The sequence below is a fragment of the Anabas testudineus genome, chromosome 12, assembly GCF_900324465.2.
Source record: "Anabas testudineus chromosome 12, fAnaTes1.2, whole genome shotgun sequence".
Classification (NCBI taxonomy): Eukaryota; Metazoa; Chordata; class Actinopteri; order Anabantiformes; family Anabantidae; genus Anabas; species Anabas testudineus.
In genome coordinates this window covers 17,972,365-18,035,605 of record NC_046621.1, presented here as the reverse complement: position 1 = coordinate 18,035,605, position 63,241 = coordinate 17,972,365, and the positions used below count along the sequence as shown (strand labels likewise).

Sequence of the window (63,241 nt, the reverse complement as noted above, 5' to 3'; positions counted from 1 at the left end):
AATATACAGTGCCCTTATATATATTTATATATAAGTAGCAATATATAACTAATATAACATTTCACAACAAAATTAAAGATTACAATTCATCAAACTGTCAAATCAAAAGAGCATTTCCTTACTCTGCTGAGTGGTAGCGATAGATGACACACACGAACCCTCTTTTTAAACTGGCTCCTATTTAAAATATGTATACCTTTTTTGTGCTGATTGTCAAAGTCAAAGTTGTGCTTTAACTTTTGTAATCACACAGTCTCAGCTATCATCGTGTAACTGAATGTTTGACAGAAATGATCACAATCTTCAGAAATGATCACAAGCCTGTGTGATTTACACTCTGTGTAGTAAAACTTGGTACTGCCCTTTTTCAATTACATCCTAACAACGGCTGCAAATAGAATGTGTGTCACAGTTCTCATGGTAAAGAATAGGCCAAGCACCAGGCAGTAAATATACACACACTATTTGGAACATTTCATAAAGAGCAAGTCCAAAACATTGTTAGGTGTTTAGGAGCCTTTGGCTTTGCTCATGTTGTACTACCAGTACTGCACCACCAGGTGTCAGTCACAGACCATCTATCATGTGAGAAGCTAGCGCGTGAAAGGTGGTCTCTGTTTTTTGGTCTTTGGATTATTGATCATCCAAAGATGATTGCGACCACACTAAACAGAAGGCAAATTAAATTGTGGTCATTCTCACAAACGTTTGCGATGTTTGAGTAGGTTCTGCACTCAACCACAACAGACCACAACCTACAACCATCAGGGTGTGGAGTGGTCTGTTCACGCTGAAGGTGTTCATACAGGAATGTGTTGTGTTGCTTTGATATACTATCTCTGTCAGTTTGTTCTGTGTGTTTGTTGTTTTGTTTTTATTTTTTTTAGTACCAGCAGCACACATTAGCAAACGACCGTTCTATTTTCCCTACAGCCAGTGTGCACACAACATGATAAGCTGAGTGTCCCTTAGAGGCACACCACCGACCTTCCACACACAGATCATAAGGGGATCCAACTCTGTGGAAGCAGGTAACCTCAGCTAGGGCTTGGATGGTACACACCAGGTATGGTGCTAAATATGAAAAGGAGTGTGGAAACATATGTTCACACAAGCTCCATTTGTTAAATAAGAACAGAGACACACATTCTCCATCGCAATAAGGACTTTGTCCAGTTGTCCAGGAACTGTAGATATTCACTGTCCTCTCTGTCTCTGTCTTTCTCCATGCAGCCATTTTGAGCAGTGTTTCACAGTTTGTCAATCCCCCAACTTTGTGTACAGAAAGTAACTTGCTGAAGTGCTCACTCTCTCTGTATCTGCAGAGGCGCTTGGCATCTGTGTGTTGTAAAATGTGTGTGTGTGTGTGTTGTGCGTGTGCATGTTTAGTCTGGCTGACCTGTGTTCAGCTGATCTGGACATGTGATTGTGTATAAGATATATCCGTAAGTATCGTCTTGTGCTGTTATTTATGAGCTGACTTGTTGGCATGATAAGGGATATAATGTTAAATCACCCAATCACACGGCAGAGACGGCCTCTGACATTTGGCTTCAGATGATGTGTGTTCTTCCATCTTAACTAATACAAACCATCAGCCGCAGTAAGCCGTGTATGTCCGAGTGTGTGTGGCAGCATCTGGACTGAATCCACTGTCAGTGATGCTGGTCACTATTCCCTAACACCCCTTAATCCCTGGAAGGATAACACACACACACAGATGAAGAATACACACACATACTCACGCGTACAGAGCTAACAGACAGACAGAACACACACCTGCAGACTTTAAACTACAGGGTCATACCCAAATAGACAAATCCACACTTTATAGACAGACAGAATGTTGTTAGAGGACCCTCCCACCCCCACACATACACACACACACACACACGCACACACACACACACACACACACACACCTTCCCAAAAACCCCACCACCAGCCTCGTTGTGAGCACTCAGAGAGGGGAAAATGTGTTTTGTTGCTAAGGAACAGTTTGCCTCGCGTCTCGGCAGGGGGTCTCCTTCTGAATATCATTATGTCCCCCTCGATTGAGGAGGACGACACATTTTTCTTTTCTGCCAATATTTATCTTCAGCTCTGCTCACTCTCCGGAGGCCCACAAAAATGTTTTCATTGATTAAAGGCAGTGGAAGACTCCAGCGCCTCACCTCTTAATGTAAATTTGTCAAAACGGCTGCACGGAGCCATGACAAGTGTCAAGGTTAGCAGCAGCAGCAGTGTTTCACTTTTCTGTAAGTAGAAGCATGAGCACAGGAAAAAGATATTAGAATAATATGTATGTATTTTTGAGAGCCTTCACCTGGAAATAAACAGCTGCTACAGTACAGAGATAGAAAGAATCTAAATGCCAGAATGCAGGAAAGTTTGTGAAGCCCTGTTTCTGCTTAAATATGACCTGAAGCTGAAGAAACGTGATGTTGTGGAATGTCCAGGTCAAGTCGAGTGTGTGTCACACTTAATCTAAAAAACATTGTCTTTGTCTGGACCAAAACAAATGACACTCTGTGTACCAGCGGGTGATGGTAGACTGTATTCATGGTTCCAAAAGGGAAAACAGAGGAAGACCTGGGTCTAGACATATTCAACACGTCTGCTCACTATCTTCACACCGCTCTCGCTCACCACAGACGGTTTTATAGCTACTTCTAATCCAGATTATCTCTGATAAAGACGTTGGCACTTTCTCATTCGCTAAGCTGAGCAGCCAATCAGCACGATCTCTTTCACTGACAGGTCAGCCGCCGATTCAACATGCTGAATCGCCCGAAAAAAAGCCGCACGTAGGGGCCCAGCTCGTGCCAGCAGCGAAAGAGAAACTAGGCCGACAGCTGACTGTCAGCCGGGTGCGTCACGGCCCATATCGGGGCTTTTTCAACTGCGCATCACAGTCTTCATTAGTAAACAGAACTGGTTCAGGTGTCATCATGTGACCTGGTAGATTGTAGCTCCTGCCTTTCTTATTTATTCTAATAAATAAATGATAAGTTCATGAAACAGAGATTCAGCCAAAATGTTCTCAACTGGAGGGTGTAAATCGGAAATTCTGCCAGGAACAGAAACACACCTACACATGCACACATGCATTTTGCAGTATACCCTGAAAATACATCATCACTTGCTATTGTTCGTCAGTGTCATATCTACAGTTGCATCATTTCTTCCCTCAGCGTCGCTTCCTGACTTGTGAACTCCTTCATTGTTAAACGAACAGACCCGGAGTCTCGGTTGACACTTGCTCACAGCTCCACATTCAGCAGCAGTTCAACAGCCTTTGTGAGCGAGCCAAATTTGGGTTTCACTGGGAGTATACGTCGAGCCTAAACTTGTCTTCCTCCCGCTTCCACTCCTGTCGTCTCGTTTCCCACAAGCTGGCACAGCCACAAGAGCCCTACAGAAGCTCTCCCTTCCTCCGCTTCAGTCCTTATTTCCCCAGTAATGAATGGGCATGTGCCATTCCAACAAGCAGGCCAAGATGAGAGAGGAAGAGGAGCAGTGTGTTGCGCACCAGCAGCTTCTTGGCTTTTATCAAGAGGGGAAGTCTGCTGCAACAACTCAGCACAGGACACCGTACATATTCTCTTCATATGTACATATATAGTATATATAATGATGTGAATATATATATATGTATTATATAAGTATTTCTATTTAGCTTAGCTGTAACACAGTAAAATTTCTAGCTTTAAAGTGTGTCTTGTCTCCACAACAGCCTTAACTTCATTCATTCATTCATACAGAAACAGTCACTGAATTAATTCAATTAATTCAAATTGTAGTGTTACTTTTTAGCATCATACTCACAAAGGCAAAAGATCCACTCACGACAAAAAGAGCAGAAATAACTGGGATATTAAATATATTGTGCTGGCATCACTTTCCATTTTGCTGACCTCCTTTCTTTTCACTTAACACCATTATAATATCAACATTATATTGTGTTGATACTTTGGTTTTTAACTGCCAAGCATCTTGATCACAGTAGAGACCTGAATACAGAGTTATGTATAAATACACATGAAGAATTTTTAAACAAAATGGAAGCAGTTCCCTATTCTTGTACGTAGTGGATGCATCACAAAAACAAGATGAAATTAAGTTTTAATGTCTAAGTCTTCATGTAATAATGTGGGGGTGAAGTTGCTCATAAACCTTGAAGTTGTGAGTTTAGAGAGCTGCTGTAATAAATCAGAGGTCCTCGCTGTTGTCCAAAGACAAACGTGTGCATGTGCAAAGGGAGGGGGACCAGAAGAGAAGCAGAGAGCACCCAGAGGACGCTGCGAGGGGCGGATCGGCCCCCACCGGGCTCGGGCCTCAGGACGGATGGATGGAGGGATTGTGTTGACAAGGGGGAAAGACGAAGAGGAGGAGGAGGAGGAGAGGCAGCCACACATTCAGCAGGGAGGCTGAGAGCATCGGCCAGAAACTCATCAAACCGGTGGAAGCACCTCCAGCAGCCCGACAACAGCAGGGCATGTGTGTGTACGCGGGTGTGTGTGTGTGATGCTTTAAGGAGCCAGTGATGTGTGTGTGTGTGTGTGTGTGTGTGTGTGTGTGAGAGAGCCTGGAAAAGTCGAGGATGTTTGTGGGTGATGGATGAGAACACTGAAGGAGGCTTCGTTCAACCATTGTTCATTAGTAAAGTACACAACTGTCCTGCCTAATTGCTCAGCCATAATGTCAGACTGTGATGAGTGATTACAACCAGTGCTGAACTATTCTTTACATCAGTGCTCAGGAAAACTTCACCTTATCATCCCCTAGAGGGACACAGGAGGAGACGCCACGCTGTGCGCATACTTGAGCAGCAGACGCTTTGTTTTATTAAAGTTGTACTTTTATTTGGAAAATGACTGCATCTTCATTTGGATCCTTATCATACTGGCTATTTCTGTATATACAGTAACTATAGTTTATATAAACTGTCATGGGGACAGTGATGGTGTCAGCTTTTGGACTGTCTCTAAACTGCTGTTGCTGCTAGGATGCTCACACTACTGCGCACAGAAGCAGATAGCTCATCTCACGAGAAACGGAAAGAATATATTAGATTATTGTATGTAGTGTTAAATTAAATAGACTCCCCTCAGGGTAAAATAGTATAGTAATAGTTATCTGCTAATGTTGTAATGAGATGATTCTGATACAGTGGAAGTTTGGATAGGTGATGTTGATGACTGAGGTTTCAGTTGACTGTCAATGCAATGTTTGAGTACAGAAAACCCTTAACTATACTCATGTATTCTCAAACTAAGGACTTAAATTGACTTGTTACTGTATTTTAGGGATTGTTGTCCCAAGTGGAGTTATTGAACAAAGTGCTCATTATGTTTCAAGTAAATCCAAATAACTGTGAACAAGTAGTTTTATATTATGTGAAAATATTACTTTATTTTAAGTGATTCCACTTATATATAAGTAGTATTAAAGGTTTAAAAGTGAATACTTTGTGTCAGTTGATCCACCCTCTCAGTTAACTAACTAACTAACTTTACAACTTAGACTTGATGAAAAACACCCAGAATACTTCAACCATGTATTACAAATGTGTCCACTCAGGTTCATACAGTAACTTTGCTCTGTAGTTGCGTGTGTGTGTGTGTGTGTGTGTGTGTGTGTGCATGATATTCATGCCTTGCCTTCACTCCTTCCTAACTATGATAAAGTAGACCCAGCCTTGTCATGGACACTGCCCTACTCCCACTGCCCAGGCATCTGCCTCCTCTGCCTTTGCCATCAGGACTGGATTGGGTTCAGATCATCCAGACTTCAGGGAGGGGTTAGAAGGGGTAGTAGGGGTGGATGAGGAATCCAATGAGTGGGCTTGCGGTTTGGACTCCAAACCAGTCCTGGGGCACGTTGGCTGGAGGAGAGGGAGGTTGGGAGGCTGCCATGCCCACATGGGTTATGATGAAGGAGGGTTGAGAATGGGGAGGTAGAGGTGGATCAAGACAAGGAGCTGAAACAACAGCTGAAGTTGGGGATGGTGGGGGTAAGGAGGTGAGGTGAGTCACGTTTGAGGCCACATGCTAGCTGTTAGTCTGCTTCCACACACACACATACACCTCCCACTCTGAATTGGAGGCAACAGAATGTCATCTGGGAGGTGCGTGTTTGTGTCTGGTGATGGGTGGGGAAGGGTTATGTATTGATGCACTGGGTGTGAATCTCCGATCCCACGGCGGGAAGCAGAGCTCTCCCCTGTTAAATCCACTCGTCTGATCTCATCTGTCAATCACGGGATCTTTCAAGTGATGTGTTGCAGGAGGGGAGCACCGTGGATGTATTCGTCCTGACAGCAATGAAACTGATATTCACAGCAGATCACAGCACATATGCCTGCACAACTTAGTTTGAGGGCCTGCAGCCTTCAGACCGTAGCACGAGGTACAGATCCACAGAGGCTCCAGGTACGACTGAAGGCCAAATCGATCAAACCAACTCAAACCAATCATCTCAAGCTAAACAGTGCCTACATTCAATGCATGAATTGTACGAGCACTTTGTTTGGTACATGTGGGCCGTGGAACATCTACATAGAGCTCTCTGGTCTGCATGTGGACGTCTCTGATTCAAACTTCACTTCCTTGGAAGATGATGAAATTTGCATCAAGGATACCACGCATCATGCACATGAAGATGTAGGAAAAGCACTATTACCAGTAACTACCAACTATTAATATTTACAGAGTACTTACTACAGTTAGTGGCTTTTCCAACTTGACCAGTGTTTTGTCTGCTATTATCTTGCCTCTTTCCACTTACCCTATCCAGTTGAGGCAGATGGCCACCCATCCTGAGCCTGGTTCTGCTGGACATCTCTTGTGTTGAAAGAAATGGTTCCTCTTAACTGGGTTTTGGGTTTACATCATTTATAGTTATATTGTTATATTCTATAAGGTCGTATCGAACCTTAAACACTGTAAAGAGCCTTGAGATGACCTTTGTTGTGATTTGGTGCTATATAGTTAAACTGAATGAAATTGTGTTCCCTCTCTTCACGTTGTTTCTGCAGTGTCTTTGTGGTTTTTGTCAGAACATTTCTCTTTTGCCTTTTATTAACATAAGTAAAACCCATTTTAACTTCTCTGCTGCTGTTGCTGCCCATAAGTCTCGTAAGTGTTCTACAACAGTACTTCAAAATAAAAGTGTCGCACTGAACATAAAAAAAGTGAATTGCAGTTTTATTTTATTTTAAAGGAATATTTAGTAATACAAACCAGACAAGGGCCAGACATCAAACTGGATCAGTGCCAACAGAAGAAATATTTATTTTCCATCCTTTTTCAGTGAGCTAGTGGACTTGCTTGTGTTTGCATGGACTTTTATTTCATTCATTTCTTCTCCATCTCAGATGTAAGCAGTGTAACTTCCATACTATTGAAGTAGCTTCTTTTTTTAGGTACTAAGTTGACCTCAGAAGGCTGGTACCCTGTCTCACTTCTGCCCAGGAAACATGCTGTAAAAGCATCATACATCATTGCATTGCGTATCATTTAGCTGTATTGCAAAAGACCCCTTTTGTTTAAATTACATAATAATTTATAGCAGCGTTATCGTGGACAGTATGATACGACACACTTCTACGGTGCTGTGTGCAAAATTTGAAGTGATCAGCATCAGGAACGGGCTGAAAATCAGCCAAGAACAAGATTCTTCATCACGACCAAAAAGCATTTAGAAGCTGTGTGACTGTCAAAGCCAGGGTTACTAAGTACTGATTCAGTAGCGGGTCCAAACTTTAGTACGCAGCACAATTAATGTTCCTGTTTATGTTTTTGAAGTTGCTGGAACAGAAGTAACAGTGCATTAACATTTGAAGAAAGACTCGTTTGAATGTCTGTTTGCTGCACGGGTCATATTTACTTCTTCTCACTCCTGAAGTATAGTATTAAATTGCTGCTTGATGAAAACCAGGCGGGGGTCAAAATGTCGCCTTTTTCAGTTTAATAAAAAGTTTTTGGGAGCTATAATTCATAGCGTGAACATTCTCCTTTTCCCCCTTCCTTTTATTCGACTGCCATTTCTGATTATCTTATGTGTGTGCTTCTTCTGTCCTTTTTTTTTTTTTTTCAGGTTTTTGCTCTTTCTGCTGGAACAGAGGTGCACTCGAACAGAACAGGAACAAGTCCTGCAAAATAATTATGTATTGATGCATGTTTAGAAAAAAAAAAACTTCTCTTAGTTGTATTGAGACTCAAACTTTTCCACCTCAACCAAATCTGAATATATTTTTCCAATCCTCACATAACTGCAGGTTGTTATTAAAACGTTATTAAACGCTAAGCTAGTACATTATGAATAATTGCCGAGTAATGAATCCACAACTTTAATGAAATTTCAACAAATTAATGTGAAATAAGTTTGAAATGTTAATATAAGAAGCTGCTGATGTGAGGTACGCTGCAGCTCTACAGCTCTGCAGCCTGTGCTCAGCTGATTGATGCAGATGAAACAGACATGAGTCCACGGCTGCTACCTCTGTCAGAGCAATGACCCCCCCCCCCCCCCACACACACACACACACACACATCTCTGAGGAGTGTCCTGCAATGCATCGGTGTGAACATTAAGTGATGATAGAAACACAAGCAAACAGGAATTTGTGACACACACGTAGATGTAGTGTGTTGCAGGGAGGGGAGGGTGGGGGGGGGGGGTCATAACGGTGGGCGTGAGGTGTGTGTGTGAGCATGGTGGGGGTGGGTTGGGGGCACTCTCTTCATTTCTAGGTGATTCATGTTTGAAGTGGGCTTACAAAATTGCTTTATGGAAAGTGGCGAGCGGCTCGGCGGGAACATTAGGCGGGAAGCAGCGGGGAGGCCGGCGCTTCATTAGGGAGCTCTACTCTGCCTTTATTACCCGGATTTGGAGTTTTATGGTTATCATTATTTGCGATAGAATTATTATTTGCATATATCTGCTAGTCATCTGTTTGGGTTGGGGACACTGGGACGTGGCGTCTGCGTGACTGAATCCATGAGTGGTTTCTGAGGTGATCTGTGCAAGGTTGGCCGTTTTTCCACCCCAGTGTGCCACGTGAGTGCGCATGTGTGCGTGCGTGTGGTTCAAGCTGCAGTTGTGCTGCCGTCTGGACCGTCCGCGTCCGCAGGTGACCGTCCAAACGTTTCCACGGCGTGGCCGGAGTGCGCGGCATTGGCGAGGCAACGCTGCGTGATCTCCTCCCGGAGCCTTGTCTGAGTCTCACTCAGAAACTCGTCCTGTTGATCACACACAAGAACACGAGCGTTAACAAGTAGCCTTCTTATACTTTACATCTCTCAGATACAGAATAAACCAGATGTCCTTCAGTTTGTTTTGCTCCAGTCATATCATCCTCTTCTGTCTTCTTTGTGCTCCTGCCGGTCAACATTACTGAACACACCACAGAGGTCAAACCGTCCTGTAGGTCTTGTCCTGTGTGGACATAGTGAGGTGTCCCACAGGGTGGGATCCCAGCAATAATTTGTCTTTTTATGTGAATTATCAACTCTTTCTAAATTATTATCACCGTTTTATAAGCAAGACGTCTACTAATAAATTCAACTGCTGCGCTCTGTCAACACAATGACGTTGCACCAAAGGGTCAAAGGTCAACAGCCAAATGATCAAAATCTCTTTGTGGATTTTTTACCATTTGTGTGTGGATACAGACATTCACCTGACTTGAAACGGACCTTTACCAGCTATTAACAGTAACTGTGATGAATACAACTTTCCTTTTACCACAACACAAAATCATCCTGTATGATGAATGACATGACCCGGCTCCTTACACAGACTGAGCTCGAGACACGTGCACATCATTAGGAGAACTGTCTGTCTCTGCTCAACACACCAGCCTGACTTGACTCTCTCACGTGACACCCTAGAAAAACCACCGGGCACTCCATCCAGAAACATCTACAGGTGCCCCGGCTCAGCCCAAAGTGTTGGACAGACAGACAGACAGACAGACAGACAGAGAGACAGGCTGTCGTCTCTGGCTGCTATTAGGCCAACAAATCTCCCCGGTGATCCTCCTCCTCCTCACATCTCATCAATGCGTGAGGCTCATTTCACTCCAGGAGTTCCTCGTGTGATTAATTGTTGTAATATACTTTTATGGTACCCAGTTTCCTTCAACCTGCTCGGTCTCCTTCTTTTTTGTATTCCTAGAATTCCTTCCCTCCTTTTTTCTTCCCATTTGGTGGAACTGTCTAATGTAAATACAACTTTACAGTTTATAGTTTAGATCCTATTTAGCTTCATTTAAAGCGGAACAGCAGAGTGGAGAAGTGATTCAGAGGAGACTGGGAAAAACGAAACAAACCAAAGGGTGGTGAAGAAGAGGACACAGGCGGTGTGCTGACACCTAACTGCAGGCTGCAGGCCACCGAAATCACTGATGCACTTCCCCGCCTCATAAATTATCGCCGTGACCACGGGGTGTGATGCTGTCAGGAAAGCCCAGCGTCCCAGAAAGCAGCGGCAGCGGCGGCAACTCGAGAGCCCCGTCTCTCTTACTCCTCTGTCATCACTCTCTGCGTTTTAACACATGAAAATAGATTATGACGCCAAGAAGAAGACTCATTTACTGGTGTAGCGCAGAGGCGAAAGCCTGAGTGGACCCGAGGTGTGATAAACAAGTGCTACCACCACGGAAACACTTGTCCGTCAAAGAGACTGCTCTTCAAATATTTGACGTTGCTCTGCTCACCGACTGCTATTTTAACATCCAAACTAACTTTCCAAGCCGTGAGCTTCCAAGTATGACTCCTGCTCCTCTCTTCTCTCCCCCCCCTTCACCTCCCCTCTCCTCCCTCCCTCCCTCAGTGGCGGCGGTCTGCAGCAGAGCAGTTAATAAAGAGATTGATTATCAGCCTGTCAGGAAGTGACAGTTGGACAGGGCTGCTCTGCGTGAATGACAGAGGGCACGCTCACCACGCAGCAGCCCGCCTGACACACACACACACACACACATGCACACACCCACATGCCTGTGCCAACACCAGGGGTAGGTGAGGCTGTGGAGGAGGAGGAGGATGTCGGACGGGAGAGGCTGGATGGGTGAGAGGCGGGCATGTGGAGAACTGCAAAGCAACCTTCTGCTGGTGGAGGAGTGTTATCTCTGTGTGTGTGTGTGTGTGTGTGTCAGTGATGATAGAGGGTTCAGAGTTCACAGCCACTGCCTTCTGGAGAGAGAGGAGCAGTGCCAGTGACGCCAAACACAGAAGCCAAAGAGGTCAGAGGAGGATCAGGAAGACACTTTCACCCCGACACCCATTCTGGTTCCCTGTTAGCACAGTAGAGGCAACACAAAGGACAAAGCTGATTCATGGCTCAAACTAATCCGACCTCTGATGATCTGAGAACAAGAGCTGTTGATGCTCGCCAGGTTAGAAAGGGTTATGAATGATTTTTTACGGAGTTTGAACTACTTGTGTACAAATTCAACACCACTGTCGCTGTACATTATCTAGAAAACAAGCTGGATGAATGAAAACTTATCAGAAAATGAATAAAAGCAGAGGTAGAATGGTTTATTACTTGTCATTGCTGAGTGAATATCTGTTCTTGCTTTGGGTTTTATTCATGCAGACGTAGAGAAACTTCTAAAGGGTTCACAAACTTTCCAGCACTAATCTAGTGGGCACTTCCTGCTTCTATCCACCTCATTCATTGTTGGAATGGAACGGGTGCAAAAGATGAGGAGACGACAGTAGCCTTGTTCCCGTGCTCCTGTCCTGCAAACTTAGTAAACTCGTTCTTCTCCTTCTCGTGCAGCGGTGAGCGCCTCTAGTCCCACCCCCCCACCCCCTATCCCCCCCTCCCGTGTTTCCATACAGCAGAGATGCAGTGTTAAATGTCGCCGCGTCCCCCAGCCTGTCTCTGCGCTCACATGGGATCACTTTGGCAGGGCGGCTGGCACAAAACAAGCAACACAGTCACCATATAGCGAGTGTCTGTTGTAGCAGTGTGGAGCATATGCCACGCAATGAGGCTGACAAGGTGAACACAAAGGAGCAAGCTGCCTCCCCCCCGTGGAAGGTCGCCTAGGGGTGCTTCAGGAAATGCATGTGATCTGAGGGAAAATGAGACGCGAGTTCGAGTCGGTCTCTATTTTAGAACAAAGGTCTCCACGTTCTCATATGGACTCGTTCGTTCTTTTACTAGTAAGGTTCCTGCTCCACGTGTTAAGTGGTAACTTTATCAAACCGGCGACTCACGGATGATTCACTGTTGAAGCCCGTGAACCGGCCTCCTTCAACAAATCTGTTCCATTCATGTTTCGACGTGTCCGGGCCCACTGGGGGCGGGGGGGGGGGGGGGGGTTCATATACCTGTGTCTCCGATGAAAGGTGAGATCTGCACATGCACAGCGGCGCTGCTTACGGTTTGTAATTTAATATGCACCAAGAAAAAAACAAAAAAAAGAAAAAGATTAGACAAACTGACACTATTGGATAAAACACAGCGCGAAAGTCTGGGAAACTTTTTACTCAGTGTATGAATAAGAACTGAATATAAACTAAACACCTGTTAAAACTCATGTTAGAATGAGTTCAAGTTATTGCTGCCAGAAGGGGGTCGCTCCACTTACTGATTGCACTTAATATTGATTAATTTACCACAATAAATAAATGAATATTCTCTTTCTCTCCATTTCGCCTGGTGTGAAAGTCGGACCAGGTTTTAGCTCATACAGAGAAACTTCTAAAGGGGTTCACAAACTTTCAAGTGAGACTGTGCGTTGTGCCTGGCCGAAGGTGGATTTGGTTTCACTACATTTTTCCTGCCCCCGTCCTAAAGCCTCCTCCACACACTCAAACACGTGTAAATGTGAAATTGTTGCATTATTTTAAATTGTTAAAAGTTACTGGATCTGTGTGTTTGGAGCTGATTTGTTCTCGTCAATCGCCAAAAAAGCACATCAGCGTTTGCATTCATCTCTGTCTTGTACAGCAGGTTCCACCATTCACCCCCCCGCCCCCCCTCGTTTTCGACTCGCTATTAATAATATTTTCGAGTCTCGTTCCTCCGTGTACATTTTGATGTGTAAAAATCACCACACGTCTCGCGGGAATGTCATGCCTTAATGTCTTTTTTTAGCACGTGAAATCAAGGTGCCAGACTTACAGCAAAGCAAAACTAATTTAGTGATTTCACAAACACACACACACACACACACACACACACACCTTGCCTCAATCCGCACTACTTCTTTTTATTTTTTATTTTTTCTTGTGCACTGATCGGCAAGTGGAACAATCAATACGTCTAGATTGAGTAACTGAGGACTGCTGAGCCTGGAATCAAGATGTTTTTTTTTTTTGTTTTTTTTTATTTTTTCTTTTACCGACAGTGAGGAGGAGAGCGTTTCACACCCAGAGAAAGAGGAATAAGAGTGGGGGAGGAGGAGGGGGAGGAAACGCAGATGGACAAGTGCTTTTACGGCTGAGTCTTCCTCTGGCTCGGTGCCACGGCCACAGACTCTCTTTGTTTGCCAGGCTACTAAACTAATAGAGATAAAGGCAGGTTCCTGCTGGCCCTGAATTAGAAAGTCATTAAGGAATATAAACACACATGGGAGCATGCATACACTCAGTGAACACACACACACACACACACACAAATACATAGTCAAATGTGCATAAGCATAAGTGTAGAAATGCAAGCATGCGTGTGCAAAAACACGCTTTGCACTGTGTGCCTCTGCAACAGCCTTACAGAATACACACACACACACACACACACACACACACACGTTCATACCTCATGTCACTACTCAAAATCCAAACAAACTCTTGTTTCCTGACTTGGTGCCAGAGGGAACTCCTGTTTTTGTCGCCACACAATGACTTCTTTCTTCACATTCTCATCCGTTTTCTGCCACTTCAAATTCCTGTGTGTGTGTGTGTGTGTGTGTGTGTGTGTGTGTGAGAGGGCCTCCATTTGAAGAGTTGCTGTGTGTGTGTGTGTGCGCACACGCTCACGTGTTCTATGACTATTTTCCGACTGCACTTCTCAGTGTACAAATAGTGTTGTTTAAGATGTGACCAGAGGCAGATGCACTGATCAGCAGCATCAAAGGTGTAATCCACAGTTTTCTCACTATAGAAATGTGAAACGTGTTCACAGACACAGTGGCTGAATCAAATACAGAACATCTTCATCTTTGTGTTGTTCAGTAAGGAAGACGTCAGAGCAGAAATTATTATGGGAGGTGCACGTTTTAACGTGGGGGGCAGGACTCAGAAGACTTTTATTGTGTTAGGAAGTAAGAGAGAATGAAATGACTCCTGAGGCATGAACATGGACCATGTGACATGTTGGGGGCTATTTTCAGCGGCGCAATAATCCACATTTGCTCTCTAGGAATATTTGTGGCAGCAGTGTGTGTGTGTGTGTGTGTGTGTGTGTGTGTGTGTGTGTGTGTGTGTGTATCAGCATCTAAAAGCATAAATAAAAGCCCAGGTAGTGACTTTTCAAATACATATATTATGCGGGACTTATGTTGAACCCTGATTTCAACGGCACATTAGTGGGGTTCTGATTTGAGGAGTGTCCCCCTCCCTCTCGCCTGATGTTTCCATGTGGGATCACTGCAGCCCCCCCACCCGCCCGTCTCTCTCCCTCTTTCTCTCTCTCTCTCTCTGCCGTGTCTCAACATTAGTTAAGATGGCTGCACGGCGGCTGCCGGGAACGGGAACGAGAGTGTTTAGAGCTCTCTGAGGTGCAGGCGCCTTAAACCAGCTCATTTGTTAGCTCTGCATTCCCGAGGACAAGCTAACAAATGGAGCCGCTGTCCGATTATTATTAGCAGGGAGGAAAACGGCAGGGCTCTAATCCGTGAAAAGACCGGCACGCTGGAACACACACTGAAAGGTCAGCGGGGTCAAAGCAAAGCTGCTACATTAGGGGCGATGAGTCTTAATGTGGTGAATGTTGAACTGACTCTTATTTTGAAATCACAGCAGAGAGGCAAAAGAAATAAAAAACCACACAAAAAACAAAAAAAAAATCAGCGCAAAAGGGACAAAGATGGTGTTTTGACAAATGTGAACATGTGCAGGTTTAGAAGCAGATCGGTTTTACCATTTACACACACACACACACACACACACACACACACAGAGTACAACAGTACCTGTGTCTAAACCAGGGCTCAGGGAGCATTAAAATGTGTTCATAAAAAAAAGAAAATAATAATAAAAACTTGAAGAAAACAGCATATGGAAGTCCCAGCAGAGGCATTCTTATTTCTATCTGTGAAAAATCATTACACATTCTCCCAATGAGTCTGTGTGACAATCCGCCGTTTGTTCTCGTCTCGAGCTAAACAAAGGCACATGTGCTCGTTTTCAGAGCAGGATGCAGCGCGGCCTCATTTCAAAGGAGCAACTTGAAAGACAACAGACAGCTATTTACAATATTTATACATTTAGGATGCTGATACGATGCACATTACGTCTGTCTGCTGGTGTGTGTGTGTGTGTGTGTGTGTGGGGAAGGGAATCGCTGATGTAAAAAGGTTACTTTGGAAATTCTCTGATAATTGGTGCCTTAAAAGGAGCTCATTTTTAACTATGTCACCACGACTGCTCGATGACAATTAATCTGTTTGCGGCTGCTTCCTTGGCATCTGTGCCAATTACTTTATATGCTAATATATGTAAATGACATCTCAGATGCCAGTTTCAAGTATTATGCGAGTGGCGTGTTGTGTCTTTTTTTTTTTTTTAGTCATATTGTTGAGGCTGATCAACAATGCATGTGCTTTAAATTTGGAAGCGTGTTAAGTTATGAATTTCTTCCCATTTCCTACATGTGATACATTTCAAACGAGAAGGATCCTGTCCCTGGTTGTTGTTACAAGTTAAATAAAATAGTTCTTTACATAATGCACACATCTTCCTGTAAAAAAAAAAAAAACAACAACCTTTTTTTAATCCCAATTCTGCAAAAGCAGGAATGTTTGTTTTGGTGCAACTTTCTAAGTAAAAGCTGAAAAAAAAAAAAAAAACAACACACAGAGATCCTAACAAAGAACAACAGGATTTATTTTCTCTAATGTTGCTGCATGAGTCCCAAAGAAGCACATATGCCAGCACGGTAGACAGCAGAGCCTCAGTGTTCAGCATGTTTAAGCAGCGTGAGAACACTTTATACCACATCATAATGTAACTGGTACAACTATAAGAGCTTATTTATGTGCTTGTCATTTATTGTGACGTCTTCTGTGAAACATCCACAACTATTGGACCGCTTTACTTCTCTTCTTCTTTCTTATAACCCTGTGTTCATCACACAGGTAGTCTAGTATGGATTAATAATTACTAATAATTAGCTCTAACGTGCTTTGTTACAGTCATACCTATGAAATGCTAAATATTATTTAGAATCTGAATTTATAGACGTGAATGCATATAAAATAAGTAAATGCACAGGTGTTTAGAGTAAAAGCGAGCTGTACTAATACTACAGAATTTTCATTTATTACTTTTACTCCACTACAGTTCAGATGGACATGTTGTACTTTTTTTACTCTCCTCTCTTCATTTGACCACTTTATTCATGCAGATGAAGAATCTTATCAAACTTTAATCACCTCACACGCGCTGACGGATTATTATGAATGAAGCAGCTCTCTGTCAGATCTTTATTTTTTATTTGTTACCATATAAAAAGGTGTCAGAATTTTCACCTTTTAAAATTGTAAAATAAATCTGCTTCTAATTGGATGCTTCTTAAAATGCACCAATGTTTTTAGTTAGTTTTATTTGATTTTATTTTCATGTACTTCACCTTCAGTAAAGAATTTAAAGCAGGACTTTGACTCTTAATCGAGCACTTGCACCTTTACTTAAGCTTTAAGCTTGTGTGCTGCATGTGGCGTCACACTCCACCAATGCTGTTAATCTACTGGTGTATATGTTGTGGCTGCATCTGTTTCTATTTCTGTGCAGAACAGTGTCCTCACAGAGGAAGACATGTGGAAATTAAGTTGATGGGTTGGTTTTGGAGATGGCTGTGAGCAGTAGGTGCAGCGTGCAATCAAATCCTTTATTATTCCGATAGGAACAGATGATATCTGACAGATCAGAACCGCGTCACAATTAATGCTGCAACATTCTCTTGATTTTTTTTTTTTGTTGTTGTTTGTTTGTTTCCCTTGTTACCATGAACAACACACTACCTTTACCTTTAGTCCCTGAACACAGAAAGGTCAGAAGTTAAAGAAACTGTGATTGACTTGCAGCATGATGTTTGCAGTTTCTCAGCATGTGCACAAGCAGAACAAAAAAAGGAGTGAATAAATGATTGCACACAGAAACTGTCTTTGCTACAATCTAATGCAGCGTGAAACCGGCAAAGTAAAGTTTTCTATCACTAAATATGTTGCTGCTGGACACAAGTTCTTCACGGGGAGTAGAGATGTTTGCTGCGGTGGTGTTTTGCGGTGTTGCTGCACGTCTCCTTACAGCAGACAATTCCAGTTTAGCCCGGTTCAGTGTTGTGATGTGGTTAAATGTTTTATCTCACACAAAAATCCTACAGAACAACGTTAAGTCAATCAGCTGCTTTCAAACATCAGGTACAAGTCTCACTGTAACTGAGGATTCAATCTGTTATTCAGTGGAATAATGCTGAGTAAATGTTAATGAATGCACTTTGAGGCCTTTTTTCCTTTCTATAAATGGCAGTAATTACCAGCATTTCCTTCATACACACACACACACACACACAGCCGCAGCCTCAAGATGCTTCCCCATTGTTCCTCGCCTCTGTCCTCTGCTCACTCTGCAGCCTTCCATCACTCCGACTGAAGATGTCACTGTTGTATACCAAATATCTGCTCCCATCAACATTGTGTGTGTGTGTGTGTGTGTGTGTGTGTGTGTGTGTGTGTGTGTGTGTGTGAAGGAAAGAGAGAGAAGAGAGAATATGTTTTCATGTTCATCAGCGAGGAACAAAGCTATGTTGTTGTATTTAAGGCGTTTGACTGTGAAGTTTTGACAATGCGAGAGGTACGACAGACAAAAACAAAATCCATTAGAATGAATCCAGCCGGCTGATCTTTAAAGAAGAGACGAACGCTTAATGTAAACGCATTACAACCAAATTATGCCTTTAAATTTGCTTGTTGAACAAATAAACTGTATTAAAATGCAATTTTCAACATATGATGAAATTCACTTTCTCGTCTTATTTTGCACCATAAATCCTAAAAAAAAACGTACTTGTGTTTTACACAGTAGCAAAATAAAAATACAGCACAAACAGATTTAACATAGCTTGTGAAAAAAATAAAAGTTATATTCCAGAGATGAAGTATTCATTACTACAATGATGAAAATGACACCTGGTGTTTAAGAGGTGGGAGGTGGCAGCACAGCGCTGGGTTTACAACACACATGCATTTGTTGTGCATCGTACAGCATCAACATATTTAGGAAGTTATGACTTGATGATTATACTGAGGTTCAATCTGAAAAGAGGCTATTCCAAAAAAAAAAAACAAAAAGGTGTCAAAATAAAAGTCACAGGTATGAAAACAGGACTCTGCAAAATGAGCCGCATCATTTTATAAGTGTGTGAATAAAACATTAATAATTCTCTAACTCTGCTTTTTATACACAGAAACACACACACACAGCTCCAGTCTGTGCATCTGAGGACATGTTACATCTGATACATCTAATAACCATCATTTATTGTGATTTCGGGTGAATGCTTTGCCTTTTCTTAAATTGCTCTTTTTTTGAATGGCAGTTCGCTTCACGGTTACATGGAGTTTGCTACAGTTAAGAATAATCAATCAGGATATTTTAACTGCTAAATATCAGTGTTCTAATGGAAATGGACACAAGAAGGTAACAAATTAAATATTCTAAAGCTGGTCGCAATTCACAGTCAAGTTCCACAGAATGACACCAGCGGCCAAATGTTACTAAAACCTTGTTGTGTGCTCTCTAACTCTAACTAACTGGGTCTGCACATAGTGTTGTGTTTAGGGCCAACTGCGTAAAAATTTGAATGTAAATGTAGGAGTCATAATGCTCTGTCTATTTTTGAACTCAATACCAGTAACTGTTACCATCTTCATTTTAAATTACAGTAACTTTCTGTCCAAAAACTCCTGCCTACTGTCTTTTCCTCTTGCTCCCACCCTGTATTTATCAGGCTGTGTGACTTTCTAATCCTTCTCTTTAGCAGCGGTGTGCGAAAGCTAACCCTCTTCATGTGATTACGGAGAGCCCAGGGCTGCTGATTATCTGGAGAGACCACCACAGAGACCCCCGGCCATGCTCTCCCAAACCAGCGCTGCTTTAATTCTGCTTAATTGATCTTCACACTTTTAGAACTTTTTTTTTTCCCCCTTCCTCCTAAATCAACACAGGTGAAATCCGTTTGGATGTTCTGACTGCAGGAGATTACACTCCAGCTTTTTTTTTTTTTTTTTTTCTGGTATTAAATATTGGATGTTGTTGATGTTAAAAAGTTCCCACATTGTGTTTTTGAAGCTTGTTGGACGCTTAGGTAGATAAAGCTAAATCATTGCTTCCAGTATATTTGCAATTTAATGGGGGTGTATCAGTTATGATAGCAATGACACGAGACTGTGGACATGTGTGACACCCACCCCTCTGCACCCAAACCACTGCCAGCCTGTTGGAGCCTTCTGTACAGTTCAATACACTGTCCCAGAAATCTTCTATAAAATCTAATCTTTCTATAAAAAACTTTATCACACACCTTTTTCCTGATCTGAAACCTCCACCTGGTCCAACATCAGTGGAAGAAACTTCTAACAGTAAAACAGCAACTACACAGACTACTACACAGCCACACTAGTAGAATAGCCCCTTCAACGCCAGTGCACTCAGCCCAACACTTTAGTTCAGGCTGAAATATCTCAACCAAGTATTAAATTGATTGCAATCAGATTTTGTGTAAACCATGGTGGTTTCCAGATAATGCCAATTCCACTTGTGAGTTCCTGTATTTTCAACACCATTTGCATATAAGTATTTTTTTTTTTATGCAATTTGGTTCAGATATTCATGTTGTAACTTCTCTTTATCACATTTACTTTTTGTGCCAATTAGCACCAAATAGAACTTTTATTGCTACACTAATAGTTTTGTCAAAGGTGTGTGCGAGTCAGCACCCAAGGTAGCACAAATTCAGGTGTCCAAGTTGAAAATGTGGTGGGAACACACACATAAACACACCATCGGTACAGTTTGGGCTAAAGGAACACATGGTACATAAATGGTTCTGCAGATCAGCAAGATGGGACCATTCGGGTGTCTGTCTGTCTCAATCCAGCTTAAAGCTACTACAAGTTGTAGGAAAGCAAACCACTCTCCTCCTCGTTTCACCCCTCTGTTACCCTGCTCTTTTACTCTCCGGCCAGCTCCTCACCTACATCCTCATAATGACCCATAAATCCCTGTAGCTCTGTACTACAACGTTAAAGAAAGGATGTAAACACAGTTACAGTGGGGAATATGAAGCATGACATGACTCCATCGTATACAACATGTGCGTCTAACGTTGCAGAAGTGATTTCGATGGGTGAAATCCAGAGCTCGAATAAATTAAAATCTACAGCGCGATTCCTGTTAACCCATTGCGTTGACTAGAAACATGCCGTGAAAGGGTATCATCTCTGCCAGTGTTTTCATTAAAAACAATTCTACTGTGAATCTACTGTTGTTTTTTTTTTGCTTCTTTTCAGCTTTCGTTTTAAAGCTTATTGGAAAAAGGAAGGTGTTTTATCTCCTCCAGTGCCACTTCTCTGAGGCGTTTAATGATTTTGAGTGAGTCAACAGAGACTGTGGTGCTACCTGTGACTGGGTCTTTACACAGGTGAATATGCAATCCTGGGCTCGGTAAAAAGCCTTCATGTCCATGACATTTCCCAAATGGACTCCTTGAGAGCAAATTCTGCCGACTGTCTTACCATTAGTGCTGTGTCGATGTTATCTATAAGAGTAGCTGAATTACAGACTGTTTTAAAAGTCATAGACAGAGTTCCACCCCCTAAGTCTTGTGCACTGTGGCATTTAGTTCCACCTTAAAATTGCAATATAGCAGGTGGGAATTATGGTTTGGCTTTTTGAACCACTTTTGTGTATGTTTCCTGCTGTTAGGATGGAGTCACAGAAGATGAAATGTTACGAATCCCTAGCATGAGCTAAGACCAGCTGTTGTTCATCAGAACACAGCAATTATCTCATAAAGTCATTAGTAAATATATTCCAGTATTGTCCATGTATGTGCACAGTTGATTTGTGTGTAGGCAGGTACAATAGCATAAGAGTGTCACTACCTACAAGAGGTAGTGACAAAAAGTTGTGTTAAAAGGTTGTGATATTTTGCTGATGTTTGACTGTGAGGGCAGCATCCACACAGTTTTTTCTAAGAGATACCCCCTTGTGCCCTGAAGATGAAACCTTTACGATAAGGTTTAAACTTAAACCTGGCAAAACTTTGCGTCGCATTGGCACACAGCTCCTTGTTGATGACAGGTTGATCGGTTGGAGGGAACCCAGACCCAACCACTTCTGCCTCCTTCCAACACATTGCTTATGTACTACCTATGTATGTTCCCCTAGCGGCATCAGTTAGCATTTATCCAGTAAGATAGTTCAATGGACTAGGGCAAAATTTGATACAGATATTTGTGGTCCCCAGAAGATGAATCTTTTGTAATAATTGCTGTAGATGTAAAATGTGCTAGTCTGGTTTTATCTGATAAGGTGTTTAATTACAGATTTGTATTCTACTAAATTGTATATGAACCATCTGAAGCACTGCTATTGTCACTATTATGCAACATGATAGACAAATGAAAATAGTTGGCTATTTAGTCTTGAAATTTTAAATCTCTTTCAAAGCATGGAACAGAAACATATGTCCCCTTGATGTAGCTAGATATTACTCCAAATAAACTACATACAAATATAAAATATACACATTAGAATGAAACAGTTACAGGAAAAAACACTGCAACTCAACAGAATATCAACATACTGCAGAAGAATAACAATAATTTCTCATTCTAGCTTTTTTACAAAGCTGTTTAGCCATCATTAGGTAGATCAACCAGCATTTGGGTGTAGGCTGTTTGACGATAACACATTTTGCAGGACACTGAGGGCATAACTAATTGATCCCTGATGGGGTGAACTGGGGGACAACTGCAGTGAAGCCTACAGATACTGACTTTGGCTACCCTCCTGTCAGTGCTTTAATAAATGCCTAACGACACAGTGCATCGTGGGGAATGCCAGGACACTGGTGTCTGGTGCCAGCATTGCCCGGAACCACAGAGGAGTGTTTGGGGAGGGTTCCTCTGACCTCTTCAATAAAGCAAAGGGGAGACTGGCATCTGTTTTAATAAGGCTGCCCCACTCTTCATTCACCATGTCACCCCCTTCACTCCCCAAGCTGCGGAATGGGCACTAGCACTGGAGGAGAGGTGGCAGAGGTAACAGCTGGCTGCAGCCGTTGCAGCATGGCCATGCCATGACCACAGCTTTATTAGTGGCTTCCAGGACACCAGCTGATCCTCTCCCAAGGTTCCTGTCACACTGATGTCTTCATCCCTAAGCTGAGCAGACAGGCCAGGCCTGCCAGCCAGTGGAGGTGACAACAAATCCAATTACCTCCCCACCATGGTGCCCAGACCAGACATGGCGGGCAATGGGAACGGAGGATGTTGCTAGGATAGAGGATGAGGGACATTCAAGATAGGACAGTAGGGCAAGAGTTGGTACATTGACAGACATAGCTTTTAGTTTGGCTTCTGGATGACACACTGCAACTACCAATTTTTCAAGCTGCAACACATCAAATTCAGGTCAAAAAGTGCCATTAGCAGCTGAGAATGTAAAGTTTAATACAAAGAGTGTATATGAGTGTAAATGAGTCAGATAAGAATGAACTGTTCAACATATCATATCATTTTTAAAAGTTGGTCATCAGTGAATCCAATAACATGGATTCATTCTTCCAAAAGCATGAATATGATCACTGAACGTTATGGTAACCTGGGTGAAGATACCCTGGCTAGACTAGAAGTGTGGACCCACAGGCACTTCTTTACCACTAGATCCAACTGGATCTGATTGGTAATGTCAAATTCGAGACCTGAGACCTGACACTGTTTCTTGCTTTTTTTTAAATTCACCTATTCTTGACCATTAGATTGCCATGCCAGCAAGTTTACTGGCTACTCATGGCCACAGAGTTTAGACGCATGCCACTGTTCTATTGCCTAGCATCAGCTCTGCAGGAAAGCAACAGTACAGCCTGAATCTTGACTACTATCTCTGTTTGTCATGTCCATTTTGTTCTACATGCACTAAATGGTGAGTGTTAAAAGGGACCATACCATCACTGTGTGTGGTTCTTTAAAGTCACCACCTCTGTAAACTCATCACTAAGACAGTGTCAAATTAGAGTATTCTGTCCTTAAGGACAGCATGGCTTGACCGTGGCCTTGAACATGCCCAAACCAATTGTTCACTCTATTTAGGTCCCTATTTTATTTCCATACCAAGCAGCACGGCTTGTGGAAGGAAGTACTTTGCCTTTATCGGGTCATGCATACCCAGGTCCTTCTTTAACCATTAACTCAATTAAATCTCCATAAACAAATTGGTTCCTACTGATCTGGTGTGGGACAGAACATGCTAAGTGCTGATCATCACAGACCAGTATTGATCTGCAATCAACACTGGCTGTCTGCTGTGTGGATTAAGGTGAAGGAGAGGGGAAGCTTGTCTCACAGTGAGGAGCCAGTAGAGGGAGGGCCTTGAATAAAGAGAAAAGCAAAAAGAGGCAAAACGCCAAAGCGGAACTCCTCAGCCGTTATGTTTTCACTCAGTCTGTCTGCTCTTTCCACCAGAATCCTGTGCTGTGTTGAGGGGGTCTCACCTTATCATCCACAGAGCTTTGGTGTTGGAAGTTTTGCCTTCAGTCGGTGACTTTGGTGCCCAACCGGAGAAGATCATTCACCACTTCCTCTTCTGACATCCCTCCATACAGGGATGGGATGATCGATTCATGAGTGGGTAAAAAAAAGAGGAGATACTGAGAGGGTGTGTGTGTGTGTGTGCCAAGAGAGCTGGTGGGGCTCTCACTTTTGAAGGTGGTTGAAGTCTTGCCAAGATATTTCATATTCATAGTTAAATATTCAGTGCGCATGGTGGACAGGGGCAATTTCTGCAGTCAGCCCGCCATTCAAAAGTGAAAGGGATGTGGCTTGTGGATGAAGGGAGCGAGAGAGATAGACATGCATGGGGCTTCATGGTAGTCAGATGAGAGACTGCCAGCTGCTGATGGGTGACTGTTTGAGCGTGGCGCCTCAGGACATGCCCGTTGAAAGGCGATGCGATCCGATACCCCCACTTATGCGGAGCTTATATACATATGCCCCCTCTTATGCAGAGGAGGCCCGTATCAATTGTAGAACTTCTAGTGTTTTGGTCATTATGCCAAGTTGTTTGAGCGAGTGTCTTGCATGTCTGAATGGGGAATGTGGACTTACTGGGCTATGACCACTAAGAAAAGCCTTCTCTGCATAAAACGACCTTGTGGCTTCTCAGAAATGTTGAATCGTACTGGTTTGTGTGTGTCAGTAAAGTTGCTAAGTGAAGCAAGTTTTGATAAAGCAACTTAGTTTCACTTGAAATATTACTGGCGTCTGTGGGCTGGTCTCAGCGTGAGGGAAGGAAAATAACAATTTGGTCACTAAACAGTATTATAGAAACTATATTTCTTGTGATAGTAGTGATTATGTATTCTATATAATGGGTTTTGATTGGTTTAGATTTTAAAAAGTACAGTAGCAAGTTTTCAACAGACAATATTTTAATAATATTTGGCATTTTTCAATACTTTGAGCAGTTCAAACAGCAACCTGTTCACCTCGATTGTATTTCTATAAAAGCAGACATATTGTAGATAAATCAAGTAAAAGATTATCTATATTTTTGCTTGAATGTGAATTTTTGAATTTTGATCAATAAGTATTATTTAGTCAGCTCACCATTCACCGTAAACCTCAGCGTGTTCAATAAATGGCACTCTTTAGTGCACTCATGCACAATGCTGACAGGAGGCATATTTTTTCTGTGACATTTTTGAAAAGTGAGTTTAAAAAGGTTTCTGGAACTGAAACTACTTGAGGGGAACATTATGGGCTCATCGCATTTCAAATTGACACTTGTTAACACTACGCTCTGTGATAAACTGTGTTACATTTTCAACGTAACAATATGAACGTTTTTAAAAACACTGAGTTTCCTTGTTCCCACCTTCGCTTCTTCTGACTGTCAGTTTTCCGTCACCTCCAGTCACCGCGGGTATGAAAAAACACGTCCCTTCTTCCTGTGATAGTTCAGGTTGCACCTCTTGGTTTGGAAGAGTGGGAGTGATAAAAAATTACAAGGAGACATGTCGAGTGTTATTCATCAAAGAGCTCCACCTCGCTCCGTATCAGAGACAGCCAGTCCACAGGGGCAACCGGGGCGGGAAGTGACTCTGCTCCCCTCCGGCCTCAAACCACCCCCCGAAATGTTGATTCCCCCCTTCCCCTGACTACACGTCCAAGTGATTACACTACACCCCCAACCCCTTGCTCACACACAGACACATACACAGGCGTGCACACGCGCTCAGAGGGGCTAATTAAGGCTTTAATATGCAAATGAGAGCCGCAGTAAATTACACAGCTGGCAAATATGCTTGTTTTTGCCTGAAAATACATCAGGAGTGCAGCGAGGAGTGTGTTGCTGCAGTTGTTGTTGTGTTTGCAGAAAGACAGGGTAATGCCCACCCCACCCTCCCCAAGCTCCCCCTCAGCAACCCTAGCCCCCCACCTCCTCATCTGAGACTCATCCAGCTTTTTTCCCTTTCAGAGGTATCCACAAGTAATATGGTTTGGTGAGGGACACAACTGGAGTTTAGTGGCGCTGAATATTAATGCACTGTTGCCTGACATGAAGCAGATATTTATCAGTATGTGAGGTCCAGCTTTGATTTGATAGTAGGCTCCCTGAAAACAGTCTGGGAAGCCTGCCATGCACATTTTGTGGCACAGTTTCAATGGTGGTTTTTAAAAAGTCTTGATTTAGAACACTACAGTCAATCCCTCAGGCTCCAACATGTGTTTGGGTCACTTTTTGACATTGCAGGCTCAGTTCATCCACTTAAGAAGAAATATAATGAATGAAATATGTTAGAAGTTGATTTTTTGGTTTTATTTCTCCAGGGTCTGACATCCTGCATTCGGTTACTTTTGGTAATCTTCATACCTCACTGTCAGTCATTTGCCATGTTGAGTGTGACCATCTGAAGAGATGGTCCCACTGTTGCCGGACAGCTCTGTATCCTGTCGGCTCATCTGGACTTGAACTGAACTGGAACTTTTAGAGATCTAGTGAGGCAAGCCTCAACAGTATGGTCTAGTGTTGGGACTCAGGCTCAATAACATCATAAAATGTAACATTTACTAGTGCTGCATAATGTTGTCTGAAGTGATTTTTAAAATTACATAGCACATATTTTAAATATGCATCAAAGGCTAAAAGTGAAACTCTCTTCGGTATCTCTCTGTTCTCTCTTAAAGTGAATTTAAGCTGTTCTCTGGTGACAAATTAGGTTCAGTATTTGTTGAAAATAGTTGTGTCCTTTATGCTTTCTGATCTGCACTGCGTGGAGAGTTTCCAGTATGTGACTGACTGATCTGGTATCAATGTGAACCTGCACCTCAGGCTTCTCTGAGCTGTTCCCTGCTGCCCTCTGAGGCGTCGCTTGGAGGTTTCTTTTCTGCCTGGTTGCTGTTATCTGCCTACGTACTCTATTCCCCAGAGCAGCAGTGTCATCACGATGTGGGCTGAAACCTGAGTGCTGACTACATGCATGGTCAGGCTGTCCTGTCACCTGGCCAACTGGGACTGACCGTGACAGGAAGGGTGCCCGAAAACATACCCAGAGAACTCTTTGTTTCACACTGCTCCTAAAATAAGAATCCATGCTCCTTCAAACAGTGCCTTCTGTGCAGAACATTTCCCACAGCAAGGTCTCCACAGACTCGTACAAACACATGTATCTTTTTCTCACTTTCACGGAAATGTGATCTAAAGCCAGCAAAGTAAACTGTGAACTGACAAACGGACAAACGAATATCGCATGTTAACAGCCACTCTGATTATCATGGTGTTTAGCAGAACAGCTATCACAAGTACAACTGTCACGGTGTTCTTCTATTATCCTACTACAGTTCTATGACCTGCAGAGAACGTCTCTGCCCCCAAAGTTGTAAAGTTGTTGTAAGTATTGCTCCCCAACTCTAGTTGCTCTGTAGGTGTTCCAGGGTGAGTATGTTTGGGGACAGAGCCTTTTCTATCAGGGCTCCAACGCTCTGGAATGACCTGCCTGAGAAAATGGGGCTGTCTTTTCATCAAATTAATTCCTCTCCCTTTATGTGTGATGCTTGTTTCGGTTTAATTGTTTAATTGAACTTGATCTATTTACTCATTTATTGTGTGCCTGGGATTTTCACTTTGCGTTTAGGTCTGCCTGTTGTTATTGTACAGAACGTTGTTTGAAAAGTGCTTTATAAATTAAGTTTTTATTATTATTGGGTCTCCTTGTGCCAAAGAGAAGCTGAGTCTGAAGCTATGGAGTGGGAGGACTAAGCAAGCTGTGGCTACAGGAGCACATGCCAACGCTGAGCTCGCTGCACTCCGTCTCCTCCATATTCTCTTTGTAGTTTGTAGACTTTTAGGTCTGCTTCATGATGCACTTTAATAGGATGTTTGTGAGAGAGGTATTCGTTGGCCCATTGTTTTACTGTAATTTTAATCTCCCTGAGTTAATGATTGTTTTTTAACACTTTGATTGTTCATTGAATCTTCTCTTCTTACACCCACCTGATTTTAGGAACCCGTGTGCTTGTATTGTATACAATTTACTGGGAGAAGCACGTCACCAGTTTGTAGGAATGTAGGTGTTGAAGTCACTGTTTTATACATATTTAAATATGATATAAATATTACTATTAACCTTTTGCATAAACATCAGTCCAGCAATTCTACTATCATGGTAACAAACTCACAATGAAATAAATACTGCTAATTAGACACAACATACAAATCAGACTGATGGTAATGCCATTTGCTTTGCAGGTATTTGGTGATAAGCCAAAGTATTGGACAAATGAGACTTTCCTCCTGCAAAATATGAGTCCCTATGTTGTTCAGAGCTGGGATGCGCTATCAAACTTGACAGAGAGCATCTTTAAACTACAGCGTAGTATTGTAGTTAGTTATTTAAACAGATCATGTAATCAGGGCTAATCTCATTTTACAAAACAAACTTCATTGGATTTGATGGGTTAAGAGGAACTGAGACAGCCGCTCTGTCTCTCGGTTACACCTTGCTGACATTCGACATTCAGGAGAGGACACTCCAGCATTATCGCAGAACCCTTCCACCGAAAGAACGTTCATACAGGACAAATCCAAATCCAAATATTTAAGCATCAAACACAGACTGCGAGGTTCCCTCGTACGACCTTCGATAAAAGAAGCGCGGGGCATGGGGGGGGGGGGGGGGAGTTTAGTTCATTAGTTGGGTTGACAGAGTCCCCTGATATGGATGTATAAACAGCTCGGAATTGCAGTGGCTACAGAGAGAACTTGCCCCTCAGAAAAGGCTGCTTTTCACCAGGGCCAGGGTGCATGAATATTTTAGAAGGGTAAATAATTAATAATTAACAGCAAACAGGCCAGTGATCAAATGGAGCAGCGTGGCAACAGACAGAAAAATCTGACTCTTGTAAACAAAGACGAGCGGACCCAGATTTCCTCCCCACTTACCACCTTCTCTTCTCGCCTTTTACATATTCGCATCTTCAGTCACCCCCCCTCACCGCCCCAACTCTCATTGCCATAAAAACACACACATCCGTGTATGAACACACATGTGAGCCACTCTGTCAAACACACACGACGCGCTGCCGTAACCCCCTCCGTCACTCACTCACATTCATACCCACACTTATTTTCCTTCAGAAGAATGAGATTTTCACGTATTCCTTGGCGACCCGGGGAATGTGACTGAGCGAGAACATTTGATCTGGCCACCCACTGTTTTCTGATGGAAAGATTTGCTTTTTAATACAATCGTCACTCCTCCCACCTGGATATGCCACGCCAAGACAAATCCCAGCTGTGTGACTCCAAAACCTGACAGAGCTTAAAAATTCCCTTATTACCATTCCCTTAAAATACCCAGCCACGCTAACGCCCAACAATAGTGGAAATGCTAATCACGTCTCTCGGCGGCTTAGAGGAGCATGAAAAGAGAGCCACCAATATGGAGGCTTTGGTGCATGTGCAAAAAAGTGAGGAAGAAGAAGAAAGAAAGAAGAAGTCTCAGCTTTAATGACATACATTCACAGAAGCGTCATGGCTCTTAAAAGCTGCTTTTCCAAAATCTGGCACATCTTGCTGCTTGACTTTAGCCAGAGGAGACATTTCATAAAAATCAGACTTAATCGTGTAAACAACACACAGACAAACAGAAAACCACTGCAAACAAAAATAAAACAACTTTGGAAGCTGTGCACAGATCGCCTTCAGAGTTAATTTTAAAGTAAGCATCCCGCTCCTTGGAGATTTTAATTAATGCTTTAATATGCAAATAAGTTAGCAGAGATAAAATCATGACAAACAGATGGCAAGTGTGGGTAATTATTTTGTGAATCCAGCAGGGGCATGTATTAAAGTTATGGCATCGTTTTCCTCAGGCCTCTACAGCCATGGAAGGTAGAGAGAGAAAAAAAAAACACGTATAACTGCTGAACCGAGGCACAAATGACTTACTTGTGTCTCCAAGTGACAAATATGTGACCACAGTGACTCTGAATATATCACAAAGCACAACATGTTAGGAGTGAGTGATCCTTAAGTCACCAATATCCCTTAATTCTGGATTAGAGGGGAATTTTAAATGAAAGCAGCCTGTGCTGGCAGGATGGAGGTTAGTTAACTGCCTTATATAAGAGCAATCATGATTAAAGAGACTGGCTAATGTTTTCACGTGTTCAAATGAATCAACCAACAAAACAACTCTATCACAAAATCCATTTAGCAGCTGCGGAACTCTCAATTACTGTATATGGATCTTCACCACTGGATCAGCTTTGCCCCGTTTTGACAGACTTTTCTGAACAGTAAAGACATTTTTGTCATTTGATATTCCTAATATCATAATAGTAGTAGTTCCATAAATACTGCCAACATATAGAAAACATCATTAAAGCTAACACATCTTTGTTTTAAGCAAAGAGCCAAAATCAGCACGCTAACATTCTCACATTGGCAACAGACAATGTCAAGTTATGTTACATCAGCATGAAATATTTCAACTGACATAATCCAATTATGTGGACGAGATAAAATCAATTTAAAAACAACTTTTATTCAAATTTGATGGAGAAGAAAGGATATGAGGGGCGATCCTTTATATGGCCTATGCCAAGCTGGCTCTAGGCGTCATATGCTGGAGGGGGCACTGCTGCAAGCCCTCAAAATATCATTATTTAACTGCCCCGAACCTGTCCTGCACATGCACTGTGGAAGAGTGGGGTGGGACAAGATATCAATGGGCATCTTAGGTGGCAGTTTCTTATATATAGACAATAGTCTAACAACGAGTCATATTTGTCATACTGATCTTGTCATCATGAAAATGCCCTCAAGTGCGGCTTTTTTCAGAAGGTGGAGAAAACAGGAGGCAGAACAGACTAAAGGTATGTCGTCTTTTCTACCAGTGTTGCCAACTTGGCTTTCCAAAGTGTGTGTCTTGAGTAAGCAGTGGTTGCTGCCGTGAGCATCTAACGTGCCCCAAAGCACTCACAGGCGCTCAGTATCACAGGAGCCTCCCGCTCCACCTCGCGATCTGCTCAGCACCACACCAGAATGTAAAGGAGATATTTACCAACTGATTGTTTCTACTTTTGTAACTGGTTAATTTAGTGTTTTGTTTAAAACACATTAGTAATTTCTACTGTGTAGTTTTTATGATCCTCCACACATTGAGCGCATACCATATGTAAAAACGGCTTTGAAAACACTCAAAGTAAATACAATCTGCACCGTGTAACCATACTGATAGTGGCACCTACCTGGTCATGTGAGGGTATGAGGTCCAAATCCAGACTAACAAGAGAGCTGTTGATCTTCAAGGCCAGAGACAAGGCCATAAGGCCTCCAATCTTCACCTCATTCTTAGAGAGGTCCAGGCGCTGAATCCGATGGTTCTCAGCGAGGAACTCCGCCAAAGCTACAGCACCTTCACCAACGAAAGTCACAAGGTGTAGCTGCCAGGTAGCTAAAGAATAGTTTCCTATTCCAAACCTTTCTTATGGAGCTTGCTACCCTAAATAGCTGTTTTTAAAATAGTGTTTTTTTCCACTGCATGATACCAGCTCAACTTGACTCTGCTTGCTTTTGGTACTAGGTACTTTTTTGAGTCATGGCAATTGGACTTCCTTCTTGTTAGGGCAAGATTTAATGCATTAATATCTTAATTCATTATGATCTGATCTTCATCTAAGTCAAGACTATTAACAAATATGATGTGTCCAAAATGATAACACAAAAAAAATCTGATCTTTATTGAGAACCATAAAAACGTCATGTTAGTAAGAAAAGTATGTAAACCCTTAGAATAATGAACACAACAAAGCTAAGTGGAGTCAGGTGTTATCAGCATACTTGGAGTCTTGTTAAGAAAATAAGTTTGGAGGTGTGGACTAGAGCTACTTTCAAAAAACATTCAAACTTTTTGAGTTTGTTTCGCACAAGAAGAATACCCTTACATGAACGATGCCTGGCCAAAAGGAGCTTTCAGAAAATCTCCGATCAAGAATCGATTTACATGAAGCTCATACGGGTCACAAAGTGATATCAGAGACTTTAGAAATTTACCAATCTACAGTTGGCAAACAGTCTACAAATGGAGACACTTTGGGACTGTGGCTACTCTACCAAGAAGTGGGCGACCAGTCAAAATGACCCCAAGAGCACCACAAACAATCATTAATGAGGTAAAGAAGCAACTCAGAGAGACAGACAAAGATTTGAAGGCAGATATGAAGGGAGGGGGTTACCCGGGTATTAATTTGAAGGGTTCACATACTTTTTACACTTGTACTATGATGTTTTTATTGTTGTTCTCAACAAAGACATGAAAGACCAACATTTTTTTTGTGTTATTTTAGGCACATTATATTTTTTTAATACTCTTGACGTGGTGAAGATTTTAGACTTGGTCAGATCTTGACACTGTACAATACAGTATGTGAAGAAAGCAAAGATAAATGCTAATGCAGTGTAGTGTTTATGTTAAATACAAATGCTACAGTCTTGTATTAAAAAGCAGTTGAACACTAAAACATTGTAGGTCACGTAGAAATCATGCCGTGTAGACATTTTTGTACCTTCACAGGTGATGTTAGACTGGGCCAGGCTGAGCTGAAGCACTGAGCAGTTCACCATCAGTGGTTCCCTGATGACGTGGATCCCCTCATTCTCCAGGAGGTTCTCACCTAAATCCAGGACCTCCAGGACTTTCAGCACTGGCTGCAAAACAGGGATAGTGAGGTAAGCTCTTACCTGGGACCAGGCACTGATGAGTAGATCCAGGGACATTTCGTGCCAACAAAGATGTTGCCTGAAGCTCGCTAAATGATAAAGCCAACTTTCTACAAGTATAAGGCATAAAGAGAAGAAACTATTTGTGACTTTAGTGACTTTACCAACAGTGAATATTTGCTTCAGACTATGCATGGCATGCTACTTTCAGTGTGCATGTGAGTGTGAAAAGTCTGAGGAATTTTAATTATCTTTATTATTATGCAGTGATTATTATTCTTTTTCCTGAATGTTTCTTCTCATGTTAAATGCTCAGAACTTCTGTTTCCACTCTCCAGAGCCACATTAGCATTGAAGGTTGATTAGCTGGTGCGTAAAGCTAGGGGAGTCAGAGGCACGTGGGGCCCATGTTGCCCAACAGCTTAAAAAGGAACATGCCACCCACTCCACGGTTACCCCCCTCGCCTCACCACCCTTGTTAAACTCCTCTGGTCACTGCTCCGAAGAGAGAGGGAGCGTGGGGGCGGAAAGGAAGCCAGAAAAGCAGCCGACAGACCCAGAGAGTGTCTTTTTCCGAGTTAATTTGCACCGTGGTGACAACAAACACACTTGAGAGTGTCACCCCCCAGCCCCCCCCCCCCCCCCTCCCTTTTTTTCCTTGCTGAGTTGCGGCACACAGAAGCACCGGCACATCCAACGCATGGCGAGAAACATCTCTGGTGAAGAGGGGAGGAGGAAGAGGAAGGAAGAGTTCCTCGAATGGGTATGCGCGAGGGATAATGGCAGACAATTAAAGAGGCGACTGCGTGGTTGAGAGTGTGTGAGAGTCAAGCATGGTTGAAGCCTGTCAAATGTAAACCACAGGAGGGTTTGGAGTGAGAAGTTTGAGGGGGGTAGGAGTGTGAAACCACCAAAAACACAGTATGCTTTCACACATGACATGCTGGCTCTAAACAAAAAAATCAGCGAAAGCGTGCCTCATAGAAAAACACAGAGGCCTGCATGACATCTTCACCTCAGAGTAATCTATTTTTTTTATGTATTATCGGCCAAATTCTACAAGTTGAAGTCAAGTGGATTTTGGCCCAGATCTGTGCCCCCTGCTCAGCTTAGTCCTTCCAAAGAAAAATCACCAATGAGCCAGGGGGACACAGAGAAAAAGCAGATACACCAACCAGAAAGGTTAATAACAGCTCTCCTTGTCATCATATTCGACACAAACAGCTACGGGTCTAATTATCATCATTATGGCCTGCAAGGACATCTACTTATCGCCATGACTGGCAGGCCACATGAGCAGCCCTCCTTAACACACATCTATTATTTAATCAAACCGTTCCTTCTTTTGGTAGCACTGGAGGAGACATGGGAAGTGTGTGTGAGTGTGTTTGTGTGTGTGTGTGTTTGTGTGCGTGTATGAGGCAGGCCTTTAATTTCTAGCCTTTTGACTTCCACAATCGCCACTCACATGACAGGAAGGTGCAGTTTATGCTGCCAATCAGGCAGAAGGAATGCATGTTATTAAGAGCGTACAATGAAATGTGTGGAGGCGGGACATTTTACACAGGGGGAATTCTCTGGATGAGGCCCAACGCTCTTCATTTCCTCAATGCGAGATAGAAAAAAATAGGTATCAGTTGGACAGTTTAACTCAGCTAGAGCAAAGCTAATAGGACTGTTCTGATCACTTCCTGGTCAGAAATAGAATCAAGCTTCTTGGGTCTTTTTGGCATTACATTTTCTGCCTCTGTGTGTTCATAGCGCATTTTTGGGCAGCTGCAGGGCAGGAACAGTAACTCAAAAAGTAACTAAAGGGAGAGTCAGTTTTCTTTCCCAAACAGGCCATCCACTTCTATTAAGTTGCGTTTTTAATATTATCCATCTTACTTTTGTAATGACGTTTGACTCATAACTTTTGTTGTCTCCTTGTTCTTTGTCTTGAGCCCCTTTTTTACTGCCCATTCAAGGTGGAATTATTGTGCCAAATTGCTGCCACGCGGTCCAGGAAATCAAGGTACATGTCATTGTTAACTTGCCATGTAAACTGGCACAATCATTACAGATTCAAGATACAAAAAACGTTATTAATCCCATAGGGAAATTGTTTTGCCTCGTTACAGATGTTCTCAACACAGACAGAAAGAAAGGGAACCACAACCAGAAAAGAGCCACACCAACACAAACACAACACACAGAATAACATAAATCCGGAAAACTAATCTAATATATATATATATATATATATATATATATATATATATATATATATATATATATATATACAGAATATGTGAGATGAATGAAAATGGGTCAATAATTATCTTCTAGGGTGGAATAACAGCAATTATAGGAAAATAAATTGTCAGTTCCCCCAACCTTTACAAAAGGTGGAGGAATTGTAAAGATTGATGGCCACAGGTAGAAAGGATCTCCTGTAGAGCATTTAATGTTAATAAGTCTTTGGCTGAACGTGCTCCTTTGTCCAGTCAGGGTAGGTGAAAGGGGTGGTCTGAATCGGGAGGAGCTTAGACAGCATCCTCCTCTCAGCTACGACATGTAGAGGGTCCAGCCCCATCCCCAGGACAGAGTCAGCCCTCCTGAGACGCTGAGAGACCTAAAGTCCAACACCAGCTTCTTTGTTTTACTGATGTTCAGTTGAAGATGGTTTAGTCCCCACCAGTCCACGAAACTGTCTACCACCCCCTGGTGTGGCGCCTCCACCCTGAAACCATCCTACAACTGCAGAGTCAGCAGACATCTTCTGAAGATGGCAGGACTGAAGATGGCAGGACTGAAGTCTGAGGTGTGCAGGTGTACAGGGTGAAGAGGAAGGGAGACAGAACTGTCCCCTGTGGAGCACCTGTGCTACAGACCACAATGTCAGACACACAGTTCTGCAGGTGGACATACTGTGGGTGGTTATTGAGGCAGTCCATGACCCACAAAATAAGGGGAGTGTCAACCTGCATGTTATTTCATTTCTCTCCCAGCAGTGCAGGCCGGATGGTGTTGAATGCACTCGAGAAATCAAAAAAACATGATCATCACTAAGCCCCCAGGTTTGCCCAGGTGGGTGTAGGTGCGATGGAGCAGATGTATGATGGCGTCATCCACTTCAAGATGGGGTTGATATGCAAGTGAGCATTGGCCTAGAGGTCAGACGGACTCCGTGATCAGTCTCTCAAACGCCTTCATAATATGTGATGTCAGAGCCGCTGACCCAAGAGGAACTCTACACCACATAGGTGGGGAGCACAGGCTTTCAGCACCCTTGGGCTGATTCCATCTGACCCTGCAGCCTTTGTGGGGTGAAGCCTGTTAAGCTCTCTTCTCACATTCCAGCTCAATGTCTGTTTACAGTATAATGGACCATGTGGCTTTAGGAGTTTGGGCCAAAAAGGTTTGAGGTTTTAAAGATGTTTAGTTGTGAAACCTGCCAGTAGGGTTTGTTTTGCATGGGAGACTCTTCCACGTAAAGTTGTTTTGCATCTGAATGAAGACTGCCAAAGATGGTGGTCAGCTACCTTTTGGAAGGATTTTGGTAGGTTGGACCATAATTCTTTGTGGCCATGTTCTATAATCTGCATGCCAGTGTTTGCACAAACATTTTGTTCACAGGAGGTTTTGTCCTTAATGTGCTAGCAAAAAAGCTAGTAAAAGTGCATCCGTGCTAACCTCATTATAGTTTTGAAAGCAGTAACAATATTTCCATTTGTATAAGTAACACCCTTAATACTAAGCTGCTGACAGCAGTTTAAAAGTAACTGGGGCAGCATTTGGGTCAAGAAGGGTCAACTTAAAAGTAATTAAACCAGAATCTGTTTCTTAAAATACAAAAATATTTTGCAGGCAATGTTTGAAGACAATATTTTATTCTGCAGGTAATACATTTAGCCCTACTAAATGTATTGCCTCAAATTGAAGACGACTGTTTCCTAGGATTGGAATGCATTTCCAGACCGTTTGCATTATTTGATTATATTCTGAAACTAAGGTTGGTATTTCTCACCAGAGTCTTGGCAAGGTGGACCATGCCTTCTGAAGTAATCTGGTTGTTCCTCAACAGTAAGACTTTTAGGCCTGCTGTCTGCCATCTCAGGCCATCACACAGCTCTTCCAAACCTGGAGAAATGAGCAAAAAGTAAATAAATTATGGCAATTAACAAAATATACTCAACTTGTGTTCATAGGCTACATGCCACTGACAGTGTCAGATTTAGTGGGAGTACTGCTACATATTAACAAACAAAGTAAAGGGATCATTCTTTAATTACAAAGAAACCAGTCAGGGCTGCCAAAGTAAACTTACTGATTATTAGTTATTTATTATTTTACTCTGTTCATGTGCCATGAAAGCTAACGGGAAGTGAGTCAGCTTTGTGCTAGAGCACATGCTCTATGGGCCCCAAAATTCATTAGGTTGTGGAACAGTTGGAATCTGGAATCTGGAGGATCACTGAAAAATCTTTCACTGGAATGAATTGCTCTCGTTAAAGAAATCACCTTAGAAGCCTACTCTTGACTCAGGGGTTGTACCTAAATAAAGACCAATATCCAATCTGCCTTTTATTACTAAAATCCTTGAAAAAGTAATTTCAAAGCAATTATGTGACCACCTGCACATAAATAACATGTATGAAGATTTCCAGTCAGGATTTAGTGTACTCATAGTAACTAACGATTTTGTCTTATCGTCAGACAACAGACTTCTTACTATACCCGTCTTGTATTGTCTAAGATCTTAAAGCTGCATTTGACACAACAATTTATTACACAGACTGAAATGTCATTAGGATTGGAAACGAAAGGAATAGCACTAGGCTGGTTCAAACATTATCTATCAGATAGATTTAAGTTTGAGCATGTTAATGATGACCCCACAGTCTCCCTGTGAAATCCAGAATTAAATATACTTCTTTTCACATATAAAGCACTTAATAATTAAGCTCCATCATACCTTGAAGACCTCATAGTACCATATTAACTCTCCTCTTTCCACTCACCACAACCAGTTGAGGCGAATGGCCGCCCACCCTGATCCTGGTTCTGCTGGAGGTTTCTTCTGTTAAAGGAGTTTGTTCCGTTCCACTGTTGCTTAGTGCTGCTCAAGTGGAATTTTGGGTTTTCTACTGTATATAATTCTTTATACAGTTACTGTATATTTTGCAAGGTCTTAAACCCTACACTGTAAAGTGCCTTGAGATTATTTTTGTTGTGATTTGGCACGATACAAATGAAATTGAATTATATTTGATTCTTACATGCAAGAAACACCATCCATTAAACTAATTTAGGATTCACATGGTATGGCACGACAGATTGACAGAGCAACTGCACTGTGCAACTGTGAATAAATGCATCCAAAGATGTATCCAACATCTTACCATCATCTGCTAATGCATTATTGCTGAGTTCCAAGGTCTGTAAAGTGCTATTGTAACGAAGCAGGTCTCCTAGCTGCAGGGCATCCTGGTAGCTGTTCAGCAGATTATTAGTGAGGTGGAGCTCTTGCAAAGTCTTGTTTGTCTTCAGTGCACCAACTGTAGGCAATAATAAAAGAAATCAGCGCATAAGATTGCACCATGGCCTAAAATTTGTATTACATCCTTAAGTTATTCTACTCAAAATTTGGAATTAAAGTCCACTCCTAAAGTATACGGACAGCATAGGTAATTCTTGCTTGCTTTTTCCTGAACACTGATCCGACGTTTAAGAGCAAAAGATGGATATGAGACAAAAGTTCAGAATGTCAGTGGTAATTTGAGAAAAAGTTTGAATGTGGAATATTTGTTGCACATCCCTTGTTCGCAATAATCTCATCAAGTCTTTTGGTTTTTTGAATTTTATTTTTTTTTTCTCCTTCAGTTGTTGTTTGTTTTGGGGGTCGGGGGTTCCCTTTAATTCCCTATTCTGCAGGTGACATGCATGATCAGTTGAGTTAAATTCTGGTGATTGACTTGGCCAGTATAAATCCTCACCATTTTTCCACTGTATGATAAAGCTTCTGTCAATAAGTTATGATTAACAGTATTTCTCTGTAAATTAGCAGACAAAATGTTCCTGTACACATCTGAATTCATCCAGCTGCTACCATCATGAATCATAAATAATGATTAGCTAGCCTGTTCCAGAAGCAGCCATGCAAGCCTGCTGGCCTACTAGCAAGCCTATTATACTACCTCCACCATGGTTCACAAGGAGCAGTACGGTTTGGATCATGAGCAGATCCTTTCTTCTTCCACATTTCCCTTCACGTTGGCAGAAGTTACTCGGTTCATAAAACTGGAGTTATTCCTTAACTCCAAACTGGTTTTGTAAATGCATCTTGTGGTATGGTATTCTCTTTATTTCTGCTCATAAAGTTGACTTTGAATGGTGTATTGTGATATATCTGATATGCTAAAAATCAGTTGAAGTCTATAGCACACATGAATGGTTCTGGATTCACAGACATGCTGAGTAGATACAAATCATTGTTAGTTGTGGTCTGTATGGGATTTGTTAGCTATCTTCTTATATCATGTGGAACCAAGTTTGCTTTTCTGCTTTAAAAAGATCTATATTACAGAGGATTCCAGTATTTTTTAAGTGGTGCCTATTCTGACTATGACTCACACTCTCCTCCAGATCTATTGTAAATATTTCTTTCTGAGGCAGAGAGGGACTTGACTGTGAGGACTGGGATATTCCAAAGATCTTTTAACTTGGGATGGAAAAACTCCTCTTTTTTCACCCAATTAAAATACATAGATTGTTTTAAATTGACATTAGATATGATCCGTCGCATAAGTCTGCTCTCTGAGTACCAAACACAGGGCCTCTAGATTGTAACTGCGAGAGTCTGATTGATGGCGAGTGAGCTTGAGCATGAAAATGAGAGCACAGCATGAATTGCCGCCTCCTGAAATTACAGCAGTAAAGATCAAATGGTACTGCTTCTCCAGCTTAACACGAATGAGACACTTCTGAAGCCAAAATTGGGACTCCTCAGCACAGGAGACCTTACAAAAACTCATCAAAGTTTGTGACCCTCTCAGAAATGTCAGTGTGAAGGCTATTGTTAGTATCTTTTCATTACAGTACATTATCACAGCTTTATATTGTGTCTTAGAGAATTATTTTTTATCTATCTGTGTGTGCTGTTTGTTGTATTTTTGTGTACTGTATTGTGGTACACGTGTCCATGTTGCCTGGGCCCTCACTGCCCTTGAATCCTGATCGATGCTGCAGATTTGATCAAGCCTGGTGGGCTGCATGTGGAATGCCAACATTGTCATCAGGCACAGTGGGAACCAAATGGTGGAATTGGTGGGATTGATCCGGTCGACTCCACCGAGAGCGCCCAATCCCACAATCAGAGGCCCCTGCGATCGAAGGCAATGATCCTCAGACGGGACCCCCCACCAAGAGGGAAGGGGAGGTGGTGGCAAGCGCAGTAAAAGCAAAAAGAATGGGGGGGGGGGGGGGGGGGGGGGCGCAAAGGTGGGAGGAGGAGAGAGAGTTGTGAGACCCTAAAATATCAAAGGGATCCAGGAAGGGGCTGAAAATGTTGGAGGAACAAGTTGCTGTCGAGAAGAGTGGGCAGCATACTGTGTCCATTTGGGTCTTTTTCTGCTCCCAGCTGAGAGGAGATGAGAGGCTGTGGGCTTGGATTTTGTGTCCCAGTGAAAAAAATCAGAAACAGAGATTGTTTTGCCATGACATCAAATGAACCAAGATATTTCATTAGCATCTTTTACAAGTTTTATTTGATTATTTAATAATACAAATTTAAATAAATTCATAAATTAACTGAAAATAATGTGTGTATTTTGTGGCCTTGTGGTGACTTTTACTGTTTCATAACTATCTTACTCAGCTAGCCAGTCCTAAAGTTCCCCCTTAGCACATGGCTTTGTATGTATGTTTGTGTCCATCCATGTACAGCACTCAACTGCTCCACAGGTATTGTTTTCACCTGTGAGTGACCTTAGTATATGTGAGTATACTCATTCAGTAATTGTGTATATGCATGTGTGTGCCTGTAGCTTCGCCCCCTCTTAATTTATGGGTATGTCATGTGACTCCACTAACCACCACCCTTCTCCTTTGTTTCACATGATGTGCGGATATTCAGCAGCAGGCACTCAATGAAGGTCAAAGAGGATAGATTTGTGAAGTCGCACATTTTGGGTGTTAGGCTTATTTCATATGACACTTTTAATAGTTTATGTGTGTTTTTCTATGTTTGTGTTAACATATTTTAGTGTAACAACTTCATAGGGCTGTTAAGGGTTTAGACTTGCTTTTAAGGTTTTAGGGTAGGTGAGGGTTAGGGTAAGGCTTAGGTTTGAGCATTTGGCTGTAATGGTTACGATTTGGCTCAGAGTACTAGGGCATGTATTATGTCAGTGAGTGTCCTCAAAAGTAGAGAAAAACAAGCATAGATGTGTGTCCTGGCTGCCATAACCTTTATAGATGTGTTTAGTGGTGTGTAAAGTGACAGGTAAGAGATTAGGCCTCTAATCCGGGTCCGAACCTGCAGAGAGGGTCACAGGTCAAAATCTGGTCCTGCTGGCCACAGAACACACACAAACCAATCCACCAACACATACACGCTTTCACATATGAGTTTGTACACATGTCCCACAATACGTATGACCTCATAGTCTATCTAAGTGTGTGTGTGTATGTGTGTGTATGCACGTCATACCCAGTGTGTAGAGTGGCACGCCGCTGAGCTGGGCATTGCGAAGGTGCAGAACTGTGAGCCGGCTGGTCAGCAAAGCTTTAGATAGAGACTGAGCTGGGTAGTCTACCATGGGCATGTTGCACACATCCAGTCTGGATAGACGCACACTCTGAAATACACATTGTGCAGAAACACAAAGAATACAAACAAAGAAACATGTTAGAATGTCTAATCTGACCAAACGCAGAGATCTTCACTATGTGAGATCAAACACTCAGGTATGTTGAAAGAAAAGTAGAGAAGGTGGTAATGAAGGGACTGTAACACTGGACCAAGTTGTCTGTCCTCACTCAGGTCAAACTGTAAGGACAAACTAGGAGGAAGAAGAAAACATCCCTGAGTGACAATTAAGTCCATACTGCAGAATTAAACGGAGGTTTAGTTAGGCCAGATATGGGGAAGGTATGGGATTACTGTGTATATGGGTTTGGGATTGTTTGGAATTGTATGGGCATGTCTGGGTTTGGGTTTTGATATGTGTAGGATGGTGCTACACCAGTAGCAATGAGTGCTATGGTTACTGCACTTCAACACAATGCTCATGTAAAACCATCCCAACCTTTCATATTATTCTAGAATGATTATGTTGTTCTTATATGTAAAACAGAACGTGCTAGTTAATTAGCAGATAAGTTGTAAATGTAGGATGCAGGGCTAGATGCAGCCAACGACTAGGGCAAATAAACTGGGTCATTCTCTGATTAAGAAACTAACGACCACCAGCTTGGCATGTTACTAATCGAAGACAGTACATTACATGTACTGTAAAGTTGTGGCCATCAGTTAAAACAGAGAGAGCTGACCACTGTAGAGGATTTCACACAGTTTACTTGTTTACTTACAGTTGACATTGAGTAGTGAAAAGATCCACATCTCCACCCATCTAATCTATCTAATATTCTTACCCTAGATGACATAGCATTAGCCTCAAGTAATACTGTGAGGAATCTTTGAGTTATCTTTGACCAGGATATCTTTCTATCTATCAGGAGGTTCTGACTGGAAGACAGATAGATACTATTGCTCTTACATTAACTTCTCTCCATTTGCTCACTGTAAATCAAGAATAGAGTTTGAAACACTTCTACTCCCACATAAGGCACCTAATAATCAAGCTCCAAGACTTCATAGTTCCATATTTTCACAATAGAACACATTAGAGTTCTCAGAGTGCAGGTCTACTTGTTCCTAGAGTTTCCAAATGTAGAATGGGAGGCAGAGCCTTTAGCTACCAAGCTGTGGAACCAGCTCCCAGTTCAGGTTCGGGAGGCAGACACCCTCTCCACATTTAAGACTAGACTTGAAACTTTCCTTTTTTATAAAGCTTATAGTTAGAGATGGATCAGGTGACTCTGGACCATCTCTTTATTTATGTTATGCTGTTATAGATTAGTCTGCTGGGGGACCTCCACTGAGCTCCTCTCCTCTATCCATTCAAATCCCATCATTGCATGTCATTATCTTTGTGTCTCCTCCTACCGTACTTTTGCTTCCTCCCCTCTGTACTCCACTGCAGGTATCCCCAACCTTGGAGTTGTATGTTTCCAGAGTACAGTTACGGGTGTTTTTGCTGCTTGTTGTTGTTTTTGTTGTCTGCTGTTCTTTTCTCTACAACCAGTTGAGGCAGATGGCTGCCCACCACGATTGAATTGAATAAATTTTAAATTATTAAATTGAACCAGGTAACATAAGCCTTTATTTTGAATTAATTACTAAAAGTTTGTTTGATATAATTTTCACCTTTGAAATTTTGTTGAAAAAGTCTGGACTTGATGTGTTCATTGCATCCAATTCAATTATATAATCATTGTTTAAAATGCATTGTTTTTAGTTTTGGTTATTTGAGTAGTTTTTTTTTTTTGCTCTTTTTAGAATTTATTTTAAAGTATGTCATAAAAAAAACTTAAAGCAGTACTTCTACTTGTAGTGTAGTATTTTTTGCACTTCTGATTTACTATTGAGTTTTTGTACTTGTGCCACCAAAGCTTAAACATCACAGAGAAAGTTTGATTTGTGCTCTTTCAGTTACGTAAATAAAAAGCTTTGTTCTTCTGCAATCATTTAATGGCAGCCGACTGTAAAAATAGCGCCACCTGCTGCAAAGTAAATCACATCTCATTTGAATTAAATTCAATTACTTCTGTTAACCATTTTCTTAAATTCAGTTAAAATTAGGACAGAAACCAACTCACTTCTGCCTACTGATGTTATCTTTGGTGCTGCAGTAAACCAGTGTGCATGTTTTGCACCCTGTTTGCTCTGCCCTCCATTTTCCATCCATGTAATGTGCAACAAACTCACTTTCTAGGATGTACATTATCCCCTGGAGAAAGCCTACAAGAAAAGATTACCATTCCACTGTGTCAGCCAACCTGTTTTATCAAATGAGCGAGGGCCTTCCAACTGGATGTTCCCATACTGCTGTTGTCAGAAATGTCAAGATGGGTTGTAGATTCGTAGTACGAAATCATATCCAGCAAGGACGATGCACCCTGGAAGAGGAAAAGAAAATAGTGAAGGAGGGAAAAAAAAATGAAGAAAGTGAGGCCCTAGATTTGACAGGAATGTTATGAAGTTCTTTTGGAAGAAAAAAAATAGGCTCTAATCTGATACAAGGTAAGGCCTGAATATGAAACTGTATTGGAATTGGAAGATGAAGATGAGGAAAATAAGTTTTGCTCATAAAACTCACATTTTCTTCCAGTTGGGCTGCCTGCAGATTGATGAAATCAAAGTGCAGCGATTTCAGGACGACTTCCAGAGCTTCACAGGAGCGGTGGTCTAATCGCTCACCTTGATGGAGGCAAGCAATCAAACACAAGATAATTGGGAGGCTGTTTGCTAACAGGCAAAACTGCACGGCTCTAAATGTGCTTTATCCTTTTTTTTTTTTTTTTTCCTGAAATGAACATTTCAGCAAAAATCAGGACAAAACAACTTCCCTTATAGGCAAAGTTTATCTGTGTGTGTGTGTGTGTGTGTGTCTGTATTTTCTATTAATAAAGTTCTGAGCCTTAATCAGAAACAGAGAATAAGAAATGATGAGTTCGTGGGAACAGTTTTTCAAGATTGGGCTTCTCAGCTATGAATGCTTGAGTTTTCATTGATTATTGACTGGCTGCACAACAATGGAATCAATAAACTAACGTTCCTTTATCCACCAACTGAACTTGTGAAATTCCTTAACACAGTCTGATTACTTTGATACACTCTGCTCCCAAATCATGAATGGGTGGATTCAACTTTTTATTTCTATTTACCAGAACCTACACACGTATAGAGTACAACCAAATACATTCATTTAAAAAAATACAAACACCTTTCTATATGCAGATTAAGATTTAACATACGATATATTATTGAATACACTGACAAAGATTACATCACGAATCTTAAAGCGTCCCTTCTGCCAGCTTCAGTATGAAAGTGTTCATGTATCAGCAGTAATGGTTTCTATGATGTTTTTGTTTTTTACTTTATGGTATTGCTTGAGACTGAAGTGATGCTGGCACTCTCAGTGGATCGGTACTGTACCACACAGTACTCATAGACTCTACCTCACACTCATTCCCATGTTGACCTTGTTGACCTCCCCTGTTTTTGATAGCTGGTCTATAATTCACACGCTGCCCAGCAGTGTATTAAGTGCACTTAGCGCTTTTGTATTTTTACCTAAACTACAAACTGACTTTTTCTTGTGACATAAGATTTCTACACTGTATAGTATTACATGACTGTACTAGGTATACTACTGGGTATTTGTAGTATAGTATTAATTACTTATTACTTTTTATTGGGCAGCTGCAGTCTGCACCCTGCACTTTTAGTCACTTTTGGATTTACTTGTACTTTTGTCTGCGTTTACTTGAGTTCTATTGGGTTTCTTTTGAGTAATAGGTATACTTTTACTACGTACTGTAAATCTGTCTGAGTGGGATTTTCCTTGGCACTGAGCCCTGTGTACCACTTGTGTTCACTGCTCACCTCATCTTTTCGTTCTTATACACTGACACACAAGTTAAAGTTATTTGCATTGATGCGGATTTAATAATGCTCTATCTGCTCTTTTCCCTGCTGAACAAAAACATACTGAACACAAATCCAAGGTACTGTACATACCGAAGATGGGATGTTATCTGGTTCACCTCTAGCATACACTAGATTCTACAGTATATGTACTGTACTGTATACTACATTTCATTTACTGTGTAAACCACATACATCTTGGGCACAAATCATAATGCTTCCTGTCCTTTTGGATTAATAAAGTTTTGTTTTTATCTTGACTTGTAATCACCACTGCCACAATATTTCACTATTTAACATTTATCTGCCATCTGCACAAACACATGTGCGATGAACCTTTTCTGCTTTAAAGCCTTTTTGTTTCTCCTCATTGTCATTTTGTATTTTATTTTGTAATCCAACCACTAATCCTATTGTTTCTCTGTGGTTATTGTGTTTGTACTGTAATGTACTGGAACGATTACTACTGTAGGGATCACTGTTGACATGTGGTAATCTGATTACTGGAAGTTGTGAGTCCCATATAGAACTTATTTTCAGAGTACTGTTATATTTTAGGTGCTTGCTATTCAATTTTGTTATTCCAGTTAACATTTTGTAATCTGATTACTGTTGCTCCCTTGCCCTGATCAGAAGTCACACTCCGAATCAAACTGTGACTGATCAAACAAATCCCCCTCCCCCCTCCCTCCTCCCCTCCAGCCAGCCCAGCTCTCTCTCCTGGGTTAATTCTTATCTCCTTAGCCAAGAAGGGGGGGATGATAATTACTATCATAATTATTTCCAAAATGATACTTTCCCCCTCTGTTTTAACAATAATCACTTAACTGAGTGATGGCAGAGGGTGTGTGGGGTGGAAGGGAGAGCCATCTGAAATCCCATTTTTCTAATCCGCCCTGTGTCGGGAAGATAATAAGGCAGCGACACCCGCAGTCAGATGTCATCAGTGCGTGACGACAGCGAAAGCCATAGTGGCATCACACACAACTTTCCACTGCTGCTGTATGCAGATATGCCTGATGCTGTACAGTACTTTAGTGAGATTTAGTAAAACTAGAACTTCCAGGTTCTGTTTCACAAGTTGGAAGAGTTTATTCAAAATCCCACCGAGATAACAACTGAAAATCCAGACATGAAATAGATCCCTTCCCAACAATTTGCTTGTGTTTAGATGAGGTCTGCGTTTCCTTTCTTTTTTTTAGTACCATGTATTCTGTTTTGAGTGGAGTAGCTGAGGTGGCCTAACGTAAAGTCCAATTCAAAGCCTCCTCGCTGTGTGACTGATACCGTATCCATGATGTGACTTTCATCACCTCCCAGTCCAGTAGAGGACCCTACACAGATTAGCTAAATAACCATGAACAATAACGACATGTGCTGGGTACTGATTCAGATTTTATAGCCAGGGGTGAACTAACTTTTCATGAGTCATGATAGCTGCAGCATGGGTTTTTAAATCTGTTCAGTATCCTCTGCATATCCCCTCATGTATTAGTATGAAACTGCATAAAAAAGAACACTCAGCAGTCAAGCGGAAATAACTGCCCTACTCTGATTGGTTAAAAGGGTGAGCCTCACTCAATACATATTTAGAAAGAAATGGTGAGGTCTCAACATTAGATATTGGAGCATGTTTCTCTTTAAATAATCTGAAGTATATATAATGTATATTCTATGTGTTTAGGTCTATACAGAAGCTTTAAATATAGGATTAAAACTAGCATAAGCATGAGAATTTTTTAGAGTTGATTTGGTCAGAATATGATTGTTGAGGGATTTTGTTGGTGTGTAATTTGCCTAATATTGCATATTACATAGTGACATGTTTACACAATTGTAAAAAAATGAGAGTTGCATCAACAACATGTGGAATTATCCCACCTCATATGGTCCAGTAATGGTGTTAATTCTTCATTGTTATTTATTATTTTAATAAATACATAAAAATCTGTAATAAATATGTTGTTTAGCAAAATCAATCCCACAAATAAACACAGTCTTGAAATTCACAGTACATATAAGATATTATGTATTTTTTTTTTATTATTTCAATGTACAAATTGTAAAATAATCACATTTCTTAAAATAATTCTTTGGTCTGTTATTCCATATTTTCTAATGACTCTTTCAGTGAATGCGTAAATACATTGCAAAATAATTCGGCGGCTCGTGAATGTCACATAAAGTCCTCAGTCGTATTTAATAATGATGGAGTGAGGCGTTCAGCTTACCTTTGAGATCCAGACATTTCACACTGCCACCTACACGCGCACCCTGCTGAGAGAGAGACAGAGAGAGGGGGTAGAGGCAGGAGGTGTGAGGGAAAGGCGCGAACACAGACGCACGCACGCGCGCGCACACACACACACACAAACACACACGCACACACAGATATTTGGCAACAACAGTGCATCTTCCACCTTCCCCAGCCTCTTTCTGCACGGCCTCTCCATCCATGCCGCACTGTACCGGTTTGATCAGGGAGGATTATTGGACGCCAGAGCATGAATTATGAATTTCACACAGTTTATCGCCACCGTTGATGGTGACATGGTGTCCTAATTAACCAGTGTATAATAATTAGAAACAGCTGGTCATCAGTTGATGTGTTCATTTGCCAGAGCCAGTGTTCCACATACATCTAATTTGACTGCATCAATCACCGGAGGTGGCAGATTTGTGCGGATGGTGGAAAACACAGATTTTTTTTTTTTTTTTTTTTTGTCATAGTGACAAGCAAACAAAGATTTTTTTTCATTATAAAAAACCTCCCTTTTATAGATGACAGTAAGATAAGTTTCTCTATCTCTGTTGGCTTTTTATGCCTCACTTAAATAGACAGAGGTTCTGCTTTGACAGCAACCAAAAAGTTGATGAAGTAGATATTTAAAGTCAATAATACGTTTGAAGTATTCCCTACGACTGAGCAGCACGAGTAGATGTCAACAGCTGCTAAGCTGGAAATTTATTGCAGTCTTGTTTCAAATTGTATCTGTTGCTTGATCATTCAAATGCTGTGTCGCAGGCTTTTAAACTCCATAAAACATATGCCGGTGAGATATTTGGCGTCTTTTTGGGGGATTGAACATAAAAATGTAAGGGCAATGATTATCAGCAGAGAAAGCCACAGCCCCTAGGGGGCTCTATATAAGTAAATTGAATATGGGAAGTAAACAGTTTTGTATGGAACAAATATGGTGGTTTTTGAAATAATTTGAAGAGTGAGGTGGTGAGTTGAGAGTAACGGGCTGAGGTAGAACCACTGAGCTGAAACCAAGCAGACTGGACAGATTTCAGACTTTTCGTGTGTTGTTGTTTTTTTTTTTTTTTTACTTGTTCGAAGTAGGCGGGGTTTAGCTTGAAAAAGGATGACATCACATACATCTAAGCACCGATCAGCATTTATTAACATTTGAAACAACTCATGATCACAGGTTGTCTGCTTGTGTTAGCCGGTCGCTGTCAATCAAAACAGTTGTAAAGTGCAGCCACACAGTCTTGATTAAGAGTTAAGCACTTCCTAAAAAATAATAATAATAATTAATAAGTATAAAATATACTGTTTGATTTTGCCTACTTATACATGAATTTGAAGGATTTTTATCCTGTTTATAATTTTAAACTGTTTTTTTTTTTTTTTACCTAGGGCCCTGCATAATCTAGCCTCGGCCCTGTCCCCGTCTTCACAGCCCTGTCAGTCCAGCCCTGGCTTGCTGACTGCCTCTCCCGCACCGACTCATCTTGGCTGGCTCACTGAGTTGCCGCCTTCTTATTTTGCAAGCAGCGCCTTGTTTCCTCTCTCATCGTTAAATATGATTCATTGTTCAAAGGGACAACGGGGAGTACAAAAGGACTTGGAAGAGCTTTTCCTCGCTCGCAGAGAGCCGAGCAAGAGGGGGAGACAAAAGGACGGCGGCCATAATGTGCTCCTGTTGAAAGAATTAGACAGATCAATGGGACATAAATTGCACTGTTTATGTATACAAGAGGCTGGTGTGTAATTGGTAGAGGTGGTTGAATTTCCCCCCGTAATCATCTTAACTGAGACACACACACACACACACACACACACACACACTCATGAACACGTCTACATGCACATATGCACTGTGTGAGAATGTGTGCTTTAGCATTCACTGCTTTTTATAAATAAAGGGAACTTAAGAAGGAGTTGAAATAACATTTTACCTCATCTGAGCATACATTTCTTTTATTTCCAATTTGATTCCAGAATTATAACAATTAACAATGCTTGATATATGTATTGTACATGTTAATGAATCCATCCACTACATAAATTGTCTTTTTTTACAAACTAAAAGCAAATGTTCTGTTCATTAGAAAAGTTGTAATTAACATATGATTCCTTTTTGTAATATACATAATGACAGAATGTAATGTTTGGTAGAAATATTGTGAGATAAGTCTCACCTTTTCTGTGATTATATAAAAAAATTGAATGTATTAGTGTTGCCACACGTTCATTTGCTCATATTTCCTACTTATTACGTTACTTGCTACAAGACAAATGTCACAAAACATTCTAAAATACTGTGTGTGTTGGCTCTCGGCTGGTGGGACCTACATCTGTCTGCCTCTCCAACCTGATTGGAGGATCCACATCCCCAGCCTCACTAGTCACGCTCCTTTCACCTCTTTGCACTATAAAAGCCCATTAAAGCCTGTGAATTTTACAGCAAAAACAACGACTGCGATCGTGATTAGACTCGTGAGAAACATGTCAGATGTTACAACATGGAAAAATGTAGAAGTATTGTTTCCTTTCAGGCTTTAGTCTGTTGTGACACAGAAAGTTTTCCAGCTGTTTAAGGTGGTCTTGTCCACGTTAGTCCATTCATCTATGTATGCATTCCTAACACCTCTTAATATTTTGTCTGTTACAGCAACAAAACCTTTTTTTTGTTTTAAGCGTCCGGCTGCTGACCGCACACGAGACACGAGGTTTGATGTGTGGCACCGAGCCAGTGAAAAGATGCTCAGTAAGAATGTGCAGGCAACTGGCTGGCTACACATATCACACTCCCAAATCCACGCTCACACGTAGAGAAAGAGAGAAACACACACACACACACACACACACACCATTTCATCCTCCTCACAAGAAAAATACAGTGGCGGCTGTTTTTCATCTTAATGAATTTCTGAACTTGTTCTCTCCCTCTCCGCTCGCTGCTGCCTTCGCGGTGGAAGACAGAAACTGAAGGCGCCGGCTGCCAAATCGACTGATGTGTCAGGAGGGAGAGAGGACAAAATGGAGTGATAAAAAAGAAACGAAAGGGGGGAAGAAAAAAAGACAGAGAAGGGGATTTGGCTTCCAAACTTGACTTCCACAGAAGTCATCTCTGGTGCATTCACTATTCTTCACTGAACCGTCCAGAGCTGCTCTGCTTCTCCACGTGGCTTTGTATTAAAACTGTTTCAGAGCATTTTTTTTTTTGCCCATTCTTAACTCATTTAATTAACTGACAAAAATATATAAAAATCTATACATATGTATTTCCAGAGCTCTTCGGGGTTAAAAATCACCCCCACGTTTTCCTTTTAGCATGTTTTCTGCAATAAAGGATAAATTATTTAAAATAACACGACCTTTTATCTCACACCCTTTGAAGGCAGCAAATTAAAAATGTAAATTGGGAGCTAATTAATATGCAAATATATTCGTTCTCTGTTAACAATTAGCAATTAAAGCTGCAGTGTCTAGAAAGAGCACAGGCAAAATTAGTAACTTCATTTATCATTAAAAAAGAGAGAGATCTAAAATTGTACATAAAATTCTAATTGACTTGCACAGTATTTGCCAGTGTCGCTGCCTTTGTTCGTCCGCAGCGCTTTTGAAATACATGATAGCGAGCGTTTAGCGACTTAATTAATGCCACTCTGTGTAGAATATACTGTCCCCTTAAATGGTTGGTGTCAAAAATAATGTACATATTCAATGCTGATTGGCGAGTGCTTGGCTTGGAAGTGTGTGTGTGTGTGTGTGTGTGTGTGTGAACAGCATGCCAAACACGATGTGTGTGTTTGCTCGTTTAACTCTCTGCAGAAAAAGACAGAGATGAGTGATAGTGCAGCTTCTCAATCTCGCACTAATTGCTTATGGGAAATATTTAGAATAGTTTTTCTTCAAACGAACATTAAAGCCTCGGAGCGTGGCGTACTTCTAATAAAAAAAAACTTACTTAGAAACGTACACTTCTCTGGGAACCTTGTATTGACAGGGTTTGTTCACGAATGTGATTTTGGTCTTTAAAAGAAGTAGTAAAAAGAAAAAGAGCAAATGGAAGTGTGATAGGAATGAATGGGAATTATTTTGGCATTAATGCTATCATGTAAAATGTGTTTCACGTGTTGTGAAGCAGCGAGCCACATGTGAAAATGTGCATTTACACATTTTACATGAAATATAAATTTTACCACTTCTTGATGAGGATTCAGTGTCGAACGAATAGGAAAGAAGAGTTTTCTTTCTTACATTTGTCACTTGTTCCATGATGGACACGTACAATGCTAACATTTCTGGTGTATTGATACTTTAGTTCTGGTCGTTTGCTACACGCACCTTTAAGAAAGCACCTGTTACAAAAGTCATGTGAGACCCTCGGTGCTCTTTATCTGAGTCTGCACACACAGATCCACTCTGATAGTTTCCTTATAGTAAATTTAACAGTGTAGAGGTGCAACCTAAAGGTCACATAGGTCATGTGCTGATGCCTGAGCCACCAGCCATTTGTCAAATTCTCGCTACAGTGCATGTGCTACAAATGCAGCCCTTTGGGGGAGTTATAGAGCAAAGACAGCATCTACAAATGATTCAAATGTGAGCACAAATCACATGATTAGCATATTGTTTCCATATGCATGAGCCTAACAGATGTGAAGAGCAGTGTGATGACAGGTCGTCTTCTGCGTGTGAACTGTCAGTAAGTCCAGGCCGGTGCTATTATCCCACTTACAGAGGCGATCGTATTACTTGTGCGACCACCCGACTGTGCAAATTCAATTCAGCCTAATAGTGTACCACCAATAGTGCATCACGCACGCCTTTCACTATAACTGCGACTGCTCCCAATTCAATTAGAGGCACAGAATGTAAAACGTGGACGAGGTTTTTCTCTTTGGTTCTTTCCTTTCCCTGCTATGTGGCGTTATGGCAAGATGGTGTCTAAAGCTACAATGATAAGGATGTGTTTTAAATAAAGCACGTCGTGGTTGGTTGTGTGTGTGGAGCATCATCCCGACCCGTAGGCCCTGCTTCCCCCTTTTTTTGTTTGTGTGGGATGGGCCACGGCTGCCGCTGTTCGCCATTTCAAATGTGCCACTAAAGCGTCCTGTTATCGGCATCTCGTCCTGTAATGAGAAGAGCGACATATGTCCGGTCCCCCCGCTGTTTCCTGATAAGCCCCCCACATTCAGATGCTCCTCCACCTCCTCCTTGTCTCTCTCTGTCTCTCTCTCTCTCTCTGTGCTTTTATTTTGCATGCAAAAGCTGCTAACAACCACCAAGGAAAATAGTGTGCCACTTACTTAGTGACATTTACCTCGCTGCTGACTATTCCGCACACGGGAGGGTGCCGCAATAACAATCAGCATGCATTTAATTTAAAGGAAAAAATGTTCCCTTTAGAATTACACAGGCAGGGAGAGATATAGCTCTCTGTGTGTGTGTGTGTGTGTGTGTGTGTGTGTGCGTGGGTGTGGGTGTGTATTTGGAAGGAGCTATAACAGTTGTGCCGGCAGACTTCTGCAGTGCAACATTAATGCTAATCAAAAGAGCAGAGAAAGCAGCGGTGGTCTGTAAAAACAGATTTTCTCTTGTCTTTTCATTTCTGAAGGGATCCTCTCTTCCCTGCCCCCCCCCCCCCCTCCCCTCTTCACCCTCCTCCAGCCTCTTCCTTGGAAGGATTTGTCCCAGGAAAATAACATTTTGGGGAATTGAATCTGACCCTATGAATTTAAGAGAAGCGCCTCGTCATGTAAAGCCGTTTTTTTTTTTTTTTTTTTTCCAGCTGTGGAATAAATAATGAAAGTTAAGTTGTGGTAATTGATTTCTCTGCAGTCCACTCAACTGAATAATCTGCAAGGGAAACAACCACTAAGCTATTCATTAGAAGATTTGCCAACATGCAACTAATTCCGAGCTTATATTCTCCAAACATCATGGAAAGAATACAAACTGGGAGTCAAAGCTCGCTTGATTTAGGAGCTTTTGTGTTTGGAGGGTTGGAAAATACTTCACATGAAGCCTAAAAACAACAGTTTTGTTTCTTGGTTAACTGAAATAAATGGATCAATAAATAACATTCACATAATTATTAGGTAAGAAGGAGTGTTGGAGCCAATCTGCCTGTTTAACTCCACACAAACTAATGCGAGTGATCACGATTCATAGAGCATAAATAATTTACCTGAATTTGTGAAGCAGGAATGAACTTAGTAATATGAGAGGAAATGTGGAAGTGGAAGCAGAGCTAGGCTAAAGAAATGTGAATCATTTATTGAGAACGTACACATAGGTTAAATACAAAGCTGTTGTTTTGAAAGATTTGGTTCACTGGTGTGGTTTTAATAGTTTTTCAACAATAATAGAGATTTATACCACTATATGGAATGAGTGGCTGGATTTAGTCTCTTAACAGTAGCATATACCTCATCCAGTTTGTTGTTGTCATTTGGAGGCGTTTTTCAGTTAAAAAAAAAATTCAAACAAGATGAAAACTATTACTATATACATGAGCTCCTGGAACTAAAACCATGGGAAGCAAATAAAAAAATTGGTGAAGTCGTCTATATTATTATTATTATTTTCTTTATTTTTTTGCTTTTTCTGTGGGATTCACTCACTATTTTTAGCAAAATCTTAAAATGCATCTTAAATGCATCTGAATGGATGGACACAAAGAACTTTTTTTTTTAGTTGTCGTTTTTTGTAGAATTAACTTGCTGTGTCTGAAACTACATGCACATTTTTGTAAACGTTGTAACTGTATTTAAGAAGCTATGTTCTTTTCCCTAAAATATTGGCTACATTTTAAATCATCATACAGGATGAGGATTGTTTCAGATTCTTCCGTTTTATAATTTTTATTCAATTTTACTTTAAGGTAAAATGTCTAGTTTTTACAGCATGAGTTGTTTTAACTATGAAATGAGTTGAATAAATGAGTTGAGTTTACTTAATTTAATATATTACATTTATTTTAAAGAATTCCAACTAGTCTTGGAAACTTGCTGTTTGTCTTTAATTATGTTCATGATGAAGGTAAGAAATTCACCTTCTAACTCCATGTGCTTAAATAGTCACAAGGAACAGCTTAACATGTTCTTCATCAACATCTTCTTTTTTGCATTGACTCTGGTACAAAGTGGCTCCAAAGAACCAAGACTTTATAAAGACAACTTACGAAACTACGAATCTTTAATATATTAACAAGACATGAGTTCACACAACAGACCATTTGAATTAATTTAACACACATTTAGCAGTCCAAATAATTACCTAGTTGACAATATTAAATTCAATAAATTAAATGTAAATCAACTAAACTAAACTAAGATGAGTCATAATTACTGTAGCTGTGGCTTCAGTCTATACATTTTCAGTCACTGCTGCTGTGACTTGTTATTTTGACATTGATTCATTATTTTGCACCTGTGTAAACGCTCCTTTTTTACTGCAATTTATATTATTTGAAGACTGAACTAATGATCAATCAAACAATCAATCAAGAACTGCCCTCTCTCGCTTCCACAGTACCACATGTACAGTGGCTGTGTCTGACAGTTATTTCTCAATTTGAATATAAATCACTGCAGTTAAGCTCTTCCCTCGTGCCAAAACAGTCGTGTAGAGCCGGAGCTTGATCATCTCAATTACCTTTCTAATCACAGAGCAAGCCAAACAGAAGCACACAGACTTCACAGTTTGCACAGTGAAATCACAGAGTTTAAGCGCGGCGGCCTTAGACCCCGCTGGCTCCAACCTATTATTGTTTACCACTCCTATGAAGATGTCACCAACAGCAATGCTGTTTTATCCACTTACAACATTTCAAAGGAGTGTGAAGGGGCCCAAGGGTGCATTAAAAAAAAAGAAAGCTTTAAATAGTCTTCAGTGCTGGTCCTCGGGGGAATCGCCCCTCGCCTGAAAAGACCTAATTTAATAAATTTGCTCTTTAGGCGTTCGTCTTTTCGTTTTGCATCGTCTGATTATAAATTCATCCACATGCAGCCCTTTTGGTCTAAATATTGCCCCTCTTAGCTAATGCTTAACCATACATATTTTACTCTTTCAGGAGGACCACCTACATTCGTTTCCAATGCAACTGGGTTCATTAGCACCTCAGAGATAATACGGTGGCTGTATGCTTAATGTAAGCACTGCTAAGTCTCTAATTTTCCACAAATAATTCCCCTTGATCTCAACTGAAATTTATGCGGAGGGGTTGGTGGGGTGGGGAGAGAGCAGCATGTTTTAACACGGCTGGTCTAAGTAAAGTAAGTATGTACATAAAATGAATTATAAATGGCAAACTGTGTGTTTCAAGTGTGGCTAAGAGAGCATAAGTGAGTTTATTTTATTTCAGGGAGGGATACTGAGAGAGAGAGAATGAGTGTGTCACAGAGAGCCTTAATACAGAATGAAATAATTGTGATAGCAATACATCTGCCTGTATAGACACAGTATATCACGACGGTGTGTTCAGACAGGGTACTAGAAGGAGCACACAACACAGTCAGAGTCAGGCTTTATGACACTTCTTCATAAACTAAAAGACACAATATAACAAAGAAGAGTGTTTGCAGAAAAACAGCACAAAGAACAGATTAGAGACTTGCAAAGGCGAAGCTATTGTGCACACAGAACAAAAACAGAAGTAAAAAGTGAGGTTGTATTACCTTGAATATCATCCAATGACAGCTAAGAGATCTCTAAGATCTATTTACTCTTAACTCGTAAGATGTAAAATCTCTTGCACAGTAGTTTATTATATTGCAGAACGACACAAGAATCACTTTGTGTCACTTTGATGATTGTAAGTTAAACAGTTAAAATAAACTTTATTCACATTACAAGGTAACAGGGGTTCATCTACAGGGGGGCAAGGGGTGCCACTCCCTGCTCTGTACTTTGCGCCATTGCCGCAGGAAATTTAGGTGCAACTTTTTTTTTTTTTTTGCATATAATTGCATCTTTTTGATGGAGCCTGTGGTTCCAGTCCCCACTGTGTTAAATACTGTCACCCACTTTAATGTATGGAAAGGGTTGTGATCTGAACCCGTAGTGAAACGGGGCGTAATGGTTACTTTAGTTGATCATTTTAATAATGTTAACAATAATTTGGATAATATTGGTAATGGATCTGTTACCCATCTTTGACAATATCTATTTAAAGCATAAAATTCCACTAACATTATAAAAATACTATTTGAGCAGTTCTTATTGCATTTAGAATGTGCTGAAAATGTGTTGGTCTAAGTAAACTGACAATCAATAAAAAAATAAATAAATAAATAAAATGCAAACGGAAAGAACACGACTATTTAGTAAAACACAATTAAAAAAATATCTGTAAAATAATAGTCTCTTCTTCTTTAATAAGACAACTAACAAGCTCTTTTACTGCTTGTGTGTGTGTGTGTGTGTGTGTGTGTGTGTGCGTGTGTGTGTTTTGCATCTTCAATCTTGAATCTGTTTACAGTTGTAAATGATTTGCATTCACACTAACTTCTGTTAGTGTGTCTTGCAGTTAACCTGCTCTTAGCCTCTTGTTTAGAGTGGAGATGCTGCAGCAATAAGCCTGGCTGATGGAGCCAAATGATCCAAATTATACAGTGGATTTTAGCATGCGTGCATACTTATTCTCTTTGTCTTCATACAGTATGTACTGGTGCTTTAATCTGTATTCATGTGTGTCTGTAAGCCTGCACTGTTACTGCACATGAACATGCTTTTTTCAATAAAAGCTGAAGGTTCCTGTCACATATACCTTACCACTATGAAGGGTGTGTGTGTCTCATTTCTCCTGGTCTTGCACCAGGTTATGGTATTGATATTGATCCTCCTTGGAGTGCTGTAATATCATTACATGGTACAGTTATTTTATGAGCAGAGTTGCTGATGTTGCATAGCAGAATAATGTTAGACAAACGTGTTTTAAAGCAATATTTCACTTTGCTGGAGCACGGTGATTCTCTGTTGGAGTTTGAACCTGTTGTCGGTGTCTGCACTGTAAGCCTTTAATAAAAGGTACAACCCCTCTAAATCAAAACAGAATGGAATGTCTTAAACTTTAAGCTTCCATCTTATTCAGATCCCTTATCTAGAAGAAGATGTTGCTAACATCAAAAAATAAAAAAATTTTGGCCACCCTGCCAAAAATTAATTTGTTTCCCCACGCCATGTAATTTAAAATTTAAATTTTCTAGATCTGACACTATGGTTGGGTATAAAAAGAACATCCAGAAGAGGCTGAGTCTTTCGAAGGTAAGACTGCATGGGCAGTTTACCCACATAAAATATCAAAGAATTTGTGAATTTATCATTAAAATATTAAGAGAATCTGGAGAAAACTATTTGTATGCAAGTGACAAGACTGAAAAACAGTGTTCTTCAGACCCTCAGGCAGCACTGCATTAAACACACACACCGTTCTGTAATACAATGGAAAACCTTGGAAACTATTCTCACTGAAAATTCTTCATTGCTACATCCACAAATACAAGTGAAAACTTTACCCTCCAAAGGGAAAGGAGTCAAATATACTCCAGCTTCCTCCCCCAGTGCAAAACATGCAGTTAGGTTAATCGGAGTCTATAAATTTCACATATGTGTGACTGGCTGTAGGAAAAACTAGAATAATGGATAATGGATTTATGGATAGCTGAGTGGACGGACATGTGCTGCCGCTGTCTACAGAAAGCTGAACAGTAGTGGAGTCTAACTGGAGCACTGTAGAGAATGTGGTGTTGTTGTACTGTGCTATTCTTGGACAATTCTGTATTGGTTCATCAAAATGCACAAATGTGCTTTGATCAGATTTCAGGGGTTGCCTGGCAACACTAATCATATTTTGTCATTGGGTGTGTCATGCTTTGTATTTACTCAGTCATTCAATATCTGCTCTTTTCTGCTGAGATTGAAAGAAAAAGAAAACATGCACGCAAACATGCAATCAATGGAGCCAAGAGTTTGGTTACTTCAGAACAGCCTTCTACAAACAGATGCCTTGTAACCACGTTTATCTTATCATTTCAAACCACACAACTTTTTGCCTGCTTTGCCTGTATACCAGACACATTTTGGAGATCTGACACAAGTTGGCATGAAATTCTAAGACACGTCTTGATGTTGCAACGAGCTGTTCCAGACGTTTTAGCATTTTTCAAACCTCTCTGATTTTATCACAGCCAACAGAAAAAAAATAAAAAACAAAGACAGAATGCACATGTAGTTGCAGCACCTTGGATATAAGCGTTCAGAATAAGCATATTGAGAGGCCAAGGATGTTGGGCAGAAAGGAGGGAGGCAGTAGACACACTGTTCATATACTGGTATATACTTGTACACTCGATAAAACAATTATGTTGTTTGACACGGACAAAACTTGCATTGCTATAGTATGTCAAGCAGCCTACCTGGAGCTGCTGCAGGATGTGTGATCTGGGTTGGACCTGGTGTCTGGTGCAGTTCTGCTGGTAGGCTACCATTACCTCTGCCAAGGTAAGACAGCTGTCAGCTACAACAGAAGAATACAATCATGCAATGCGTTAATGTCTTGGCATCCCAGTGAGCCACCAGCGACCATTCAGAAGTGCTTAGGGGGCCCCGAAATGCCATACGGTAAACTGTGCTCTGCTCAGAGTGTGCGTTTGTGTGTGTTACGGGGAAGATGGCAGTCGAGAAGCGAGAAAGACATTAGTGCCTGACAATCAATAAATCTACCAATCAGGCATCTCCATTTATCAACCACAGCCTTATGGGATGAGAAATTCCAGATGTGAGAGACTACAGAGGGTTTTTTAGAACTGAAACATGTAGATGTTTTCATCTTTGTGTGTCCTTCAAAAACTACATTATCTCTAATAAATTGTTATTTCAATATATTTTATGGACAGTAAAGCAAAGAAAACCTGGGTCCTCATTTGTAAAAGTGTGTAATATCCATACTAAAGGTTTATGTGCGCAAAAAAGACAGACAAGGTGCAGTTTCCTGTAAATAAATCTTCAAAGGGTGCACACATGGATGGTGCCTCACATCCTGCCCACCATAACCCATTAATGATCAATGCAAATGAATAGTGATGGCATATTGTTCCATTGGGAGAGCGGCAGCAGAACAAAGTTTGAGAGGCTGATGGCTGCAGCAGCTGTTAATGCAGAACATTTGCTGACATTAAACAAAGTGCTCAAATGTGGAGGTGAATGCCTTACAGCGACAAATCACTCAGCCACGACAGCTGCCACTCATTGTGAGAAGCAAAGTCAGAAATAGAAGGACCTGAGCGACATGACAAGGAAGAGTTGTTGAGAAAAATTTAAGAGTGAGGGCCAATCTGGATCACCTTGACAGCATTTTGACCAACTGCATCACCATGTGGTACAGCTGTACTACTGTGATGGGGGACCCCACCCACCCCCAATATGGACTGTTCACACTTTTACCCTCAGGTTGAACGTACAGAGCACATTGACACTCCACAGCAGTACTGGCAAAATGTTTTGTGGTCTGACGAAACTGACATTGAGCTATTTGGAAAGAGCCCACAACACTACATCTGGCATAAAAAGGGCACTGCATATCATCATAAAAACATCATCCCAGTCTTAAAGTATGGTGGAGGAAAAATCATGATTTGGGCCTGCTACGTTTCATCAGAGCCCAACCCAACTTCCAGTGATTGAGGGAACGTGAATTCCTAGGTGTACCAAAAATTCCTCCTGAATGATGTGCAGGACAAATTAATCGGCCGTTTTGGAGGGAGTGGGAGTAATTTGAGTGGGGCAGGATTCAATCTTGTTGAGCGCTGAGTCAAAATGAGCGTAGCAGCTTTGAATATGACTAGAAGAGTGGACAAACATGTTTGAAGACAAAATGCACCTGAAACAGTAGATCTGCCATGACAGGCAGTAAATTAGCTAATTAGAGTTTGTTCATTATATACGGTGCAACCACAACATAGTTTAATAAACCATATTATGACCTTTAAAGTGAGACGTCATTCTGTAAATATTCAGCATTCTTGTTAAATGAATGGATAAATGTATTCATTAATCATTCATTAATCAACCTATTTGTAAGCAACTTGGCTAGATAGTTAGGAGCAGCTCACCCTTTCTGTCTGTGCTCCTGTGCTCAGCAAAGACAGACACTATCTGTTCATCAGGTGGGAAAGACACACGTTTTCCTTCTTTCCTTCTTTTCTTCTGGTTCTCATCGAGTTTCTCTGCTCCATCATCACTCTGCTCCTCATTTTCTTTGTCATTACAGCGGGTCATCCCTCCGTTAAGAACTCCACCATGGAGGTTTCAGCATTTGAAAGCAAAAGGTATGTTCACTTCCAGCAGGAACATACTAAAATGTTAACAACCACAGCGTCTCCAGCATGGAGCCATGGCAACATTTCCTAAAGTCATCCGGATTCAAAAAGGGAGCAGCAACGTTTGCAACAGTTGATGTACAAACAGTTGTACTAGCGTCCCCCTGCCTGAATGTGAAGTGCTGCTCTCTCCTCTCTGTGGCCCTTGGAAAAAAAACAAGACACTAAAGAAACAATATCTTATTCATGAGTTGTGTGCTGGGTTGCAAGTGAAACCCAATATGTTTGTATCAGATGACACATTCAAAGTAGGTAAGACCCTGCACATTTACATACCCATTCCAATTCAGCATTTACAACACCATTCAGGAATATATTGGCAATAAGATAGGCAGGTATGGTATATGAAAGTACAACTTTATTTTTCTGGTTCAATATGAACCAAAGATGCTACCTTTGAATTGTTCAGCCTTGTTTTTTATTCATTTATTTATTTTAGTGGAAAACAAATGTACATGTGCCGGATCACAAGTAAAATGTCAAGACACAGAGTGATAAGCATAAGTGCAATGTAGCAGGAAGTAGCTTTTGAGCTGGGACATCCATACGACCTTCATTTATCATTAAAGCTGCACTAAGCAGTACTTCTGATATTAACAGTCATTTAAATGGCTATATATTATGTGAAGTAGGACACATGAATACTAATATTATCTTATTATAGCCTTATTTTGTTTTTTTGAAGTGGAAACTCCATAAACCTAGTGTATTATTTTTGGCTACAATGACATCATCGCTGTCAAACATATAATATGTTAGTACTTCAAGAAGCACCCAACTTTGCAGGTGCTCTCTAAGGAGCAGAAAATCAATATAAGCTGTGCAGCACCAAAGTGGCAAAATGCTTGTGAAATATTTTGACCTAACAAGAAGGAGGTCCAGTTGCCATGATTCAAACTCCAGATAACTTCACCTGGACGACTGAGAATCTTCTCCGACATTTTGCACAAAGCCCAACTCTACAAGCTTACAAGTCATTAACACAACATAAATATAATGAAATAATTTTTAGTAGTGTGGATTTACAGTTGTTTCTTTCTGCACTTGTTGCTCAAATATGAAGACATTTACAGTGGCAACTGAACAAAAAGGGATTCAAAAGGATTAGGAAATATTGACCTTCAACACTTAAAAACTTTTTATGACAGGTATCTGTAGATTAGTTACATATATGTAAATTAGATGAAAATGATTCCTTTCCCCCCACATGCGTTGATTACTCTGAGACTTTAAGCACTTTCAGTACTTTAAACTCACATATTCGACCCTGATCCTGGTTCAGCTCGAGGTTTCTTCCTCTAAAGGGAGTTTTTCCTCTCTAGTGTCACCCAGTGCTTAATCGAGTGGGGTTGTTTGTTTTCTATATGATTCTGTATACAGTTTTATTTGTAAGATTATAAACCTTACACTGTAAAGTGCCTTCACATGACTTCTGTTGTGATTTGGCGCTATACAAAAAAAAAAAAAGGAATTGAATTGACAAAAATATCTCACATTTGCATTTAAGAAGATATAAGTCCAACACTTTTTCTTTGTTGTTATTTTAATAGGATAAGGTAAGATAACACTTTATTCATCTCCCTAAGGGGAAATTCACATCACAGCAGCAGAGTCAAACTGACAAATATATACCTGAACCTAAATGATTTATTTTCAACTTTTAATATTTATTTGATGTGAAGTTAAGAAGTGAATTTTGATGATGTTCAGTCTTGTGCTTGTGATGTTATTGACCAACAATTATTAAAATGTGTTCAACTGGTTCTAGCATATTGAAGGAAGTGTTAGACTACAGATGGGAGGGGACGTTAGCGCACCACGACACGTACGTTTACGGAGAATCTCCATCGTCACTTACGCTGCGTATCGACCACAGCCTGTATGGTATCGACCAATAGAGTAGCGCGGTGTCGTGACGTCACTTCCGGACCGGTAGTTTTGCGGGAAGTTTGGTCCTTGTAGCAGTTTAGCTAACACTCAACGAAAGACAAGAAAAGCGAGGTGTGTATTCATCCAAAAGTCAAATATAACATGTCTGTGTCGAATGTGCTGACAGGGTCGCAGATATTCAAGGTCTTTCGTTGTCATGTCGCAAACGTAAGATAGGCGTGCTAAACAGACGCCATAGTTAGCATGATAGCTAACGTGTTACAAGCCAACTTTTCCAAAAATG

At 41.1% G+C, this 63,241-nt stretch overlaps 2 protein-coding genes across 3 annotated transcripts in view; one reads left to right on the top strand and one right to left on the bottom strand.

The window, feature by feature from the left end:
- Positions 1-9,092: 9,092 nt before the first annotated feature.
- On the bottom strand, positions 9,093-60,967 carry si:dkey-288a3.2 (protein phosphatase 1 regulatory subunit 37). Its single transcript, XM_026355340.1, has 11 exons — positions 60,802-60,967; positions 59,107-59,207; positions 47,679-47,724; positions 44,114-44,214; positions 43,794-43,913; positions 41,383-41,530; positions 38,075-38,230; positions 36,700-36,812; positions 32,537-32,678; positions 31,220-31,386; positions 9,093-9,245 (listed from the first exon to the last, which is right to left on the bottom strand). The coding sequence occupies exons 1-11, from the start codon at positions 60,965-60,967 to the stop codon at positions 9,093-9,095; spliced, it is 1,413 nt and encodes a 470-aa protein (XP_026211125.1).
- A 1,989-nt stretch (positions 60,968-62,956) lies between these two features.
- vrk1 (VRK serine/threonine kinase 1) overlaps positions 62,957-63,241 on the top strand; it is a 13,005-nt gene continuing 12,720 nt past the window's right edge. For both annotated transcript variants that reach the window (XM_026356749.1, XM_026356748.1), the window contains exon 1: positions 62,957-63,069. The gene's annotated coding sequence lies outside the window, so the exon portion shown is untranslated. The remainder of the gene's footprint in view (positions 63,070-63,241) is intronic.

Excerpts from the sequence above, each read along its gene's own strand:
- si:dkey-288a3.2 (XM_026355340.1), bottom strand. The coding sequence starts at position 60,967 with ATGACCCGCTGTAATGACAAAGAAAATGAGGAGCAGAGTGATGATGGA. Across the intron at positions 43,914-44,113 it reads CAGCCCAACTGGAAGAAAAT|GGTGCATCGTCCTTGCTGGA; the intron begins GTGAGTTTTATG and ends TTCCTCTTCCAG. Across the intron at positions 9,246-31,219 it reads TCATACCCTCACATGACCAG|GACGAGTTTCTGAGTGAGAC; the intron begins GTAGGTGCCACT and ends TGTGATCAACAG.